The following is a 72,089-nucleotide window of genomic DNA, read 5'->3' as shown; positions in this document are numbered from 1 at the left end:
TTATTTGTGAAAATATGACTGCAGGTTTAACCTAGTGAGCTGCATGCTTCTAATAACATCCAACAGTCCATAGCTGATTTTGAATATACCCCAGGTTCCGAGTGGATCATGGAACTAAATCATCTCTTATTCCAGCTTGCTCATTTTGAACCAACTCATTTTACAGTGTGGTTAGCATAGCCTTTTCAGTTAAGGATGATTGCTCAAAGCACTTAGGGCAATGTTGTCTTAGCACAGCATCTAGAGTGAGGCATTTGACACAAATTGCATCTTATGCTTCTTGAGATTTAATGCTCTTACTGCCAGGAGAATATTTTTGCAATGGTTACTGATGTATAACAAAATAAAACATGCATCAAAATCAAACCCCCAATCAACATTCCTATCTAGTCCAAGATTCCAATTATATCACCTTTCCAATAACCAAGAAGACAATAAAAAGACTACATTTCCTAATATCAAAAGCCTTTGGTAAAAGAATATAGGAGAAAACATTCTTTCTATCATAAAAGTTCTTTGGTTCCCAAATAAATAAATTGACATTTTTAAAGATTTCATACCAAAAAATGCTGTTCATTCACTTTTTGCTTCTTAATCTATACTAAACCTAAATGTTTATTGTAGAGTTCAAAAAATTACAATAATGTATTTATTCTCTCTATTCTATATTGAAGGAAAAAAAGAAAACACAGGAAAGAAAGTCACTCTACATATGGAGGATACACCAGGTATCTTATAAAACAATCTTTGTGTAACATTACACACACTTTCATTTCCTGGAAGCATATTGTGCTGGCAGTCATAAATTTTAAACTGCCCAGTTAGATTTTATACCAAGCAATACAATTTAGCCTTCTGTGGATCCATGAACTCTTTGGTTCACCATGAATTAGATGGTCCCACAAATCATCACATACAAGATAACGTGCACAGTGTGCATATTTTCCTATTAATTACTTCTCCAATGCTAATAGAATTAAGTACTGGCCCTATTACGTTGGCTCCTTATTTTAATTACAGTTCTACGTCCTGTAATAATGTTAAAGAAAGTCTTTTTGAGCTCACCTGGCTTCATAATCAGAATTTTCTATTCCATTTCTATGATTTTCATTTTAGTTGGCCTGATCTTTAAGGTCTAATATTAGACTTAGCTATAATCTGGTATGGATCTGGTTAGAGGGTGTTTATTCTCCTCTCATCCCACTTATTCACTGTTTGTTCAAAAAGGTGCCTGGGAAGGACTCAAATAAAAGCAGATGCAAATAAGGATAAATAGACTGGATTTGTCTGCATGAAATTTTGGCTTCAGTGTGTTGGTCATTTGTTCTTTAGAGTCATTTAATTGCACTGTTGACTGTAACATATAGTCTTCAAAAATTTGATAAGTGGACCAGGAAGTGAGTACCTTCAAACAGCTTTGGTCTTTCTGTGAAGTCTGAAGTCTGTGGTTACAATTATCATGGCTTTTGTATACCAATGGTCATTGTATTAACCAGAAGTGAACATCAGAGAATGCACAGAAAGAAAAATATGACACTAGAAAAGGAAATTATTCTAATCTCCAAACTATAATTTTGGTATATCTCTTTTTATTTACTTCTTATGGGAAAATAAAAGCCTCCACAAACTTTTAGATGAGTAGGCTATAAATTGTTCAGGGAGTCTGTTCTGTTTGGATAATCTCTCCAAATTTGGGAAACTATTAAGTTTTCCCTAAACCAGTGAAGTTTTTGAAGTAACCAAAGCATGTAAACACTCTCCTGAGAAGTTAGATGTTTCTAATTTGAACTTCAGATTTAAATAGAATATACTAGCCAGAGTAATCAGACAAGAGAAAGAATTAAAGGGCATCCAGATTGGTAAAGAGAAAGTCAAACTGTTGCTGTTCACTAATGATATGATCATATACCTAGAAAGCTCTAAAGACTCATCCAAAAAACTCCTAGATCTGATAAATGAATTACATAAAGTTTGAGGATATAAAATCAATGTATGCAAATTAGTAGCACTGCTATACACCAACACTGACCAAGCTGGGAGTCAAATCAAGAATTCAATCCCTTTTACAACAACTGTTGTAATAGAGAACCCAGAAGTAAAGCCAAATACTTACAGCCAACTATCTTCAACAAAGCAAACAAAAGTATGAAGTGAGGAAAGGACACCCTATTCAACAATTAACCCTGGGATAATCAGCAAGCGACACGGAGAAGAATGAAACTGGATCCTCATCTCTCACCTTATATGAAAATCAACTCAAGATGGACCAAAGAATTAAATCTAAGACCTAAAACTATAAAAAGTCTAGAAGACAACATCAAAAAAACTCTTCTAGATGTTGGCTTAGGCAAAGAATTCATGTCCAAAAACCCAAAACCTAATGCGACAAAACAAAAAATAAATAGATGGGACCTAATTAATATAAAAAGTTTCTGCAGAGCAAAAGAAATAATCAGCAGAGTAAATAAGTGACCCACAGAGTGGGCAAAAAATACTCATAAACTATGCATCTGACAAAGGACTAATATCCAGAATCCATAAGGAACTCAAACAGATCGGCAAGCAAAAAACAATCCCATCAAAAAGTGTGCAAATGACATGAATAGGCAATTCTTAAAAGAAGATACACAAATGGCCAAGAATCATATGAAAAAAAATGCTCAACATCAGTAATTATCAGAAAAATGCAAATTAAAACCACAATGAGATATCACCTTACTCCTGCAAGAATGGCCATGATTTAAAAATGCAAAAATAATGGATGTTGGCAAAGATGTGGTGAAAAGGGAACACTATTCCACTGCTGGTGGGAATGTAAACTAGTACAACCACTATAGAAAACAGTATGGATATTTCTTAAAGAACTAAAAGTATAACTACAATTTGATCCAGCAATCCCACTACTGGGTATCTACCCAGAGGAAAAGAAGTCATTATATAAAGAAGTAATTATATAAAGATGACACTGCACATGCATGTTTATAGCAGCACAATTAGCAATATATATTTCGCAAATATATATATATATTTTTGTGGGTCAAAATATATATTGCAAATACACACACACACACACACACACACACACCATGGAAACTACTCAGCCATAAAAATGAATGAAATAATGGCATTTACAGCAACCTGGATGGAACTGGAGACCATCGTTCTAAGTGAAGTAATTCAGAAATGGAAAAACAAATATCATGTGTTCTAACTTATAAGTGGAAGTTAAAGTATGAGGATGCAAAGGCCTAAGAATGATATAATGGACTTCAGATTCATGGGAGAAAGTGTGGGAGAGGGGTGAGGAATAAAAGACTACACATTGAGTACAGGGTACACCACTTGGGTGATGGGTCCACCAAAATCTCAGAAATCACCACTAAGCAAACAAAGCAAAAAAAGTATGAACTGGGGAAAGGACGCCCTATTCAATAATTGACCCCAGAATAATTGGCAAGCCACATGGAGAAGAATGAAACTGGATCCTCATCTCTCACCTTATATAAAAATCAACTCAAGATGGACCAAAGAATTAAATCTAAGACCTGTAACTATACAAAGTCTAGAAGAAAACATCAAAAAAACTCTTCTAGATGTTGGCTTAGGCAAAGAATTCATGTCCAAAAACCCAAAAGCAAATGCAACAAAACCAAAAATACATAGACGGGACCTAGTTAAACTAATATGGTCTAAACTATATATGGTTATCCATATAACCAAAAACCACCTGTTCCCCAAAAACTACTGAAACAAAACAAAAAAAATTTTTTTAATTAAAATAAAATAAAAGGACTATATAGCAATGTTTTTTAAAAAGACAATGGGTGAATACATCTAAAAAATATTTAGAAATTACTATTTTTTGTATTAAGTAAATAAGGGTAATTCCAGTATAATTCTGATATTTTTAAAAATACTGTTTTTAATCTCTCAAAAGAAATAATGTTTTCGAAATTTAAAAAGTAAAAAAAAATCTTAGAGAAGAATAACACAGTCAGGATTATTTATGTGAAACTGTGTGTGTATTAGTCTGTGTTCATTCTGCTGATAAAGACATACCCAAGACTGGGAAGTAAAAGAGGTTTAATGGACTTACAGTTTCACATGGCTGGGGAGGCCTCACAACATGGCAGAAGGCAAGGAGGAGCAAGTCATGTCTTACATGGATGGTGGCAAGCAAAGAGAGAGCTTGGGCAGGGGAACTACCATTTTTAAAACCATCACATCTCATGAGCTTTATTCACTATCCCTAGAACAGCCCAGGAAACATTTGCCCCCATGGTTCAATTACCTCCCACTGGGTTCCTCCCACAACACATAGGAATTGTGGGAGTTACAATTCAAGATGAGATTTGGGTAGAGACACAGCCAAACCATATCAGTGTGAAACTAAAAACTTAATGTAAATAATCAAGATTATCTAGTGATGGCTAAATAAAGGGTATATATACATGCTAAACATAGGTGAACCTTGAAAACATTATGCTTTGTGAAAGAAATCAATAACAAAAGAGCACATACTATATGATTCCATTTACAGCTGACCCTTGAACAACACAGATTTGAACTCATAGACAGGTTATTTTCAATAAAAGTTACACCAAGTGTACCTGTCCCTCCTGCTTCCCCTTCCCCCTCCTCCACCTCTGCCACTGCCACCCTTGAGACAGCAAGACCAACCCCTCGTCTTCTCCTCCTCCTCAGCCTACTCATGGTGAAGACAATGTGGATGAAGACCTTTATGATGATTCACTTCCACCTGATGAACAGTAATGATATTTTCTCTTCTTTATCTCAATAATATTTTCTTTTTTCTAGCTTGCTTTATTGTAAGAATATATTATATAATAATATAACATACAACTATGTTGATGTTATCAGTAGAGTTTCTGGTCAACAGTAGGCTATTAGTACTTAAGTTTTTGATGAGTCAAAAGTTATATACAGATTTTCAACTGCATAGGAGATTGACACCCATAACCTCCACATTGCTCAAGAATCGACCACATATGAAATGTTCAGATTAGGCAAATCCACAGAGAGAGAAAGTAAACTAGTGTTGCCAGGGGCTCAGAGCCAGGAGCAGGGGCTTCAGGGGTAGAAGCAATGTGGGGAGAACAGGGAATAACTTGGGTAGGGGGTTTCTTTTTAGGATGTTGAAAATGCTCTACGATTGATTGCGATAATGATTGCCTAATTCAGCAAATTTACTAATAGTCGTTGAATTGTACATTTTAAATGTTGAATTGCAGAGTATGTGAATTACATAACAATAAAGCTATCATATTAAGAAAAACATGAGCTTTGAAATGCTAATTTCTGCTATAAATAAGGATAAAAAATGCCTTGTATCAGGACCCTTAATAGTAATGGTCAATGGATTTTCTTTTGAAATATTCCTAGACTAGTCACACAGATGAGAATTTCTAATACTTAGAATTTATGTTTTACAAAGGAGGTGAATATCTTATGTACTGTCCCAGGGAGGGTGGAACTGAACAGTAAATGCAATTATCTAAATCACCAGGGCAAATATCTCCCTATTCCATTGAGAAGGGCTATGGATCTGCTGTCACCAAGGGAAAAAAACAATTCAGCATCTGCATTAAGTAGATTATCTATTTGATCAGATTGTCCATTTCAGATTGATTAGAACCACCAAGCTACTGTTCACTTTTCTGGCAAGTTCTATTTGCTCCTAATTATCACTTTGTTTCTAGGCCCTCAGACACTTGTCAATATGCTAACAACACATCGAGGCATGTGTTGGACCCTCTACCTGCCCCCCTCATTGTCTTTACGAAAAGAGAGATTTACAATTTAATACACAACGGAAATAAACCTGAAGAAATTAACATGGCTGATATTTTATTTATGGTGGAGAAGTATGTCTCAAAAATACAAAATAAAATTATATTAAGTACTCATGAGCAAAGCCAGAAGTTGGTTTCACTCACCCAGGGACACCCTGTCTCCAATCCAACCTAGGCCACAGGTGACAGGGAGCAGCTCACCGAAGTCAGTTTCATTCCTCTTGACAACTTTTACAGGCATCATCTGTTTCGTTAAAGAGTTAGGGAAGCCAGGCCACAGAGGGCATGACCGATGAATTTACAGTTCTATGAAACAAGAAATGAAAGCTCCTGCCTGACTTCTTTTAACAAGAAGGCAATTTTACAAAGCACTCAGATCATGCCTACATTTTTGCCCTACTTTAATTCTTTGGGTGAATTTATATAAATCCAATGGTAGACGTTAAAATGGATGGATAGACAGACAAGAGACATCAATAAATTAATAAATAGAAGTTTGTAGAAAGCATCGTGAGAGTGAAATGCAAAATCCGTCAAGAATCGACCATCCAAAACTAGGGCTGCTCATGTCACTGGCTCTTGGGGAGAAGAGACATGTGTCAAAGCCCGTACATGTCAAATGTACTGGACCCATCACTCCTTTCTTAGCAAGAAGAGAATATTCAGCGTTGGCCTAGACTAAGTCACTTGTCTGGTGATCCTAGCAGCAAATGTCAGAAATTGTTGCCCTTCACTTTATCTGTCACTGACACTTGACCACAGTGTTTTTTCATTCTTCACCAGAGAAGAGAAAGTCAACTTAGAGGAGGAGGTGGGGCTGTCAGGGGAATGCTCGGAAATGATACACTTTTTGAAAATGACAGATTGTCCCAACTGAGTCCAAGTACTCCCTGTTAAGAACACTTGGGACAGGTTATTATTATCCCAGCATGATTCAGAGAGGGCTCACTCCTGCCACTAACATGGAAACAAGGTGAAAGCCTATGACATTCCATCCAAGGGAGACACATCTGGCTGTGGCCACTCAGGAGTCTGCGGATGTCTGAATGAGCATCCATTCATTTCTGTGGCCTGAAAGCTGATGCCAGCAAGCTATCTGCAGAAGGTGAATGGGAGTTTTGATTGTCACTGAGTTGGGTAAAATTTTGCAAACTTCCCTACAGTGTTGAGTGGAGAGAAAATAGAGATTCCTCTCCATTGCAATGCGCTCTTTGGAAATTTAAGAAAGTAGGGGAAATACATGGAGGATACATGATTTTCCATGGAGAACGGGCAGGTGTAGGGACAATGCCCACATGTCTTAAGCTTTATTTTTCCCCTCAGTAAAAGTCAGTGCCAAAGAGTAGAGAAAGCAATTGCCCCTGAGCTCTGAGAGAGCACCCCCTGTCATGAGCAGGAAATGAAGACTGTAACTGATTCCATTAGATAAACAAGTGTACCCCAGTTTGAGAGAATAAATTGTGCAGAAGGTACATTTCGAAAAGAGTGATCAGGCTGCCCCATTAGAGATGCTGTGTTCTCACACTGCACTTTGTCCCCTAGTTAGAAGGAAGAGATACAGGCAAAAAAAGAGGGAGCACTTAAGCCATTGGTGTTCCGAGATTAACAATAGAATGTGCTCAGAAATGGTGAGCGGTAATTGGCCTGGGTCCTTGGAGTGCACTCAAGCCATAAGCATCATTTCTATAAGGGAGCCCTCAGGTTATATGTCACCGAGTGTCCCACCTATGACCACAGACTCTGCTTGCCACATCTCTAGGCATTCTGAAAAGGACAAAAAGAGACCCAGCTGAAAGAAGCTACAATTATTCCTGACATTTCAGAATGCACCTTTGCCATGTTCAGAATATTCTGTCATGGGCTTTAAAATGAGAACTATTACAGGAGAAAGTCTGGGCAGAAGTCTCCTTTTGAAAGAGAGCTCACCTGTACCCAGCCTTGCCTCAAATTGAAACCGATTTTAACAACTGATTGAAAAGTCTTCATTTCACCTGAGTGAAAGACATTAGTAACTCCTTCTAGCTTTATGCTGGTTAACTTATGATGAAGTAGTGAAATGGGGGAAATACAAATTTTTTGTTAAGAGACTAGAAGGAAACAGGTCACTCAGGCTAGTGCTAGGTGCGAGCTTATTAATGATATATTTTCTTCTTTATACATCTCTGCCTTCTTCAATTTTTCTTCAATGGGCATATGTTACTTTTATATTCAAAAAAGTTGTCAACAAAAGAAAAAGAAAGAAAAACATTACTATTAGTCTTTAACTTGCAAAAGGAATTTTAAAAAGGCAAAATACAGTTAATGGTGTTTTTTGTTGTTTTTTTTTTTGTTTTTTTGTTTTGGCTTATGACTGTTCAATTGCTCCAGCACCACCTGCTTATCTCTTTTATTATTTTATTTTATTTTATTTTATTTTATTTTATTTTACTTTAGTTTAAACAGGGCCTCATTCTATCACCCAGGCTAGAGTGCAGTGGCACAATCATACCTCATGGAGGCCTCAAATTCCTGGGCTCAGCCTCCTGCTTCAGCCCCCCCACCTCAGCCCCCCAAGTAGCTGAGACTATAGGCACATGCTTCCACGCCTGACTAATTTTTAAATTTTTTGTAGAGATGGAGTCTCATTATGTTGCCCAGGCTGGTCTTGAACTCCTGGCCTCAAGCAATCCTTCTGCCTCTGCTTCTCAAATTGTTGGGATTACAGGCACGAGCCACCGTGCCTAGCCATGGTGATTTGCTTTGACAGGCATGTGGGTGATGTCTTTTTGTTTTTTCTTTCAACTCTTATGTAATTTTCAAATTTTATCCAAAGAACAAGTATTTTAGTTAACAAAACCTGGAGGAGCAATGGAAATTTAGAAAGAAAATATTGCCTTATTCAATTTTAATGGTCGGGAAAGTAAGGTAAGAGATTTTTGTTTCTAATCAGAAGAAGGATGAGCAAACTGGTCCCAAGATGCTTCTTGAGAACAAATGGCAAAGATGAGGAAGCTTCTACCTGCAGCCAGCGGTGGGTCAGGAAAATCTTACAGTCACCAAGCAGTATGGATTTGAAGGCCTCCAAAAGCCCTATACTGCAAAACCTCTTTTCTTTCCTAAAAGAACACCCATACCAGCTTCTTGATGTCTCCGATGTTATTGCCATTCCAGTCATTACTGCTTCATCGTCTATGAATGTGTTCTCTGGAATTGCCCTTCTTAAAATGTAAACATCCTTGAGGAGATTAGCAGCCACTGGCAATTCAGAAAGATTAAAGGTGTTGTGAGAACATAGGCTAGACCCAGGCTCCAGCTCCAAGGCTTTCTCTACATAGTAGTGAAGTCTTGCACACCTTAACTTCTATTGAAATCAATTTCTTGTCTATAAAATGATTACCTAAGAGATTATTTTGAACAGTATGGAAAAATTGAAGTGATTGAAATCATGACTGGCCGAAGCAGTGGCAAGAAAAGGGTCTTTGCCTTTGTAACCTTTGGGGACCATGACTCCATGGATAGGACTGTCATTCAGAAATACCATACTGTGAATGGCTGCAGCTGTGAAGTTAGGAAAGCTGTGTCAAAGCAAGAGATGGTTAGTGCTTCATCCAGCCAAAGAGGTCGAAGTGGTTCTGGAAACTTTGGTGGTGGTCTTAGAAGTAGTTTCAGTGGGAATGACAACTTTGGTCATGGAGGTAACATCTGTAGTCATGGGGCCTTTAGTGGCAGTCATGGTGGTGGTGGATATTATGGCAATGGGGATGGCTATAATGGATACGGTAATGATTGAAGCAATTTTGGAGGTGGTGAAAGCTACAATGATTTTGGCAATTACAACAATCAGTCTTTAAATTTTGGACCCATGAAGGGAAGAAACTTTGGAGGCAGAAGCTCTGGCCCCTATGGTGTTGGAGGCCAATACTTTGCGAAACCACGAAACCAAGGTGGCTATGGCAGTTCCAGTAGCAGCAGTAGCTATGGCAGTGGCTAAAGATTTTAATTAGGAAACAAAGGTCAGCAGCAGAGGAGAGCCAGAGAAGTGACAGGGAAGCTACAGGTAATAACAGATTTGTGAACTCAGCCAAGTACAGTGGTGGCAGGGCCTAGCTGCTACAAAGAAGACACGTTTTAGACAAATACTTATGGATACGGGTAAAAAACTTGAGGACTGTATTTGTGACTAATTGTATAACAGGTTATTTTAGTTTCTGTTCTATGAAAAGTGTAAAGCATTCCAACAAAGGGTTTTAATGCAGTTTTTTTTTTTTTTTGCACCCATGCTATTGCTTGCTAAATGTAATAGTCTGATCATGACGCTGAATAAATGTGTTTTTTTTTAATGTGCTGTGTAAAGTTAGTCTACTCTGAAGTCATGTTGGTAAATTTCCCCCAACAGTGTGAAATTAGAATTCCTTTAGGGTGATGCCAGGATCTATCCGGAATTTATATACAAGCTGCTTGGGTGGAGAAGCCATTGTCTTCAGAAACCTTGGTGTAGTTGAACTGACAGTTACTGTTGTGACCCGAAGTTCACGATTACGTCAGTGAACTTCAGGGATTATCCAAGCAAAATCACTGAATTAGTGGTTATAAAAATGATTGTTGGCACATCCTATGCAATATATCTAAATTGAATAAGGGTACCAGATAAAATTATAGATGAGAATGAAGCTTGTGTATCATCCATTATCATGTGTAATAAATAAATGATTTAATTCTCTTGAAAATAAATATAAATAAATAAATAAATAACATGAAGGAGTGGCTCCTTATGAGCCTCCTTGCATCTGAATTCCATCAGCATAAGTTCTCAGTTTAGACGGTTGCCTCCTTGAAACAGTGCCGAGGGAATGGACAACAAGATGGATAAGTATTCATGGGGGCAACAGGGGAAAGGAAAAATTCAGGAGCCTGAGATATTTCAGAGGAGCCAAATTAGCCCAAGTGAACTGGGCACTGTCATGTGCCCCAAGAACAGAGCATCTCCCCAAAGAAACATTATATATCCACTTCACAGCTTGTCCTAAATTGTCCTGAATCAAGAGCCTCAGTTCAATTTTTAATCTCAGGACACCATCATCTTATGTGTGGATTTTTTAAATGACATTTTCCAGAGGAATGACTGAGAGTGATAACACTGTTAATATTCTTGAAAATTGGGGGTCTTAAAAATCCATGATCATTCTCCCATGTTTACACAAACAGGGGCAATGGGAGCTTCTTTCTCATCACAAATTCATCACAAATGAGAGGGGAGACCATATACATAAATAGTATCCTTTTCTGTAATGATAACAGAAAGATTCATTTTTTCTCCTCCACCGGAAACAAGGAGACTTATTAATGAGGAAGGAGTAAGGCAGCACCAGTTTAAACAGGAATGAATCAGAAACAGAAGAAAGAAACCAGGTGTTTTCCTCCCAAATGATGTTATTTTCTTAGGAGAAAAGTATTTTCATATTTTGAGTGCATTTTCTGCTGCTATACAATTATCCTTCTATTTTTTATTTATATGAATGAAACAGCAGTCTATGCATCAATACGACATAAAATTAATCCTGCAGCTTTTCATTATGGATGCCCCTGTGTTGGTCCTAGATTCGACCTATTACTGTTTGAATGGCAACACGCTTAGCCCATCCACAAAGAGCATCTTGTTCTAAAATTAAAAGTTTGCTTTTACCATCTCTCTCTTCACATCATCAAGTTTCCTACCCTGATTTGTAACAGCCCCACCGGCTAGACTTCTCTCAAACTAGATGAACTGAATCGTAAGATTACTCCATGAAAACTGAAAGCCTAAAATAAATTGAGATGATTCATTCTGGAGCCCTTCACTATTTTAGGATATTCGGACAAGCTTCCTGGCATTCAGAAGTAAAAAACGAGCCTCACTTGGCACCTTGATTTGTTAACTCAGAGAGATCCAGTCAGTCCTGCACTGAATTCATGTGGAGCTCAATGATGCCAAGGTGATTACGAGGGAAAATGTTGCCACATCACTGCTAAAGTTGTGTATGTCAATTCATCTTTTTTTTTTTTTTTTTTTTTGAGATAGCTAGCATGGCAACACGATTAAAGGATACCCAAAATAGATTACATTAAGATTACCTTAACAGAATCAATTAAGAGTAATAGGATTATAACTCATGGAGCCAAAAGTAAAATTACTTTTACCATAAGTAAGCCAACCACTCCTCTGGACGTGAAGTCTAAATAATAGATCAATAAACACTATAAGGTCAAGTCATAGCCAATCTTTAAAAAGTAAACAAACTAACCAAGCACTTAAAGCATGTGCCTTCTGAGTAGTTTTTCCAGCAATGTTGATGAATTTAGACTGTTTTATCCACACTCTCATCAATGTCTTCTCCTGACCAATGCTACGTATTTGTAAGATGGTAAAACAAACCTAGTATAAGACATTAGCTGCTGAGAACTGACCAACGCAGGCACTGACCCAGAGACGTGGGCTGTGCCTCCATCTTGTGGGAAAACACACATTTGACAGACCACAGGCATGACAGTAAGCTACTAAACCTGGGAGCCCACACCTCAAAGTAAACAGCGTTATTTAAGTGGTATATTATGACAATGGAACAACCATCTGAACATAACCAGTACTAAAATTCTTTTTTAATCTTTGTCTTTTGCAAGCAATCTCTACATGTTGGTATGTTTTACATTGCTATAAAAAAATACCTGAAGCTGGGTCATTTATAAAGAAAAGATGTTTATTTGGCCTATTGTTCTGTAGGTGGTACAAGAAGCATGGTGTCAGTATGTGGGCTTCAGGGAGCTTTCATTCATGGCAGAAGGTGAAGGGGAGCAGGCGTCACATGACAAGAGAGTAGGAAGATTGAAGGGAAGAAGGTGCTAGGCTCTTTTTAACAATCAGATTTCACAGGAACGAATAGAGGGAGAACTCACTCATTATTGCAAGGATGGCACCAAGGTGGTCATGAGGTCCGCCCCCATAACCCAAACACCTCCCACTAGATCTCAGCTCCAACATGGGGATCAAATTTCAACATGAGATTTGGAGGGGGCAAATAGCCAAACCATCACATTCTGTTTTTGCAAAGTATATTCAAAATATCCCATAAGCCAAAACCTAGGTTGGTTTTCTCAACACTCATAACGGTATAGCTAACGCCTATACAGTACCTACACGTGCCAGATAACCTTCTTAGTGATTTATGTATATTAAGTCATTTAACTCAAACTAACTCCACCTGTATTATTTCAACCAAATTCTAGTGCTTGGTTGATTGTCAAGAATACTGCCTTTAAGCAAATGGTTCCTTATTCTAGGCCCTGCCCTTTAAAGGGCCTTAGTCTACCCCTTCTCCAGCCATGCCCTTCCCATATCCATAGTATCTAAAGAACCAGGAGAACATGCCCACCAGAGCCCATACTTCTAGATACAATCTTAGTACCTGAGATCTGAGACTCTCCACCTACACATCATAGAGCCTGCTTCCCAGACCTGAGCAGGTCTGTTCCCTTGGAGCTGATAGTTGTTGAATGGACATACTGAAATGGATGTGAATAAATTATTTAATTAATTAATTAGCACACAAACACTAGTGCATGACTTTTTGAGAATCTCTTGTGATTGCCAAGAGAATTTTTTTTATTTTGCCTCCTGATTTCTTATCTCTTTTCTGGAAAAGAGAGGTTGTCAGTTAAATTCCAATTAGGCAGTGTACTACAAATTACAATACAAAAAGTAGCACTCAATGGAAACAAATTTGTGACAGTGGTATTTTGTCTGAGGATTTAAAATTCTTTAAAAAATTGATTTTAAAAAAAAAGTTTAATTCTTAAATACTTGACTCTTTACAGATAAGGGATCCTCTTCCAATAACATTTCATTATGCTTTTCAAAAAATACTCCCAGTATTTTCAGTTAGCAGACAAAATAACCAAGTTTCTAAATACCTTTCTGTTCTTTGGCCTCCTGTGGTAGATGCAATATTTTGTCTCTTAGTCATTTCAGTCAGGGTCCTTCCTGATAGTTTCATGACTTAATTACAGTGATTATATCATGTTTATAGACTATGCCTACCCAGCACAGTGCAAGCTTTTATATCACACCCTTAATAGGGAAGAATCAATGGGTATGCTCGCTGGATACAAATCAACTAATGGGCTACAACTGTGAAGCAGGACGCTTTTCCAAGAAAACATATAACATCATTAGTTCAGGAGACTGTATCTCATACAGCAAGACTGGGTGTCTGCTTTTCAACCCAGAGACTTCAAACAGACCTAATAGATCTTTTAGTCTTCATTTAAGGAAAGTTCAGGGTACAGAAGCCAGCATCCCTTGTTTTTTCTCATCACTATGACAAGTAGTAGCAATCTAGTTGGGAAAAAAAAAAAAAATGCCAGGAGAGTATCATGAAACTAGCTGCACTCAAATATAAAAATGGGAATTTTTTTCTTTCTTGGATTTGCTTCATACCTTGGAGGCAACCAGCTAATTTATGTATGCCCAAACCTAGACCCAGATTCAAGACCTCCCTGTTCCAGGTTGCTGGGAAGACTAGCACAGCGTATATTAGAGCAGGACTTCTCAACCGGGAGGGATTCTGCACACCCAGAGATCACGTGGCCATGTCTGGAGACATTTTTGCTGGTCATAACTCCAAGTAGGAGGAGAGGGTCAAACTGATATCTAGTTAACAGCCCACAATGCACAAGACAGCCCCCTACAGCAAAGAATTGTCCATCTCAAAATGCCAACAGTGCCGAAGTTGAGAAATGCTGTTTTAGAAGGACAAAGTCATGGTGGAAACAACGCAGAATGCTGCTAATGTGGAGACGTGAATGCTTTCCCCTCTCAGGTGTTCCTACCCACATACCCCAAGACACACAGATTGTTTGTGGAGTCAGGCTGGGACCACACAAATTGAACTTGTGGGTGGTGCAGAATTAAATATGTGTTGCCATAGAATACCTTTCCCTATGGAGATCAAAATGCTTTTCAGAGAGAGTATTCCATGGGAAGAGGGAACTGAGAGTCGGGATCCATATTTCACAGATGAGAAAACAGGAGGCCAGGAGAGGTTATCATTTGCTCAAGGTTATTCCATGAATCACATTCAGAGCTCAGGAAGTGAAGAGAGGCCAGACACAGGAGAGAATTCTGAAAGAATGTAAAAGGACAGAAAATGATCTTGGCCATATGTCATTTTGGTGGCACAAATCTTTTCTATATCCTGAGCTCCCGGTGTCAAGAAAAGCAAGGTCTCCTGTACGGGACAGCTTGTGGGTTTCTCCCCAGAAGCAGCAGCCCCTGAGGGATCCCACATCTCCTCCCTGCTAGCCAGTGTCCTCACCTGACAAACCCAATTCCCAGGGCTATTCTGCAGATGTTTATACTGTCAGCTGATTTAATGGACTGCAGAAATGAGTGGGTCTGTTTGTTAAAATAGTCATCATAATGAAAAAGATGGGCGACATCTGCCCTTATTTTCTGTCAGTCTGTCACATCTATGTAGCTCCTTCTGATCAATCACTGTGGTATGCTTTATGTAAACACCAAAGATGAAATGTCAGCCTATGTATCTAATTGTTCTTGTGAGCCTTACGGAAAGATGACTGGTGGGCCCTGCTGTTTCCCTTTATAACCAGCATTAATTGGCACCTTTGTTATCTAGCCATGGAGAGCCTAATTGGAATGGTTTTAAGGCTCCAGTAATGCTTTTAATGGGAAACATGATTCAGGATGCTTTTTACTAAATCTAAAAGTGCAGGGAAATCTCACAAACTCTATGATCCCAGTAATATTTGATCAAGAATGTTCACGGACACCAGGTCTCGCATATTTGTTCAAAAGGTAAAGAGGAATCCAAAAAGCCTGGAAGTGAACATTTTCTATTTTCACCTAAGAAACAAAGGTACCCTGGCATGTTCCCAGATAACTGAGGCATACAAAGTGAAGGGGTCATTTGCTCCCACCAATTCCTGGGCTACTTTGGGTAACACGCATTTGTCCATCTTCAGGGGTGGGATCATGATACAAGAATGGACTTTGTCATCAAATACCCTACTGGGCCATGAATCTTCCTTAAGATATCTCCAATAACAAAATTTATGTTTCTTCTTTAATATTTTCAATGAGGAGGCATTCACTGCTTTCCAGGATTCCATTTAGATGGGAGTCATTTAAAAGGAAAAAAGATGCAAACCCTGAAATATCTCAGTGCATTCAGCATAACATAAACAGTATTACTAAGAATTTTCTATCTATAAATACAAACTCTCTTGTCCAACTTATTTAAAGTGAAAAAAATTTTGAAGCTGCCTTCAAGTCCCTATAATCAAATTTTTGTCATATTTGCAAATATACACAGTATATGAATTAACTTATTTTCATCCGGGAGGACAAGTAATTTTTAACCTACCTTGTGCTAAGAGAAAAGATTTCCCTACCCTCAAATTAGGTTCTGTCCCGTCCTACGCACAAGAAAGCTGTGAATGCGATGGCAGTGCAAAACCTACAACCAAGATAAAACTCAATACTGAAAATTCCAGACTTCCACTTGGTTCCATATTCAATATGATCCATGTATGATTATTGGAAATAAATGGCTACATAAAGTGGCTGCAACAAATAAAATGAGGTAAATGGCAAATGAGACCACCTATGATATATGAAATAAAAGTTTATTTTCTCATGCAAGATAAACTATAATGATTACATGAGACAGCTGGAGGTTCTCTTGTGTTCCACTTAAATGGAACTTCAGACATGAATAGAGCTGTGTCTCTTCGTTCTATATTTACTTAAAGACGGATAACAAGACACTACCATATTGCCCCTAGGTTTTCTCTCCTTGTTTATTTGAAAAAGTGCAAGCAATCCATTAAGGTTAAAGAGATAACATTAAGGAATGCAGCTGCGATGGTTGTACAGTAGATTACTCTGGCCTGAGCTTAATCTAGGGACTTGTTTAAAAGAGCTTTTCAATTTTAATTAAAATGAAATGGGCCCTGGAAGATAATGCATCTCCTCCAGCGAGGATTGTATTCAGCTTGTTCTCTGTAATTTTGCCCATCACACTGTTGGTTGTTGCTTTTTCCACCGCTCTTAAATGGTGTCTAAATTGACCGGCTCTGTTGCCAAGGAAACGGACAGGACAATGCTAATAGAAGCTACTTAGGACACACTGTGAAAAGCTTAGAAATAAAATTGTTTGACATGAAAGGCACCGTGTCAGCAGCCAGGCAACTCTGTTAAAGGCTGTACTAAGCAGAAGATAGGTATATGTCTCCCCTCCTCTTTTCCCTCAAAATCTCTTCTAGAAAATGGATTCTGTCCTAGGAGCTTGGACAGCTTTTCCTATCACAATCACTTTATCTTTCTAACTCAAAGTAGAGAAAAATCTTTCTGTTGTGGTGTTGAAGCAGCCAGAATAGACTTCAATTTATACCCATGGAAATGAGCTGCTTTTTTTTTTCTTTCTAGCAACAAAGTCCTTTCGTCTCGTGAATAAATTGCAAATATTCTTCTGAATTTTCTAAGATTGTTAATTAAAATCCACTTGATTTAAGCTGCTTCTCCCATTTTGCACTCACACACCATAAATTATGGAGGAGGTCAAAGAATGAATGGCAATTTGACATGAAGAGGTTGATTTATTGCCTCAGAAGGAGTTTTATACCAGATGTGGCAGGAGTCATAAATTAAATGCTAAATGTTATGTATTATTATGCTTTCAGGAATATAAATGTGTCTAAAATGCTATGCAGGTGGAATGATAAAAATATGAATCTACTCTCCTGGCAATTTTAAAAGGCCCTTTAAAGCTGTCAAAAAGAAAATAAGCTGAAAAACAATCTAGACAGACCCCTTAGATGCCTTTTACAGCCTGCCCCTGGTTTATAAAAGCAACCTCCTCCTGTAATATGCCGGACATTGGCTTGTGGTGGCTTGGGTGGAAAAGAGCTAAAGAATCCTTTCATCTGAAAAAAAAAAGAGAGAAAGTGAGATAGAAAAAAAAAAGGTCCAGAGGGATCTGTGTTTCTGTGACATTATGACATGCATCCAGATAATTATTACTCATCCATCCCTCTACAGATGACCATAATTTAATTTATCAACCGTCATTTGAAAGCCAATCTGGACACAATAAAGCTTGCCTAACTTCACCTAGCAGCTGCAGTGGCTATAATTATTGAGTTTTAAAATATAAAAACAGGAAAACTTCAGGTATATGAAAGCTTGGAGCTGGAAATAACAGCAGTAGAAAAATTCACTGCGGGGACACAAGTTGTGAACGGAAGGACTCAGTTTGAGGTGGAAACCCATTCTGATCTTGCAATTGAGTGGTAGAACTCAAAGCAAAGGCCAAAAGCTAAAGCCCAGGGTTACGGTCCTTCTGGGCACAACTGTGGAAGAGCTGGTTTTTCTGACTCCAGCATCCTTTTTCCCATGACTCTATCCCCATCTCCTAATTCCCCACCCCTCCAAGGCCCAGATAAACAGTCTCCATTTGTTCAGGACTTCAACGGAGATATTCCACTCAGGCCTGCTTCTGCCAGGTTTGAAAATCACCTCCCTGTCTAGCGTGCACCCCAGCCCCATGGGGAGCAGACAGGCAGCTTCATCCTTGACATCCATGTGGAACATTAGCCCCACTGGCAGGGGCTCCACCTGGTGCCTGTGCACCATGCCCATCTAATGTTCACCTGGTCCCTGGTGAGAAAACGCCCTGATACGGTTTGGCTCTGTGTTCCCACTCAAATCTCTGCCTGAATTGTAATAATCCCCACGTGTTAAGGGCAGGACCAGGTGGAGATAACTGAATCATGGTGATGGGTTCCCCATGCTGTTCTCGTGATAATGAGTGAGTTCTCATGAGATCTGATCATTTGATAAGGGGCTTTTCCCCATTTCACTCTGCACTACTCTCTCCTGCCACCATGTGAAGACGAACATGTTTGCTTTCCCTTCCACCATGATTGTAAGTTTCCTGAGGTCTCCCTAGCTAGGCAGAACTGTGAGTCAATTAAACTTCTTTCCTTTATAAATTACCCAGTCTCAGGTATGTCCTTATAGCAGCGTGAGAACAGACTAATACACTCCCTGAGCAAAACAGATAACAAAACATGGCCATTTTCCTGAGTCATCTCAGAGGTCTCTGCCATGACTCCTCAGTGGATGCACTTGCTGCCTCTACCCTGCTAGAGAATGACCTCATGAAAGACATGGGCCAGTTGCACCATGCACAAGGAACAAAGCCACAGAGATTGAGAGTGCATGTCTTAAAGAACACTCTGAAGGAAAGTAAGGGTCTCCCAGGCATTTGGTGCTTTCAGGATGGTTGCCAGATTTAACAAATTTAAATACAGGACACCCAGGTGAATTTGAATTTCAGAAAAATGAGGAATAATTTGTTAGTATCACTATGTCCTATGCAATACTATGGACATATGTATATTATTTTTGAAAAGTTTAAAAGACAGTGTCATTGTTTAAATACAGATTTAACTAGGTGTCCTGTATTTTATCTAGCAACTCTAGGTCTAAAGCAATGCCATTTAACTTAAGATGGTCACTACATCATATCAGAAACAGTTGGCAGCATCTTGATAAAGAACATCTCCATTTCACAGCCACCAGGCAGCCATCACTCTAGCATCAAGCTTCTGCTCCAAAGAAAATCATATTTCTAGTAATTCCCACCACCAAATCAACAGGCTCATGGCTCAGGTATAGTGTGGGAAAACTGAATCAGGAAACTAGGATAAAGCTCAAAAAGTCTAGGAAAAAAAGAAGAGCTACTTATACCACAAGCTTTTCAGAGAGCCATTAAACTTTCCTCTCTTTGAACAACGTGGTAATAAATGACCAGGCACAAAAGGTAAATGCTAGGTCGGGCCAGGAAACACAATAGTAGCCCCCTCAATCTGTGTCCCTGGCATCATTTCTCACCAGCTCCAATGAAGGTCATTATGACAGACCTTGTTCAGTGCTGACTTTCTTTGGGATCCCAAAAATAAAAGAAGGGGAGATATTCTATTCTACACACATATGCCATCTTGTCAACACCCAACAAGAACTACATGTTCAAAAAGAAATTCCCTAAAAGGACACCTGTCAAAACAACTTCAGAAAAATCTCTTTTTCGTGTCCCTATAAGAAAAAAGTAAGCTTCCCTTTTAAAGGCCCTTCTCCATTCCTCAAAATATTTAACATAGAATTTCCATATGATCCAACAAGTCCACTCTCAGTTACATATTCAAAAAAATTGAAAACAAGAACTCAAACAGATTTGTACACCAGTGTTCATTGAAGCATTATTACCAAATATCCCAATATGGGAAACAACCAGGATGTTCATCAATAGATAGATGGATAAACAAAATGTGATATATCCATAGACTGGAATATTATTTATCCCTAAAAAGGTATAAAAGTCTGATATGTGCTACAACATGAATAACCTGAAAAATATCACACTAAGTGAAAGAAACCAGACACAAAGGGATAAGTATCATATGACTCCATTTATACAAGGTATCTAGAATCAGCAAATTCATAGAGACAGAAAGTAGAATAGCAGTTACCAAAGAGTGGGAGAAGAAGGGTATGAGAGGGTTATTGCTTAATGGTACAGAGTATCTGGAATGATTTTTTTAAAGTTTTGGAAATTGATAATGGTGATGGTTGAAAAAAAGAAATTTAAATAAAGTAAACCATTCTCACTTTGGGAATAGAAAAATGCTTGTGGCCTCCTCAGCATCCTAAAACCCCTCGTCCTTCCTATAACAGATCTCATACTCAAGGACTCTGGCCACATCTGACCATTGTCATAGAAATGTAGCCTCTGTCTGTAAACACAGAACGAAACTATTTAATGCAGCTAGAAGAGATATACACAGACCTGCCTTTCCTACTGCCAGGACCAACTGAAGAAGCTGAAGGACAGGTCCCCAGGCCTGCATGGCTTTTGTTCTAGAACCTAAGAACAGAGTGGGGCAAGGTGTACATGATCTGTCCTGTCTGTGCCTACTTGCACCCTTGACTGTCACAGACTCTCCCTCTCTTAGCTGGCTGTGCTATGCTCCATGCTCCATGGTGGCATTACAGTGAGGCTTCCATAACTGTCTTTGCCACTCAGTTGTGAGCCTGCTTTCTCTTAAAATACTCACCAAAACAGTGATATTGCTGTCATTCTTTCTTTTAGAATCACCATTTCCACATTTCTCTTGGTGTCCAAATTAACTTTCCTAGGAGAATATACCTGAACCTTCTAATATCCAAGAAACTCCTGATGCTGCAAGATCCATCTTTAATATGAAAATGATTTTAATATAAAAATAGCCAGTGATAAATTCACTTATATGGCACCAGCGAGATACCAAAAGGAATTTTTATTGTTTCCCTTTCTAGAAGTGTGTTTTTCTCCATTGTTTTCAGCTGTTTGGAACAAAGGAATGTTTCTTATACCTTTTCTCAGCAGGTTTAATCATTTAACTATGGCTTCCTCCCAAATAAGAATTGATAGGTAATTGCATTGACCATTTACATATAAAACAGAGTTTGAAAGCAATATTAGTGCATATATTCATTGTATATGCACTGTAAATATTCACTCCCCTGTTGTTCTGCTCCTAACCAATGATTAAGATGAGTTGGATACATTTATTCACATTCAGGTACAAATGAGTGCAAAGTGTAACATGTGATCTCTCCCATGGGGTATTTGCAATTTAAATTCTCATGCCAAAGAATGAATCATGAGTAGGGACTTTTGCAAAGTAGGCATTCAATAAATGTATTTTATAACTGTTTATATATAAATTATTCCACCATAAAGGGACAAAACATACGGGAAAAAGTTATATTCAAGCAGTTTCACAAACAATCACAATGAGCTTCTGCTCAGTTCAGCTTTTGTACACACAAAACTTAGCCATAATGTAGTACGAAACCCTAAGATTAGCTTCCTCATTCATTCTTTGTTCTCGTCTCTTGCATGGATATGAGAATTTTCAGATGCAAACAGCCATCACCATCATTCCTCCTTCCAAGTTTAGTTCATAGTTTACTGAACTTTAATGTGTAACTCCTAAGAATTTCAGAATGAAAAACAAACAAATGCATCCATCCTCATTACTTCATAGTTAAATCGTATGTTATGCTTATTGCCACCATCACAACCTTTGCAAGTTCTGATGGTTTCTAGACTGCTTAGCATTTGAAAAAAGTGACTTCTTTGGATGCTAAATTATCCATAGCTTTAAATCTTAAGCATAGATACAACGGGCTGTGATTTTAAAAGATAGAAAACTTGTTAAGAGAATTCTGGTTAAAAATAGTGAACACACACATTTAACTCCTCTTTCTGCCAAATTATACTGAAACAACAGTGAAGATATTTAAGAATGAAAAGGAAGAGGAGGAGGGGAGAAGGAGAAGAGGAGAAGAAAGAGGAGGAAGAGGAGAAGTAGACAGAAGAAAAGATAAACAAAATTTTGAACAATGTAAAGTCTAGAGTTGTAGCTGATTTATTAGATCCAAGGAAATCTGAGTTGAGCCACTGTATGTGGTTGTGCCTGTTGCATGCTTCACAACATCAGGGCATCATTTACATATGTTGCTATTCACAAAGAGTTCACCCACAGTGGTGCAATACAAAGTATTTAGCACTTCATGTGGAGCCCTAAAGGCCAGTTTTAAGCTGTCAGTGAGAAAAGCTGAGAATTAACCTGATCTCAACACAGGAATAAAAGAATTCCTAAAAGTATAAGGAACTGGTACCATCAGGCAACTCTGTAAGTAGGGATAAAGATGAGCTCAAACTAGAAAGACAGTTAAAAGTCTATTTCACAGCTCAACTCCCTTTCTACTAGAAAGCTATAGGTTTATTCTATGGGAAAGGTAGAGCACAAGGTTTCTGGACTGGAGGACACCAAACACAGCTAAGATTAGGGATAAAAGACTTAAAGAGATTGAGTGAATGTGTATACACTAAATATTGAGACCCCCCTTTTTGTTCTCCACTTCATCTCCTAGAATTCTGGTAGTGAGGTCTATGCTTCTAAGCAAGATTTGAGGAGAACATTCTTTGGAACATCTAACTATTCCAAAAGGGAAATGTTTTTTTAAAAAATTAAATATAATAGCATAAAGTATTCAAAATATTGCCCAGGTAGGTAACTCCATTGTGAATACCACGGATCACAAGATCCACTATGTACACACAGCAACCATCAACTTTTTATAGCAGTATTGCCATTATCTGCAGGGCATACATTCCAAGCCCGTAGTGGATGCCTGAAACTATGGGTGGTACAAAACTCCATATATACTATGTTTTTTCCTATACATACATACTATAATAAAGTTTAATTTATGAATTAGGCACAGTAAGAGATTAACAACAACAATATACCATCATAAAAGTTATGTGAACGTGGTCTCTCTCTTTCAAAATATCTAATTTTACTGTATTCACCCTTCCTCTTGTGATCTGTGGATCTGATAGCTGAGACAACAAAGTGACTCATGGGGGGTAATGTATACGTGTGGATACTTTTGACAAATGAAGGATTAATGTCCTTTGCAAAACAAAGCAGAATAGTGCAAGATTTCTTCATGCCATTCAGAAAGTTGTGAGATTTAAAACTTCTGAATTGTTTATTTCCAAAATTTTCCAATTATTTTCAGACTGTAGTTGACATGGGTAACTAAAACTGCAGAAAATAAAACCATGGATAAGGACGGACTACTGTATTTCCTTATTCCTAAATATAAGCAAATAGTAATGATCCTCAGATATTTAAAGAAAGCATCTGAGAAAAAATACAAAGGCAAACATCAACAAATGAGAAAACAATGAAGAAAACAGAGATTTTGCCCTAGGAGGTAAGCCTTTGGAAGGTCCTGCCTGATAAAAGTGCCTTTGGTTATCCTGGGCACTTGGACTACACCAGAGAGTTGAATAATGCAGTTTATATTAGGAGCTTTGGATCATGTGCTCTGCCTCCAGAGAAGCTGGGGACTGTATGGGCAGCCAACTATGTTTACATGACTGAGCCCCAACAACAACTCTGGACATGAAAGCTTGGTTGCGCTTCCTTGGTTGTCAGTACCGTATGTGTATTGTTCCACACTGTTGCCAGGAAGAGTTGACACTGCCCATGACTCCAGTGGGCGAGGACAACTGGAAGTTCCATGTTTGGAACTTTCCTGGACTGTAGCCCATGTGTCTCTTCTTTTGGCTGACTTTGATCTGTATCATTTCACTGTAATAAACCATAACTGTGAGTATAACAGCATCTGTGAATTTTATTATTCCTCCTAGCAAATTGTTGACACTTAGGATGGTCGTGCGGAGCCCCAGATTTGATGTTAGTGCCAAAAATGAGGGCGATCTTGTGGACAGCTCCCTAACCTGTACACAGGAAGAATAAATTTTCATAAAAACTTGTTGGCCGGGCACAGTGGCTCACGCCTGTAATCCCAGCACTTTGGGAGGCCGAGGCGGGCAGATCACAAGGTCAGGAGTTTGAGACCAGCCTGGCCAACATGGTGAAACCGCGTCTCTACTAAAAATACAAAAATCAGCCAGATGTGATGGCGGGTTCCTGTAATCCCAGTTACTTGGGAGGCTGAGGCAGGAGAATTGCTTGAAACTGGGAGGCAGAGGTTGCAGTGAACCAAGATCACATCCCTGCACTCCAGCCTGCGTGAAACTCTGTCTCAAAAAAAAAAAAAAAACCTATTATTAATTCCTCCGAGAGATAAAAGAGATATTGTATCCAAGAAAGAGGAAAAGAATGTTATAGAAAGGAATATTCCGATAACATAAAATATACTCTTTGATATTAAAATAATAACATAAAATAGAAAATTTCCATTAAAATTAATAGATTAAGTTGTGGAATTATATTACTGTGAAATTTCAGAACCTTGGAGAAAAAGAAGAGATGCTACTAACTTTCAGAGAGAAAAAAATTAGATTGTATTTAAAGGACTTAATAATCACTTGTTTTAAAAAGTCAATGGATTAATGCCTTTAAATTTCTCAGAGAAAGGAGCTTCTGTTGGCCAATAATGCAATTTAAGCATCAAATACATAATGGCAGCAATTGATTAAAATACAATTCAATATTTTAAAAGTCATTAGTTCAACATGCTACTCAAATAAAAGAGAAAACATATTATTTGACAATATAAGAGGTTTCCAAGGCACCACTCATTACTCTGAAAACTCCTAATTAAATGGAAAACATTGTCTTGCTCTCCTAGTATGAACCGTATACCCCTCCTGAATGAGAAAGTCTTTCAGTCAGAAGATTTTGAACTAATATATAAATAGAAAGGATAAATTAGAAAATCACCACCTTGCCACTCCTGTAATGTGATTACTGATTTAGACAATTATAGTCAATTGATTTTAAAAACACTAGGTAAAAAATTGATGGAGATCTTTGAAAAGAAGAGAGCAAACTATCACTACTGGAATCACTGCTCAATTTTAGGATAACTAAAAGTGAGAGGCTCCTACCACCAACGAAACAGTCTAGGGAAACAATTGAACCAGAATCTGATTAAGGCTTTAAATGTAACCTCTGATCTATGGGAAATATAGAAACAAGTTAAACCATGAAGAGGCAATCAGCCACATCCAGATCATGACTTTACTCTGTACCAAACATTCTGTTACTTCAATAAGTCAATGGTATGGGGAGAAAGGATAGGAATATGCGGAAAGAGGAGATTTGGGGGATTAAAAGAGACTTCAGAAACATAACAAAGTAGAAATTGTTTGGATCTTGACTCAAATAAAGCAGTTGTAAAAGATATTTATAGACAATCAGAGAAAATTGAATTTGAACCTGTTTTGGGATGACAAAAAGGAACTATTATTTTGTTAGATGTGATAATGGCATTGTGCTTATGTAAGACAACGCCCTTTGTGTTCTTTTGAAGATTCTTTCAGAATCAGTTGGCAGTGAAATGAGATGATGGCTGGGTTTCATTTTCAAATATTTCAGCAAAACAAGCAAAAAGGTAGGTGGGTGGCAGAATAGATGAAACAAATTGTCAAAATGTTGATAGTTGTTGAAGCTGGTAGTTCAGGGTTGAGTGCATGAAATTTCCGTGAATTTTGCTTTTTTTATATGTTTATAAATTTTAAAAACAAAATGTTTTCTAAAATTCTGAAAGGAAATGATTTCCAATTAAGAATTGTAACTTGGTCAAATCTTTATTCAGTACAAAAATAAAATAAAGACATTTTCAGCATGTACGTTTTCAAACAATTCATCTTTTATGTAGTTTTCTATCTTCTTCAAGAAGCTGCTGGAGGATATACTCAATGAAAATGAAGGACTATATTAAAAAGAGGAAGACCTTGGATTTAGGAATACATGACAGAGGCAAAGGTAAAAATGGAGACGTGAAGTGAGATCCCAGAATGAGACTAAAAACAGGAATTAATCCAAATAAAAACATGCCAAGGGCTCTAGGAGATACCTTTCTTCAGAAGAGAAACTGAGCAAATACTAGATATGAAAGAATACATCTAGCAGAGATTTACACACTGGTGTGGGAGATTTGGGGATTGCTATATGCAAACAAAATGAAACAAGTGTATTTTTTAAAAAGATAAACAAAACCTATGGGAAAAAAACAAATGTTAAACAGGATAGGAAAATAATCAAGGTATATTACAAGGTTCATCCATGAACAGTTTTATATAGCCATATAATATGAATACAGAATACTGATTTCTTTAAAATTATTATTAAAACCATAAGAACAGAGATGGGGAAGGGGATGATGGAGTGGGACTCACTGACATGAGAATAAACGAAAACTAAATTCTCATTTGCCAGCGTGCTAAGTCAATAGATAATGTTTAGAGCTAAAAGTCAAGAAGTAATAATCATATCATGTTAAACAGAATCACAGAAATAAATAAAAAATGTGTTTTCTTCTAGGAAGGTAGGAAAGGGTTGGGGGAGAATGACATGGATATGATAGTTTTACTAGGAAGCATTGTAGAAATATTTGGCTCTTTTCACAATATGTGTGTGTGTGAAACAAACTTTAAGAAATTATTTAAAAAGAATGTAAATTTGTTTCTTAGTGATATGGAGTCAGTACCAAAAGAATCAACTGAAAGAGTTGAAGTAATTATCTCCAGGGAATAAGAAATATATGCAAGTTTAGCTTTGATAAAAATAAAAATTAAATCATAAATATACTAATGAGTCCTTCTGGGGATACCTTGGTCTGACCAAGTAAAAATGGATCCGATCAGCAGAGAAAGAGTTTTACCTTATTTCAATGTTACAGCACAGGCTAATTATTCCTACAACCAAAGTAATGTTTTCCCCTTCAAGGAGAGCCTTGCTATTTCATTTAGATGTATATTCACTAACAGTCCCATAAATATTTCTAATTAGCCTGGTTTGCTTCCATTTTATGAGACTGCTTTCAAATTAGCACCCACATTCTATAGAAATGGAAAGAGAATCTTAGAAGATTGTAATTTCCCTCTCAAGGAAGGAAGACGGACAACAGATCACATGTCCAAAAAGAGTACTTATTAGGTTCAAGCCATTTATAGTACATGCTATTTGGCACAACATACTTGTCAAACTTGGATAAAAGGCTAAAAGCGAGTAGCAGTTCCAACCAATTATTTTCAAGTCCTCAAGCAAACATGATAGAAGTGTGCAGGAAAAGCAGGAAGAGAGAAATAGCATGGTGCCCACCACCATGATTTTCAGGCCATGACCTTGGCTGGCCTTCCCTATTGAAGAAAAAAACAAACAAGCTCTACCAGGACCAGAGAATGCTTCCAGAAAATCAAGGATTCAAAGGTACATTATAGCCTCTAAAGTTAGGCAAAGTTAACATTAGCTATGTTAGACTACAGAGAAAATATCCCTCATCCAGAGATGTCTACAACAAAAAAATTGCTCAGTAAGGAACTACTATCACCATCACAGTTTCAGAACCCTGCTGAGTAGATGTGGCTTAAAGAATAGCGGGGGGGAAAAAAAGAAACAAAAAGAATTACGACACTGCAGGAGGTGAGTGGAGGTAAACAATGTGAGGCACGTGTCAAAGCAAAGATAAATAATAGTTTCAATATGACATGTTGATACGGTTTGGCTCTGAGTCCCCACCCAGATCTCATCTTGTAGCTCCCATGATTCCCACATGTTGTGGAAGGGACCCGGTAGGAGACGACTGAATCATGGGGGTGGGTCTTTCCTGCGCTGTTCTCGTGATGGTGAATGGGTCTCGTGAGATCTGATGGTTTTTAAAACAGGAGTTTCTCTGCACAAGCTCTCTTGCCTGCTGCCATCCACGTAAGATGTGACTTGCTCCTCCTTGCCTTCTGCCATGATTGTGAGGCCTACCCAGCCATGTGGAACTGTAAGTCTAATAAAACTCTTTGTTTTGTAAATTGCCCAGTGTCAGGTATGTCTTTATCAGCAGTGTGAAAACGGACTAATACACATGTTATGTTTGAAAAATAACAACTATATTTTGCTTTACCAAGTGCTATCGACATGCCAGGCACTGTGCTCAAAAGTTTATATGTGTTATCTTTAACAATTACAGCATTTCTAAAAGGATGGTATGATTAACCCCAGTGAGGTTCTTGAGGCGTAGGGTGAGGCAATAATTTCTGCAAGACCTCAGGATGATAAGTGGTGAAGACTAGGTTACACCTTCTGTCTGGGTCCAAAGCCTTTCCTACCTTGCCATTCTGCCACTCTTCCACTTGGATATGTATTACAAATAGTCTCTCCTGTGAACTTTTACAAATATCACTGTATTTATCCACAAAGCCCTAAATACTGGAAAAATGTAGTACTCTCAATTTTCAGTGAAGCAAATCTTTACTTGGAGGGACTGAGCAATTAGCACAAGGCCACCTGGCTAATAAGGAGCAGAACGGGGACCTCACTCCAGATGGTGGGGTTCTCATTCCATCACTCTTCTCAGGCCATAACACAACCTTGGAAAGATGAGGCCCAAAGCCTGCCCATTGGGCAGAAGTTCTAAAATGCATCCCCTTTTAGGTGTAAAATAGGGTGACCATTTATAATTTATCATCCAAACACAGAAAGCAAGACAGGGGGTGCTATTAGTTATAATGCTGAGCAAGGAGTGTAAAGTGGCCTTTCTGGGCAAGCTGACGACTCCTCATCCATCCATTTACAGGAAATGGCCCTGGTCATTGCTCTCATGAAATTATTCTTCCTGACACAGGCATAAAAATAATTTACATTGTTTCCTGACTTTTTAATGATTGTCATTCTAACTGGAGTGTGATGGTATCTCATTGTGGTTTTGATTCATTTCTCTAATGACCAATGATGATGAGCTTTTTTTCATATGTTTGTTGGTCACATAAATGTCTTCTTTTAAGAAGTGTCTGTTCATATCCTTTGCCCACTTTTTGATGGAAGACAGTGTGGCAATTCCTCAAGGATCTAGAACCAGAAATACCATTTGACCCAGTAATCCCATTACTAGGTATATACCCAAAGGATTATAAATCTACTATAAAGACACATGCACATGTATGTTTATTGTAGCACTATTTACAATAGCAAAGACTTGGAACCAACCCAAATGCCCATCATAGACTGGATAAAGAAAGACTGGATAGACTGGATAAAGAAAATGTGGTACATATACATCATGGAATACTATGCAGCCATAAAAAAGGATGAGTTCATGTCCTTTGCAGGGACATGGATGAAGCTGGAAACCATCATCCTCTGCAAACAAACACAGGAACAGAAAACCAAACACTGCATGTTCTCACTCATAAGTGGAGGTTGAACAACGAGAACACATGGACACAGGGAGGGGAACATCACACACCAGGGCCTATTTCAGGGCGGGAGGTAAGGGAAGGGATAGCATTAGGAGAAATACCTAATGTGGACGACGGGTTGATGGGTGCAGCAAACCACCATGGCACATGTATACCTATGTAACAAACCTGCATGTTCTGCACATGTATCCCAGAACTTAAAGTATAATAAAAAGTAATAACAATAATTTATATTAGACTCAATTTAACTCTTTTGACATCAGGTGGAGAAAATCTTTTCGAAGTGGCCATGTATGCTGCATGCACCATTTGCCCTTAAATGTGAGAAGTTCACTCCTTCCTAGAATAGTGGTCAGCAAACAACAGCCTATAGTCTAAATTCTGCTCACTTGCTGACTGGTTTTTTATTTGCTTTTTGTTTTGTTTTGTTTTGTTTTTAAAACAGAGTCTCACTCTGTTGCCCAGGCTGGGGTGCAGTTGTGCAGTCTTCGCTCACTGTAGTGTCAACTTCCCAGGTTCAACCAATCCTCTCACCTCAGTTTCCCAAGTAGCTTGGACAACAGGCGTGCACTACCACACCTGGCTAATTTTATTTGTATTTTTATAGAGACGGGGTTTTGCCCTGTCACCCAGGCTGGTCTCGAACACCTGGGCTCAAGCAATCCTTCCGCCTCAGCCTCCCAAAGTGCTGGAATTCCAGGCATGAGCCATCAAACCTTGCCTGCTGTTTTTGTAAATAAAGTTTTATTGGAACCGGTTGTGCCCATCTGCTTACACATTGTCTGTGGCTGCTTCTGTGCTACAACAACATTGCTGAGTAGTTCTGACAGAAGCCATGTGGCCCACAAAGCCTAAATGATTTACTATCTCTCTTTTTACAGAGTGTGCCTACCTTTGTTTGTGAAATTGAAATCCAAACCCCTCAGCAAAGTATCTGAGGCCCTCCATGATCTTGCCATGCCTCTGATTCAGGCTTTCAGCTTCATCTGTCCACAAACACCCACTTGGAACACTTTTCTCATTCCAAGCACCTGCCAACATTTTAAACAGTTCTTTGGATCCCCTTCTACCTTATACTTAGAGTGCTCAGATTCCCACCTATTCCTTCTGAGGATTTCTCTTCAAGGCTGTGATGAGATAAATGTTGTGAAGACTGAGTACTTAGAAAGATGTCTGACACACTGGAAGCACTCAGTTAGAGTTAAATACTATCATTATTACTGTCGTTACTGTTATGTTACATGCAATATAAACAAGCTAGTCACCCACTTTTCCCATTTTTCATGTTGTCACCCATGAAATAACCAAGAAAAATCTAATGTTGCATCATAAGGAAAGACTGTGTTAGTAAACATGAACATTAACACGACACAAAGTGCTGAACACGTGAAGTTTTAATATTAAAAGATTTAGCGGTGCAAGATCTTCCCTCATTGTTCGTTCACCCAACCCAATCCCTAACTACCCATATAAAAGAAGATAAATCAGCTGAAACCAGTCTGAAGACCAATTTGGGATCATTTCTGATGCTGGTATTGACAGTCTGAAGTAGAGTACAGCTGAGTGCAATAGTAGCATAAAAGACGGTACCTTGAAACACCAGAGAAAGCTTTATAAACTGTTGCAGGATCTTCATTGTTTATTGAATCTCTAGCTTTATGAATGATTTTTTTTACCATCCTGTTTCACACCAATTCCAACTTTTCCTTCTATATTTGTGCCATTGAACAGAATATTAGTCATGGAGTTTACCGATAGCAGGGGAAGGAAACACATGTTAAAAATACACACATCAGGCACACCAAACGGATCTTTAATTTTAGGCTGTCGTTCCTTTCACTGAGTTCATCTCAGGGTTTCCTGCAGTGTGAATAATAACAGAGTGCCTGGCCTGCTTTTTTCTTATAGATGCATGAATTGGCACTGGAAGCATTCATCAGAAGGGAAAGGTTCTCCCAAAGGGCTCACTGAGTAAAGAGCTATGAAAATCTGCATAGGAAGTCATCTCGCACAAATGTTTATGCCAAACTTGTCGTAGGCACCAAACACCTAATGTTTAATTTTGTAATTGATGACACTAAGACCTAATTATAAATAGATATTTGTTCAAAACCAGAGTCAAAATTTGATGCTGAGATTAGTTGTTCAATTGCAAATCCTATCCTACTGATCAGTATGTGTTTTGGAGTTGATAGGGAAGGAAACACCTTCTCACTCTCAAAACTCCAGAATGCTGGAAAAAGTGTTTTAAAAGAAAATAAATTTTATGAGATATTGTTGAACTGAAAATGAGGAAAATGAAATCCCCTAGTGCCAGAAGGAAGGAATAGTAAGACAAATTGAAAACCAATGCACAGATGCTTCTCTGGGGCATCAAATGAGGTATAGTGCCTAACAGCCTGAGTTGGGGCTCTAATATCTCTACCAAGAGGAACTGGCTGCCAAGATCACAAATTCTACTAGAGTGAAAGTACCAGTAGTAATAATATCTCTGAAACAAGATCCAGAAAAACAGTCCCTAACAGCCCACATCAGGCAGGGAAGCTTGCTACATATATACTTATTATAGTTATTCCTATTTCGCAAATGAAGGAAGTAAATTTTTCCCTAAATGATAAACTGAGCAACATAGCTCAGGAACTGAGAAAGCACTGGGTCTTCATCAAAGAAGCAAATAAAGAATACATCTCAAGAAATAAGAGAAGCCTCTGCAATGGACAGAGATAGAACTGCTAATGCAAAACGGAGCAAATAGCCTAAGGAGGAAAGGTAAAAATAATAGAAGTGGTAATAATAGCTAGTACCTGTGCTTACCAAGAACCAATTTCTACATTAGATGTTTAGATACATTATCAGATCATCCTTTTAAAAGCTCTGTGAAGTTATGTTCCTATTTAGAGGTTTGACAAATCAGAATATAGAGGCTTAGAGACGTTACCTGGTTACAAATTTCTATGGTTAGGAAGTGGTAGAGTCAAGATTAGAATCCATATGAGTCTGGTTCCAGAGCTTGAGCATGTAACTATCATATAACACTGCCACAAACAGTAACAAACTCTCATGTCACCAGAGAATCATCAAGGGACATTCCTATGTTCCAGGGTTAAGCAGAAAGAGAGATGTATCAGAATATATAATATGCCTGTCTTTACTAGTTTTGAAGTCAGGCCGATTAACCATTCCTGCTTGTTAAATGCATTGATTGGAGTACTCACAGTCAAGCCTTACTTAGGCTGATCCAAAGCAACTCTGCTATTTAAAAGGGTCAAAATTCCAGAGATTGCTTTTGCTTATGACAGTTTCACTCTCATGGTCACTGGATGGGGTATTATTGTCTTTTTATAGCTAACAATACAGAGATTCAGAGAAATTGGGTAATTCATTCAAAATTCCAAAATTTACCAGTATTTAAACTCAGGTCTTCTGTAAGACATATGCATTCTGGATTAGCAAGCACCCACCCAGAGATACATGAACACCATGAGAGGTCAATACAAGCAACTCTTACCTTGCTTAACTTCAAAAACACAACATAAACTTGTCACTTATCTGTTTAAAAACTGAATTTTTTTTTGTTATCCTGACATGATGAACTGGTTGTTGACCAAATTAACATAAAGCCAAATTAAAACCAAAAGCAGTTAAATTAAATGTCTGGAGATCATAACAGCAAACCAGGCTTTCTAACTCAAGCCCAGTATTCTCCCACCCAGATCACACACCCTCGTGTTGTAGCATCTATTCTTCTTGGCATTCAGAGACAGAGATAAGTAGATGGTCTCATTTGTTTAATTGTACTGGTTTCATCTTGTATTTTCCAGCTAAGTATATTTCAAGAATTAGAGCCCCTAGGATTACATAAATCTCAGCAGGGAGAGGAAGGTCATCTTGCTGATGAGTAGTTATGATTTCTCCCCTTTTTTTAATATATAACGTGGCTCATGATCTTTTGCAAAAGCCACAGCTTGAATCACATTTATAAAAATACCACTGAATTACACCCTCTAGGCAGGAAAATTGGTTTAGTGATTCATGATCTCAGTCTCTCTTTTCAGTATCCCGTTAATTCTATAATTTCATCAATTTTGCTTTTCCTTGCATTAGGAGGAGATAAGGAAAGAAGCTAGCAGAGAAAGAAAACACAAACCATATCATGATTTCCTGAGTGAATCAAACAAAAGTGATGTCACAAAACTGGGTTATATCCTTTTAAAGAGACTATCCAGAACAATAGCATAACCCATGAAGAAGGTTAAAAGCTACTCCATCGTGGGCAAAGGAAAGAAACTGGTGTTGAGCCTAATGGGATTTTATCTCTGTAGTGGATGCACAGCTACAAGCAGCCAAAGAGTGGCAGAACAATGTAAACGCTGACTCTTGAGATGCAGAAAACATAAGACCATCCTTCCACTTCTGAGTGGCAAGCTTTATATCTATAGTACAGACCTCTGTCACACACACATGTGCACACACACATGCCCCCATACACAAGCAAACACAAATGGAAATGTTGCATCATCAACTTCTGGAGTCATCTGATTACTATTTTGTTGATTGCTTTACAATATTTAAAAGCATGTAGAAATCCATTTGGAATATCATATTTACCATTCATGAATGACTGGAAAAGGAACCTGGAAGGTAACAACACAAGCCCTATCATTCTTTTTGTACTCTGGGTTTACTCCATCCCCCAAATCAATTTGCTTTAGTCAAAAACTGAAGTGATGATTTGTGCTCACCCTTATTATAAATAGCAAACAATATAATGAATTTTGCTGAACATTACTGGGCTATATCACATTTCTCTAGCTTAGGAAAGGGAATCGTGAGTGGAAAGTGAGACAGAGAGGTATTGTGAGCCTCTTTTAATCAACAACTAAAAGTGGGTACATGGGGGAAAGCCTCCACCACAGAAATACTAGGGTTTTTTCTCAAATTGTGTTTGCCAATAGGGTTTTTATAGTTCTAAGCTAATGGACTACCACCACAACTGACACCCTCTACAATTTATTCACATTTATTCTGAATCCTGTGTCTATTAGCCATACATAAAATCTCTTCACAGCTGGACTATTCTGGAAGGTCTCAGGCGATTATCATTCTGTTGTAATCCACTCATTAATTTACTCAACAAGTATTTCTTGACCATGTGCTTTATTCCAGGAACTCTAAAATGCACTGGAAATACAAAAACCCATAAATATTCTATTTCAGGGACACATGCAGTTAACTAGACAAAATTCCATATGGTTCAATATTTTAAAATTAGACATTATCCTACTGTGGAGAGACTGAAATTTGCATTTTCAGGAATATTCTTAACATCTAATAAAATTGAAGCAAGTGATATTTATATAGACTAAATTAGAAAAACAATCTCAAACACAATGTAACTGTTTCCTCCTCATTGGTAGGGTCTGGTCTGTTCTGTTTAAAATATAAATCTCGAGTTTTATGTTTTGGGGTATATAGCAAGCATCAAAAATTATTATCCTCTTTGAATAAGATCATCATTTAAAAATTAACAAACCTCTCTTTATTCCTCTCTTCCCAAAATGTTTCCTAAAATGAAAGGAACACACATTTTATATATTTTTTCTGTTGTTTTTCAGATTATTTCACAGCTTGAACAGTGGGCCATTATTTTAATTATGCCTAGTGTAGAAAAATGCTAAGAAAAACAGAGAAGAGATGTCTGTTCTCTACTCCTTCTGGCCTCCCTTCCCCTTTCTTATAAAATCAAGTGTCCCATCTTAATGTAGGGAATGGGATTAGAAGGTGGTCCTTGACACCTATCTGTGCCCATTTTATTATCTATTCATTAGCCCTAAATCACAATGGTTGATAAAGTTTGACAACTCTTAGGAGTGTAAACATTTTAGCTGAAGGTGAAGAAATATTGCCCCACCCAAATAAACCACCAAACATTCTAATGTATGAGCACTGAAAAACTAAGTGAGAATCTCCAATGGGTTGAGTTCTTTCTCTTTTCCTTTCCTTCTTTCCTTCTTTTTTCTCTCTCTCTTTTGCTTATCTTTCTTTTTATCTTTCTCACTTTCTTTCGGCATGTATTTATTCATCTTTTAGTGCCTACACACCACGGGGCCTTGAGTAGATAAAGTTGAAGAAATCAACATTGAAGGACTTCTGGAAGCCGTCAATGGAGGATTTTTGTTTAAGTGAGATAGCTCCCCTACTCAAATGGCTAGTCATTCTGACACCCTCAAACTGATATTAAAAATAAACTATTACATTTTATCAACCAACTCTTGAACACAACAGACTAATTTCCACTGGCTAGAAAAATTGGCTGCTTGGTTTTGAAAATAAATTTATTTGAAACACTTCTGTTTTTCCCTGAAAAAGTTTGTGTTATAGGTTACAGATTTATCATCCTAACAATACACCATTTTTATCAGCAGGTATCTAATTTTCTTCCTTTTGGTTGGCAAAAAAGGAAATTTGTGCTTGTATTATTCTTTTTGAATGATGTGGCAAGCAAAGCCCTTCAAATTTGACTCCAACCTCCATTCCAGCCTCATCTCTCATCACCTCCTGTTTCCCCCAGGCCTCCCCACTTTGCCACCCCACTCTCAATTATGTGTGTTAAAGTCATCTAAGATTATCTGTGCAAACAGCTGAAGCATTTTAATCCCTTCATAATTTTGATCCAGGAAACTTTTGTTTTAAAGGAGTTTCCCTGCCTCCACTTTCTTTACTTTGAAAACACCCAGCTTACCCTAATTTAAATATGAAGTCAAATGTTACCTTCTGTGTGAGACCCAAGGTTCTCTGATAACCCCACCATGCACACTCATGCCCACTAGCAGAGTTTATCACACAGTCAGGGTGGGTACAGGGTTCCATACAGCATCAGCCTAAACTAGCATACATAGGTTTCTGGTTATTTCTAATGAACTGGTAGGCAAGATCTAGCGAATCAGATTTGCCCATGGGTTTTGAACTAGAGAAATGTCTTTAATTATTGTTGTTATCTGCTTTGTTATACTTTGATTGTAAATTTTGGTGTGATTTCTTTGTCTGAAGATTATAAAGGAAGTGAGTTTGCATATATTCCTGAAAGGAGATGATGGAGAAAGCAAATACAACATTTAGAATTTCAGTCATTTCTCTAGTTTTATAAAAAGAGTTCAAGAAAATTATATCAGAGGCTACAGTAAGAGGAACTACAGGTAAAATCCAAAGGATCAACATTAATGAGGGACATAGTTAAGATTGCTGACTCTGAAAATCCAAGGTAATCACAAAATCCAAGAAAATCCAAGGTAATGCCTAAATAGAAATCTCACCACGTTCTCCAAAACACTATACAGATCAACAAGTACAAATAAATTGACACAAATAGCATACTTTCAGCCTAAAGTACAATTTTAATTACTTGTATCTGAAAAAGTAAATATTGATTTCCAGCAAAGCTTTCTCTAAAACTCCCATCACAATCCTATTCAGAAAGCTGGGGTTGGAGAAGTAGGAGAAGGACAGAAAGGGCAGGGGGTAGGGGATCCAGAAAAATTGTGCAGAAGACAGAAGGGAGGTTAATGAAGGTGAAATCATCCTAAGTGATGAAATGCATACAGAGTCCTGGAAGATCAGAGCACTGACTCCAAGGAAAAGACTTTTTATTGGGTACAATACTTAAGGAGATGGTCTTGAAAATAAGTATCTTGGAGGAAAAGAGAATAAAAGAGAAGGAAAGAGATGCCCATTGGAGACTGGTCAAAGAAAAAAGTGAAAATGTTACTACAGAATCCTTCCATACAGTATTTTTAAAATATGAAAAATGAAAGACACACAACCCTATGACTGATCGCCCCTCCCTGCCCCCACTCCCATATCATCTATTAAAGAAATTGCAATCTTCTACTCTGACAGAAGATGGCAACCTTGGAGAACAAATCTGGAAAACCACCAGTGATGGCTTGGCTGTGTCCCCACCCAAATCTTATCTTGAATTGTAGCGCCCATAATTCCCACGTGTTGTGGGAGGGGCCACTTGAGAGATTATTGAATCATGGGGGCGGTTTCCCCCAGACTGTTCTCGTGGTAGTGAATAAGTCTCATCAGATCTGATGGTTTTATCAGGGGTTTCTGCTTTTGCATCTTCTCATTCTCTTTGCTTGCTGCCATCCATGTAAGACAGGACTAGATCCTCCTTGCCTTCCGCCATGATTGTGAGACTTCCCAAGCCCGTGGAACTATAAGTCCAATTAAACCTCTTTCTTTTGTAAATTGTGCAGTCTTGGGTATGTCTTTATCAGCAGTGTGAAAACAGACTAATACACCACCCCAATCTGCCAAGCCAGTCAATCAAATATATAGGTATGAGCAACTTTCTTCCATACAAAGCTACTATAAAAAAAAAAATGAAAAATTCTCCCAAATACTTAATGAAACAAATAATTATGAAGTCAATAAAAATTGTAACACAAGTGAAACCACTATTTATTGTCAATGTATTGGAGACATAAAAAGACACATAAAATTAAAACTTCAAAGTTTAAGAACCCAAATGAGGGCTTAAAAAAGAATTAATTTTAAAAAAAAAAAGAGTTAGTTGATCTCAGGGAAGAAATAAAGGTGATAGCATATCCTAAAATCCAATTATATGGTGCCTATGTCATATTCAAAATAGATATGAATGTTTAATAAGGAGCATTGAAGAAGAGTAGAAAAACAATAAATAGACCTAGTGAGGTGGCTCACGCCTATAATCCCAGCACTTTAGCAGGCCGAGGCGGGTGGATCACCTGAGGTCAGGAGTTCCTGACCAGCCTGGCCAACATGATGAAACCCCGTCTCTACTAAAAATACAAAAAATAACCAGGTGTGGTGGTGGATGCCTGTAATTCAGCTACTCAGGAGGCTGATGCAGGAGAATCGCTTGAATCCTGGAGGCAGAGGTTCAGTGAGCCAAAATCATGTCACTGCACTCCAGCCTGGGTAACAAGAATGAAACTCCATCTCTAAATAAATAAATAAATAAATAAAACTTAAACAAAGAAGTAAAAAGGAACAGAGAGAAATTGGTTGAAAGGAGAAATAGGCAAAGAACAGTCAACACAGGAATAAGTAGAGTCCTTGAAGAATAAATCAATGCAATAAAATAAAACTAATACTTTAAACTGCAATTCAAGAAAGCTTTCCAGAAATGCCAGATAATCTGAATCTACATATTAATATAGCCAACCAAGTACTAGGGAAAATTGATCTGGAAAATAGAACTTAACTAATATAGTATTTCTCAAAAGCAATATGCAAAGTAAGGCAAGAATGGAATAGCATTTATACAAAAATCAGGAAAAGGTGTAAATCAATTTTTTATTCAACCATGCCTTCTTTAAGTATCATGACTACAGAATTAGAGTTTTAAAAATACAAGAATAGGCTAGGCATGGTGGCTCATGCCTGTAATCCCAACACTTTGGGAGGCTGAGGAGGGCAGATCACTTGAGATCAGGAGTTCGAGACTGCCTGGCCAACATGGTGAAACCCCATCTCTACTGAAAATACAAAATCTAGCCAGGCATGGTGGTGCTTGTAATCCCAGCTACGTGGGAAGCTGAGGTGGGAAGATCGCTTGAACCCAGGAGGCAGAGGTTGCTGAGAGCCGAGATCATGCCACTGCAGTCCAGTCTGGACAGAGCAAGACTCTGTCTCAAAAAAAATAAACAAAAATACAAGAAATCAGGGGATGCCATATCCATGAGCTCTGCTTACAGATGAGTTTCATTTAACCAATAAATGACTGATGAGACCTGGCCTGATATTTCTAAATTTCTAAAAATAATAATAATAAATAGACTACATATCAGGATCTGATTACATTTCAAGCAGTGATCAAAGGAAAATTAATAGCCTAAAATACTCTCAGTAAAAGTGAAAGAATGAATATAAGTTAATGATGTTGGTTAATTATGTGGATTTAATAGAAGATCTAATAATAAAGTTAGAAACAAGGATGGAAGAGTCATATATATATATTTATATATAACACATGTTCTGATAACATAGAAGTAATGCAATTTTTATAAAGTAAAAGTAGAGGGACATGGAAAAGTAAAATAAACTCATTGATCTCATCAATAAGTGGGAGTCAAAGGATACCACTAAAAGCTGACATACTGTAGAGTAAAAGAGTAAATTAAAAAGTGGACTGGGGCACAGGGACTTTTATTTTAAAGTATGACTACAAAGATAACCACTAGAGATAGGTACAAAGTTTACAAAAAAAAAGTTTCAATGAGCACAGAAGTAGGCCTAAAAACATTAGGAAATTCAGCATATGATATAGATACCATCGCAAATGGACTTTTTAAAATGATGCTAGCATGACTGAATACCATTTAGAAAAAGAATAGCAAATTCTTGGCCCCCATCATACAAAAGAATAAACTCCAGATGGATCTGAGATATTATTATGAAGATATAAAAAGTAAGCCTAAACTACTAGAAGTCACAGGTGAATTTTTACAGCAGGAGTGCAAGGAAAGACTTTGTGATTTAAAACATCACATAACAAAATGGGAAGAATCCAGCCTAGAGCTCCCTACCTTGATGGAGAGTTGAGAATGTTCTTCTGTCGTGTCGATGTGAGCTATTTGCTACACAAACATACTAGCACGTTCATCTATTTCAAGAGAAACTTCAATGTTATAAATTTTCTTACATGTAAAGTAACTCTTGATCTTATTGAACTTATACAACTACCAATTAGAGACTAATTCATACTCATATAAAACCAATAATAAGTACCCCTGTGAATATGTAATAAGGGGTTCCCAGAATCCCCAGAATTAAAAGTTATTTTAATTTATAAGGCTTTTAAGAGCACTGGCCCTTTAAGAAAGGGCCTGGTTGGGGAGGAACAGGTGGGACGCTTAATTATGAACCAAATTAATAGCATAGTTTGATAACCTACAAGATCAAATAGCCAAGAAATGGAAGCCAATCTCACACTAGCAAAAAGGAATGAGTAAATGCCAAGGGAACATATGTACTTTTTAAATATGAAAAATTTTAAAGATTTGCTATATAGACATAATTATAAAATAAAACATCTGATCATATTCTAAATCAAGGTAAATTAATATTCCTAATCAATGTGGATCTTGAATAAATTAGACTGGTATAATAATTTTGTTTAAAAACAGCCACATATTTTCTCCCTGATTTTATCCCAATGTGGATAAAACAAATTGTTCAGGCAGTTGTCTCCCCTCTCCCTATTTCCTGCTCCTTCCTTTTCCCTCAGGCTGCTTTTGCCCAGTGCTAGCCTGCCTCTCACTCACTCTTTCCTCCTCCCTCTCTCTGGGTTCTTCACTCTCCTGATGAGTCTCTTTTTCCACTCACCTTCAGACACCTTACACGAACCTCTCCCAGGATAGCCAGGACTCAGGGAGCATGCAGGCTGCTAGGGACCCTTCTCTCCCTCCCTGCCTGCTACCTGCTCTTCCTCTGTCCTCCACCTCCTCTGGCCTCCTATTCTTTCTCAGACCCTCCTGCTCATCTTCCTGCTGCCACTCAAACAGCTTGGCCCCAGCATGATGCCAAAGAAGAGATCCATATTCTACTAAAAATAGTGGTAGCAAAATTTTGTCAAAGAGGATCAATCGGTGACCGAATCTCACTCACTTCATCTATTAGTACTACAACCCAAGAAAAACTATAAAGTTATGACAAGGATCAAAACCTCTGACTCTAGGACTATTTGAATATTTACAAATGGATTTCATTCATTTGCTCAAATCACAAAGTTTCAAATATGTTTTAGTAGTAGCTTAAAATAATCTGGTGAGATTAGCTAACATTCTACTACCAAATGATTATAAATTGTGTTTTTATCAACTGGGAAAACCTCCAATATTAACTAGTGATAGAGAAAGTCAACCTATCAGTAAAATACTTAAGAAGTTAAGAAAAGAATATAAAATAAATATCAACCCCATATAACTGGAAGGAAAGAATATATAATGGTGTTTTAAATCAAAACAATCTAAATCACCAGATGTTTAATCTACTGAGCCCAAATTCTACCCATAGCCCTAAAGATATACAATCTATATTTCAAAAATTCTCATAAATTCTCATATGAGTTCTCATAAAATTGTTGCAAGAAGACATATGGGCTTGAATTGACTCCTCCATTGATGGACTGGAGCTTGTGGTTTTAGCAGGCATTGCCAAAATTAATGTCATATACACAGATACCTAATCAGCAGGTACAAATTACATTTCCAAAAAATGATAAATCTAAATGAACATCTACATGATGTATACCTGTTTTGGAAAAGACATCTATAAAGAGAAGTCTTAGCATCATTTAAGAAAAGACCATCAAGTACTTCTAAACACAAATGCTGCTCTTGAATTCCAGGGCATACACCCACAGAATCATGTTTTCCTGTGTAAATGTGCTCAGAATACCCCAACCTGGAAATACAAGTATACTTATGTTCTAACCTTGTAATTCAATGGGAGGCCAACAGAAACAAATGACTTCTGGAGGTAGACATCTGACCAAAGAACAGAGAGACCTTGAAGATGCTATCAAGTGAAAATTGCTTCCTTCTAACACTTTTGGACCAACAGCCATGATAGGACAATGAACATACTTTCTAACATTTGTTTCCTCTTTCTTTCACTGATTGCCATGATTTTTTCACTGGGTTTCTTCAAAGTACCAAACTATTAAAATGGTTAAAACTTTTGCCCTTCCTTAGACAGAATTTTTTTTCTGTAAGCTTTTCAAACTCCTTAATTTGCCATTACCAAACAATTGCAATGGCTGACATTTTTTCCAAGTGTTGAGTTTGTCATTTAGTTATAGATCCCACTGTTGGAATGAACTTCAATACATCAACATGTCTTCATTGGACCTAGGCTTCAACAATTATCTGCTTCTGTTTGTTTGTCAGGGCTTCCAAGAAACACAAAGGATGTCATGAACAGAAAGGGACATGATACAGGACTAATAACACAAACTATAGTCCAATTATTTCATCTTAAAGCTGCATGTACAAAAACCATTGCATTATGTGTTTAATTACACGAACGTGAAAACAATTAAATTTTATAGCAATTCCTAACAACATTTGTGTCTGCTCAAGGTACACCCTTATTGACTATTCTTCCTGTATAATCAGAAGACCTTTCCACACTTACCTATATCAAAATGGGGCCAAGTTTTGATATATTTACCCAGCCCTTCCAAGCATTCAAAGTGAATTATTAGAAGTCTGATGAACTCAACTCAGGATCCAAGACACTAAATATTGTCAGTTCATATAAGGATTCCTACCCTACACTAAAATATATACTCTGCAATTAATCCCTGACTATGCCCAAATAACAGTTCAAATTTTAGAGTCAAAAATATCCAGTATAAACTCATGAGCTAGAATATTTTTAGATAATAAAATTGCCTTCAACTATGTAGTCATCAACCAAAATAGAGTTTGGAAGATAAATGATACCTGGAAAAGCACTTCAGGGAAAGTGGAATCATCAAATAATCAGGTCACTTGTTTGCCCAAATTGAACCATGAGGCTTATTCTTTTAAATAGATGTACCCCATCCTTGGCCTCCAGAGCTCAAAGGATCCTCCTGCCTCAGCCTCGTAAGTAGCTAAGATTACAGGCATGCACCACCATGCCTGGCTGTTTTGTTTGTTTGGTTTTTTTTTTCTGAGAGAGAGAGAGAGAGATGGAATCTCAGTATGTTGCCCAGGGTGGTCTCAAACTCCTGGCCTCAAGAAATCCTCCCACCTCGGCCTCCCAAAATGCTGGGATTACAGGCTCAGCCACCACAGTAGCCTTTCTTTCCTATCTTACATCTTGGTGTTTATATATCACTACACTGCCATTATCCTAAACCACCCCGGGAGCAAAACTGTGGGGTCGAAATACCATAAACTCATCCAAAGTGACTTTCCCAGTTTGTTCTCCCACCTGCATTGATGAGCCTGACACTTGTTCCACATTTATTTCCCCATTTGGAAGTGGCAGTATTAAATTTTAGCCATTCTGGTGGCCACTACATACCACATAGTGGTATTGCACTGTGGCTTGAATTCACATTCCCTTGATGAAAAACATAGTTCAACACAAATGATTGCTGCCCTTCAGATAGCCTATTTTGTAAAGTTCCTGTTCAAGTCCCTAAACATATTTTTCCTTATCTTTTCTTATGGATTTGTAGGAATTCTTTATGTATTCTGATATAAGCCCACTGCAGTTGTTTGTATCATAAATATCTTCTCCCAGTCTGTAACTTGCCTTTTCTCTCCCTTCGTGATGTCTTTTGGTGAATCGAAGCTCTTAATTTTAATGGATCTTTCTCTTGGCAATTTTGTTTTCCACTTAAGAAATCTTCATCTATCCCAAAGTAATCAAGATGATTTCCTATGTTTTCTTCTAAGTGTTTTATCATTTCATATTTTGCATTAAGATATACCTTCTGTGTGGTATTAAATTTTTATAGGATATAAGTGAAAGTTAAGTTTCATTTCTTTTCCTTGTGAATTTTCAAATGGACCCAGCACCATTCATCGAAGAGCTCATCTTCTAGCCACTTCTCTGAAGGGCTGCTTTTAGAATAAATCAAGTGTTCACTATGTATGAGTCTCTCTATGTAAAAATACCATACAATAATAAATATTGTAATCTTGTCATACGTTTTGCTGTCTGGTAAACATGTCCTTCAAAATTGTCTTGGCTACTCATGGCCTTTTCCATTTCCATAAACATTTTACAACTAGCTTGTTAATTTCCACAAAGAACACCTCCTAAGGTTTAGATTGAATATGTTCTACATTTCACTAATCTTGTCTTCTGCGGTTGCCAGCCTGTTGTTATACCCACCAGATGAATTCTTAATTACAAATATTGTATTTTTCAGTTCCAGGATATTCATTGGAATCTTTTAAATCATTCCCCATTCTCATTTAAATTCTCCATACTTTTATCTATTTCTTCTATCTTTTTCTCTATTTGTTAAACATGTAACTCAGTTGTTTTTAGCTGTGATACCTCCAATAACAAAATCATGCATGTGTCTTTTCTGCTAGCTGAGTTTTCACTTTTTGCTTTTTTTCCCTGTTACTTTAGCATGCCTCATAAATTTGCATTGGCTGCCTGGCACTTTGAATAAAATATTATGCAGGCTGTGTAAGATGTTATAGATTCCTCCCAAAAGGTTTAAGATTTCGTTTTTGTTTGTTGGGGTTTTGTTCATTCATTTTTTGGTGGTTGTTTTGCTTTGGTTGTTTGTTTCATTTTGTTTTACAGGCAGGCAGAGGACCAGCAGATCACTTGATCCTGCCAAGCCTTTGTTTTAGGTTTTATTAGAGCTGGGTCTCTTTAGTTTCCCTTTACAATTGGAGTGTATCACTCACTCCTAAAACATACTCTTCATTTTTGGAGTGTGGCCATTATTCCTAGAGCCTCTGGGGTCCCAACATAAAGCCCAGAGTATTTACAAAGGTTTTGATCTTGGGAGACATAAACTTGAATTTATTTCTTCCCAGAATCTCATTATTGCTGAAATCTCTACTCAGCTCTTTTGCTTCCCAACTGCTGTTTTCTGCTGGGTTTCTAAAGACCTAACTTGCGCATGAGCAGCCAAGGAATTGGTCAACAACTTGAGGGGAAGCTGTATGTGAATTTTGGGGCTCTGAATTAGTCCGTTTTCATACTGCTATAAAGAACTGCCCAAGACTGGGTAATTCATAAGGTAAAGAGGTTTAATTGACTCACAGTTCAGTATGGCTGGGGAGGCCTCAGGAAACTTACAATCATGGTGGAAGACAAAGGGGAAGCAAGACAACTTCTTCCTAAGACGGCAGGAAGAAGTGCTGAGCAAAGGGGGAAGAGCACCTTATAAAACCATCAGCTCTCATGAGAACTCACTCACTATCACGAGAGCAGCACGGGGGAAACCACCTCCAAGATTGAATTTTCTCCATCAAGTCACTCTCTTGACACGTGGGATTATGGGGATTACAATTCAAAATGAAACTTGGATGGCGACACAAAGCCTAACCACATCAAGCTCCTTTTCTGTAATTCCCTAGTCACGGAGATTTTTCCTCCCTCTAGGATACTGTCCAGTTGCTTTGTGGCTGACCTGAACTCTGACCTCTGTGCCAACATAGTAAACCACATTCTGATTCATTTCCAAAGAGAGGTTTGCAGGTGTTTCTAGTTATCATCCTCAATCATAAAGCCTTAATAAAGAAACACTGACACCCCATGTCATTTTGTGCTTCCAGTCACTTTATTAACTAGAAAATTGGCCTGTGCTAAAATAAAATAACACCTAGAATCACTCAGTGATAAAACTAAAAAGAATCACATATATTTTCCATTTCAACACCTTAATTTCAAATATAAGAAAAATAAACCACATCCAAAGGTTAAATGATGGGTCCAAAATTCCAAGTACATTATTAAACAAACAGCTCCCTACTTCCAACCAAAGCTTTAGATGAATCCTCTTTCATCGTGCTACATCTTACCATTTTGTTCTTTCTTCCCAATCCTATTTAAATCCTATTTAAATTGCTCATGAATTGTTTTAGTTACTACCACAAAGTGGCAATTCTACACTCTTATTGTTCAATGTGGTTATTTTTGAAAAACTTATCTCCATAACTACGATGGTTGCTTCAGCAAATTTTGATAATGTTATCCTCACTGCTCTCCCTACCCTTGAAGTGACAGTAATAAGGATTTCTCCTCCAGCTGAATCCAAGAGAATGTTTGCCTCATTAGCTCAGGAAACACTATCACAAGCTAATTAATTCAGTAGTAAAGGCAAGAATAGATAGCATATGGCTTCACTCTGCAAATGTGGTCTCAATCCATTAAAACAACAAAAGAAACACAGCAACACATTTATCTGTGTGTTTGCCACTGTGGAATTAATGTCCAACAAACAAAATCTATACACGATAAATGCCACACAGGAGTAGCTTTCGCCTCTTTCTGAAGTAGACAGCTTAGCCCACATATTCATTCTCCTCCTCATGAAAACGTAGCTATTGTTAGAATGGGAACCATAATTCTTCTTATAAAGCTAAAGGAAAGTTTCTATTTCTTCTAATCTTAAAGAAATAATCATTTTCCCCCTGATATCCACAGAGAATTCATCTCATGATGAAATGTTAAACAGAAGTTATAGTAAAAACTGCTATGTGTAGATAAAACCCAATTGCATTTTCTCCTGGCCAAACAACGAAGCAAAATTCACCAGGCTGTCTTACAATGTCTTACAATGAGAGGAGCCACAGAGCGGGAGCAAACAGCCAAGATAAAGGCGGACAGTGATGCCTGTAATCCCAGCTACTTAGGAAGGCTGAGGCAGGAGAATCGCTTGAACCCGGGAGGCGGAGGTTGCCCTAGTCGGTGGAATGTAACCAATCCAGGCCTGGTCCACAAAGACCTCCCTCCCACTCATGACCCTGCACTCTTTCTTACCCAGCTGTCAGTTGCACGCTGAGAGAGAAAAGGCCCTGCAAAGTAATGGATCCCTGTGCTGGAAGATGCCGGCAACTCAAGGTAATTTGTGGAGAAGAGTTCCCCAGCCTCTGCCACTGCCAACCCCCAATGGACTATGCTATTTTGAATGTTTTATGTAATATTTGATTTATTTGTTATATAGAAATGGAATTGAATTTTATTGTTCTTGAATCTTAACGACTTGCTAAATTATTAAAATTCTACTGATTTATCTGTAGAGTTTTCTGTTCACAATTATATTCACAAATAATGACAGTTGTATTTCTTTCTAATTCTTGTAACTTTTTTTCTTGATTCATTACACTGGTAATGTTCTCCAGTAAAATGTTCAATAGACGTGGTGATTGCTGACATCTTTTTTTTTTTTTTTTTTTTTTTTTAAATGGAGTCTCTGTTGCCAGGCTGGAGTGCAGTGGCGCCATCTCAGCTCACTGCAACCTCTGCCTCACGGGGTTCAGGCGATTCTCCTGCCTCAGCCTCCCGAGTAGCTGGGACTACAGGCATGTTCCACTACGCCCGGATAATTTTTTGTATTTTTAATGAAGACGGGGTTTCACCATGTTAGCCAGGATGGTCTCCTCCTGACCTCGTGATCCGCCCGCCTCAGCCTCCCAAAGTGCAGGGAGTACAGGCCTTAGCCACGGTGCCCGACTGATAGCTGGCATTTTTCTTATGCTCAATATCCACGGGAAAGTTTTCAACAGCTTGCCACTAAGTATGATGTTTGCTGTAGGCCTTTAAAGGAGTGCTTCATTAGATTAATAAAGTTTCTCTTTATTCATACCTTGATATGAGTTTTTAAAATCATGAACAGATGCTGGATTTAGTCGTACATTCATCTGTATCTACTTAGTTGACTATTATTTTCTTCATTTTACTAATGTGGTGAATTACATTGACTGAGCTTATAATATTAAATGAGCCTTATATTCCTGAAATAAACAAGCTTAGTCTAATGTATTTTCATTTCTGTTTTATGTTATAGTATATTTCTTATTTATATTTTATTTTAATTGATAAATTAATAAGTGTATATATTTATGGGTGCAATATGTTTTGATTAATGTTTACATTGTAGAATGAATAAATCAAGCTAATTAACAAATCAATCACATCACACATACTTTTTTATGGTGAAAACATTAAAATCTACTCTTTCAGCAATTTTTACGTTAAGTTCACGACTATGCCAATGGTCTGCTTGGAGTCAGGTTCCAGCCCCAGCCAAGGTCCGAGGGGAGTGGGTGGATGGGCGGATAGCTGAAAGAACACTCAGGGCGCCGTAGGCAAGTGAAATGTAGTTTTATTCAGCAGCTTTCTCATACTAGCTCTCTCACACCGTCCGCTATTTTTTTTTAATTTATTTATTTATTTATTTATTTATTTTCGAGACGGAGTTTCGCTCTTGTTGCCCAGGCTGGAGTGCAATAGCGCAATCTTGGTTCACCGCAACCTCTGCCTCCCGGGTTCAAGCGATTCTCCTGCGTCAGACTTCCTAAGTAGCTGGGATGACAGGCATCACCGTCCGCCTTTATCTTGGCTGTTTGCTCCGGCTCTGTGGCTCCCCTCAGCAGCCAGCTCCCACGCACAGCTGCATGGCCAGCCTGCAAGGCCAGCTCTCCCTTACAGTGTTAGCAGCTTAACTCTTTCCCCCTGGGCACAAGCCAGTTCCTGACTTCCCCCTGCCCGCCTTCAAGGAGACCAGATCTTCCTTACAGGGGTCAGTGCCATTACTCTCTCTGGGCACCAGCACGCATACCATGTCGAGCCATGCTGAAGAACGCCTGTACAGCATCAACAGGGCCGTTGTACCTTCTGCAGACGACAGTGGCGAAGAGCCAAGTATGAGCTTACACAAACAGGTTATATAACAAGTGGAGGTGTGCACACCAATCCCACTGAGTCATGCAGGCCTGGATGTCTGCCTCAGCCTATTCTTGACCAAAGCCCATCCATGTACTTTATATTTTAAATATGCAATACATTATTATTTATTATAGTCAACATTCCGTATAATATACCACTAAATCTTATTCTAACTGAAATTTTGTACATTTTGATCAACATCTCCTCTTTTCCTCATCCATTCCCCTCTCCTAGCCTCTGGTTACCACCATTCCACTCTTTACTTCTACAAGTTTGACTTTGATTCCACATATAAGTGAGATCCCACAGTGACTGTCTTTCTGTGCCTGCCATATTTCTCTTAGCACAATGTCCTCCAAGTTTATCCATATTGTTGCAAATAACAGAATTTCCTTCTTTTTAAAGGCTAAATAGTATTCCATTGTGTATGTATACCACATATTCTTTATCCATTCATCCAGTGAGGAACACCTATGTTGCTTCCATATCTTAGCTATTGTGAATAATGCTGCAACGAACATGAGAGTGCAGATACCTCTTTGGCATACCACATGATCCATCAATCCTACTTCTGATTATATATCCAAAGGAATCAATTTCAATTGATTTCAATTCCTTTGTATATATACCTAGAAGCAGGATTGCTGGATCATATGGTAATTCTATTTTTACTTTTCTGAGGACCCACCATGCTGTTTTCCATAACAGCTGTATTAATTGACATTTCTTTCAACAGTGCACGAAGGTTCCCCTTCATCCACACCCTCACCAAGACTTAATTATGTTTCATCTTTTTTATAGTAGTCATCGTAAAAGGTGTGAGGTAATTTATCTTTGTGATTTTAATTTGCATGTCCCTGATGATTAGTAGTGATGAATGTTTTTCATAATCTATTGGCCATTTGTATGTCTTCCTTTGAAAAGTATCTATTTAGGTTATTTGCCCATTTTTTAATTGAGTCCTATGTTTTCTTGAAATATTTGAGTTCCTTATATATTTTGGATATTAATCCTTTATTAGGATTTGGATGTATGATTGTAAATATTTTCTTCCTTTCCATGCGTTGTCTCTTCACTCTATTGATTTTCCTTTGCTGTGCGGAAGCTTTTTAGTTCAATCCAATCCCATTTGCTAATTTTTGCTTTTGTTGCCTGTTCTTTTGAAGTCATATCCAACAAATCTTTGCCCATATCACTATTGTGGATAATTTTTTAGTAGTTTTATCATTTCAGTTCTTACATGTAGGTCTTTACTCCATTTCAAGTTGATTTTTGTATATGGCTGAGATAAAGGTCCAATTTCATTCTTCCGCATGTGGATAACCAGTTTTCCCAGCTGTATTTATTAAAAAGATTGTCTTTCTCTCATTCTATGTTCTTGGCACCTTCATTGAAAGTCAGTTGACCATAAATGCATGAGTTTATTTCTGGATTCTCTGTCCTATTCCATTGGTCAATTTGTCTGTTTTGATTACTATAACTTTATATTACATTTTAAAGTCAAGTAATGTGATGGCTCAGCTTTGTTCTTTTTGTTCAGCATTGCTTTGGCTATTCAGTGTCTTTTGTGGCTCCATACAAATTTTAGAATTGTTTTTTCTATTTCTGTGCAAAATAACATTGCATTTTGATAGCATGTATCCATGCTGTTTTGATTATCATAGCTTTCTATTAGATTTTGAAGTCAGGTAGTGTGAAGCCTCCAGCTTTGTTGTTTTTGCTCAACATTGCTTTGGCTATTCAGTGTCTTTTATGGTTCCATACAAATTTTAGGATTACATTTTCTTTATTCACTCATTGCTCATTGGTTGGTGGGCATTTAGGCTGGTTCCATATTTTTGCAATTGCAAATTGTGTTGCTATAAACATGTGTGTGCAAGTGTCTTTTTCATATAATGGCTTTTTTTCCTTGAGTAGATACCCAGTAGTGGGATTGCTAGATCAAATAATAGTTCTACTTTTTTTTTAAGAAATCTCCATACTGTTGTCCATAGCGGTTGTACTAGTTTACATTCCCACCAGCAGTGTAAAAGTGTTACCTTTTCACCACATCCATGCCAACATCCATTTTTTTTTATTTTTATATAATGGCCATTCTTGCAAGAGTAAGGTGATATCTCATTGTGGTTTTAATTTGCATTTTCCTGATAATTAGCGATGTTGAGCATTTTTTTATATGTTTGTTGGCCATATGTGTATCTTCTTTTGAGAGTTGTCTATTCATGTCCTTTGCCCACCTTTTGAAGGGATTATTTGTTTTTCTCTTGCTAATTTGTTTGAGTTCCTTGTGGATGCTGGCTATCAATCCTTTGTCAGATACATAGTTTAAGAGTATTTTCTCCCACTCTGGGGGTTGTCTGTTTACTCTGTTGATTATTTGTTTTGCTGAGCAGAGGGTTTTTGTTTGTTTGTTTGATTAGGTCCCATTTATTTATTTTGGATTTTGTGGCATTTGCTTTTAGGTTCTTGGACATCAACTCTTTGTCAAAGCCAATGTATAGAAGAGTTCTTTTGATGTTATCTCCTGGAAATTGTATGGGTTCAGGTCTTAGATTTGGCAATTATCCAGCACCATTTATTGGATAGGGTGTCCTTTCCCTTACTTTATGTTTTGGTTTGCTTTGCTGAAGGTCAGTTGGCTGTAAGTATTTGGGTTTATTTCTGTGTTCTCTATTCTATTCCATTGGTCTACATGTCTATTTTTATACCAATACCTTGCTGTTTTGATTACTATAGCCTGTGGTATAGATTGAAGTCAGGTTATGCAATGCCTTCAGATTTGCTCTTTTTGCTTAGTCTTGCTTTGGCTATGTGGGTTCTTTTTTGGTTTCATAAAAATTTTAGGATCGTTTTTTCTAGTTCTGTGAAGAATGATGATGGTACTTTGATGGAACTTGCATTGAATGGCAGATTCCCTCTTTCTCTATCTTTTGGAATAGTAGTAAGATTGGTACCAATACTTACTTGAATGTCCAATGTATCTGTAAATTGCTTTTGGCAGTATGGTCATTTCCACAATATTGATTCTACCCATCCATGAGAATGGGATATGTTTTCATTTGTTTGTGTTACTGATTATTTCTTTCAGCAGTGATTTGTAGTTTTCCTTGTAGAGATTTTTCACCTCCTTGATTAGGTATATTCCTAAGTATGTTATTTTTTTGCAGCTGTTTTAAAAGGAATTGAGTTATTGATTTGATTCTCAGCTTGGTTGTTGTTGGTGTATAGCGGTGCACCCTGAAACTTTACTGAAAACTAGATCAATCAGATCTAGGAGACCTGTTGGACAAGTATTTAGGATTTTCTGGTATACAATCATATTATCGGTGAACAGCAACAGTTGGACATCCTTATTACCAATCTGGATGGATTTTATTTCTAACTCCTGTCTGATTGCTCTGGCTAGTATTTCCAGTACTATGTCAAATAGAAGTGGTGAAAGTTGGCATCCTTTTCTTGTTCCAGTTATTAGGGGTAATGCTTTCAACTTTTCTCAGTTCAGTATAATGTTGGCTATGGGTTTGTCATAGATGGCTTTTATGACTTTGACGTATGTTTCTTCTATGCCAATTTTGCTGAGGATTTTAATCATACAGAGATGCTGGAATTGGTCAAATGCTTTTCTGCATCTATTGAGATGATCATATGATTTTTGTCTCTAGTTATGTTTATGTGGCATATCATATTTATTGATTAGCATATGTTAAACCATCCCTGCATCCCTGGTGTGAAACCCACTTGATTATGGTGAATTATATTCTTGATATGTTGTTAGCTAGCATCTTGATGAAGATTTTTGCATCTATATTCATCAGGGATATTGATCTGTAGTTTTCTTTTTTTGTTACGTCATTTCTTGGTTTGGGAATTAGGGTAATACTGGTTTCGCAGAAAGATTTAGGGCAGATTCCCTCTTTCTCTATCTTTTGGAATAGTAGTAAGATTGGTACCAATACTTATTTGAATGTCCAATAGATGTGAATCCTGGACATTTTTTGTTGGCAGTTTTATTTTTATTATAATTACTGTTTCAAACTCACTACTTTTTGTTGATCTGTTCAGTTTCTATTTCTTCCTAATTTAATCTAGGAGAGTTGTATATTTCCAGGAATTTATCCATCTCCTCTAGATTTTCTACTTTATGCACATAAAGATGTTCATAGTAGCCTTGAATGATCTTTTGTATTTCTCTAGTATCGGTTGTAATATCTTTCATTTCATTTCTAATTAGGAGTATTTGGATCTTCTCTCATTTTTTCTTGGTTAATCTTGCTAATGGTCTATCATTTTTGCTTATTTTTTCAAATAAACAGCTTTTTGTTTCATTTATCTTTTGTATTTTTTGTTTGTTTCAATTCCATTTAGTTATACTCTGATATTTGTTATTTCTTTACTTCTGCTGGGTTTGGGTTTGGTTTGCTCTTAGTTCTCTAATTCCTTGAGGTGTGAGCTTAGATTGTCTATTTGTGCTCTTTCAGACTTTTTGATGTCGGCATTTCATGCTATGGATTTTCCTCTTAGCATCACTTTTTCAGTATCCCAAAGGTTTTGATAGGTTATGTCATTACCATTGCTCAGTTCAAATTATATTTTAATTTCCTCGTTGACTTCATTGTTGACCCAAAGATCATTCAAGGGCAAATTTTTTAATTTCCATGTATTTGTATAGTTTTGAGGGTTCCTTTTGGAGTTATTTTCAGTTTTTTTTCACTGTAGTCTGAAATGATACTTGATATAATTTTTATTTTCTTAAATTTATTGGAACTTGTTTTGTGACCTATTATATGGTCTATCTTGGAGAATGTTCCCTGTGCTGCTGAAAAGAATGTATATTCTGCAGTTTTTGGGTAGAATATTCTGTAAATATCTGTTAAGTCCATTTGTTCTAGGGTATAGTTTAAGTCCATTGTTTCTTTGTTGACTTTCTGTCTTAATGACCTGTCTAGTGCTGTCAATAAAGTATTGGAGTCCCCCACTATTACTGTGTTGCTGTCTATCTCATTTCTTAGGTCTAATAGTAATTGTTTTATAAATTTGGGAGCTACAGTGTTAAATGCATATGTATTTAGGATTGTGATATTTTCCTATTGGACTAATCCTTTTATCATTATGTAATGTCTCTCTCTCTCTTTTTTTTTTAATGTTGTTGCTTTAAAGTCTGATTTGTCTGCTATAAGAATGGTTACTCCTGCTCGCTTTTGGTGTCTATTTGCATGGAATATCTTTTTCCACTCTTTTACCTTAAGTTTATATGAGTCCTTAGGTGAGTCTCTTGAAAACAGTAGATACTTGGTTGGTGGATTTTTATCCATTTTGACATTCTGTATCTTTTAAGTGGAGCATTTAGGCCATGTTCTGTTCACCATGCTAGTTGTTGCCCTATTATCCTGTTTTTTTTTTTTTCATTGTGTTATTTTTTTTTAGGCCCTGTGAAATTTATGCTTTAAGGAGGTTCTATTTTCATGTATTTCAAGTTCTTGTTTCAAGATTTAGAACTCCTTTTAGCATTTCTTGTAGTGCTGGCTTGGTAGTGGCAAATTCTCTTAGCATTTGTTTGTCTGAAAAAGACTTTCTCTCTCCTTGATTGATGAAGCTCAGTTTTGCTGGATACAAAATTTGTGGCTGATAATTACCTTGTTTCAGGAAGCTAAAAATAGGACCTCAATCCCTTCTAGCTTGTAGGGTTTCTGCTGAGAAATCTGCTATTAATCTGATAGGTTTTCCTTTATAGGTTACCCAATGCTTTTGCCTTATAGCTCTTAAGAATCTTTCCTTTCTCTTGACTTTAGATAACCTGGTGAGTGTGCCTAGGTGATGATCTTTTTGCAATGAATTTTCCAGGGGCTCTTTGAGCTTCTTGTATTTGGATGTCTAGCTCCCTACCAGAGTTGGGGAAGTTTTCCTCAATATTCCCTCAAATATGTTTTCCAAACTTTTAGCCTCCTCTTTTTCCTTGGGAACACAAATTATTCTTAGGTTTGGACATTTAACATAGTCCCAAACTTCTTGGAGGCTTTGTTCATTTTTTTTTAATTCTTTTGTCTTTGTCTTTGTCAGACTGGGTTATTTTCAAAGCCTTGTCTTCATTCTCTGAAGTTATTTTTTCTACTTGTTCTATTGTTGAAACTTTCCAGTGCATTTTGTGCTTCTCTAAGAGTGTCTTTCATTTCCAGAAGTTGTAATTGTTTTTCATTTATGAGATCTATTTCTCTGGAGAATTATTCACCCATATCCTGTATTTTTTTAATTTATTTAAGTTGGTTTTCACTTTTCTCTGATACCTCCTTGAGTAGTTTAATAATCAACATTCTAGACTCTTTATCTGGCAATTCAGAGATTTATTCTTGGATTGTATTCATTGCTGGGAAGCTATTATGATCTTCTGGGAGTGTTACAGAACCATGTTTTGTCATATTACCAAAATTACTTTTCTGGTTCCTTCTCATTTGGGTAGACTATTTCAGTGGAAAGGTCTGGAACTTGAGGCCTGCTATTCAGATTCTTTTGTCCCACAGGGTGATCCCTTGATGTGGTGCTCTCCCACTTCCCCTAAAGATGGGGCTTCCTGAGAGCTGGACGGCAGTGATTGTTATGAATAATTGTGAAGCTACCAGGCCTCAGCTTGATACTGAGGAATGTCTGCAGAGTCCTGTGATGTGATTTGTCTTCAGGTTTCCCAGCTGTGGATACCAGCACTTGCTCTGGTGGTGGTGGCAGGGGAGTGAAGTAGACCCTGTGAGAGTCCTTGGTTGTAGATAGGTTTAGCTTGCTGACTTTCTCAAATGCTGGTTATGCTAGCAGTAAAGTTATCACATGGACAGACTCAGGACCTCTGGTTAGCTAGGATGTTGCAGGTAGTGGAATTAGCTTATTCCTGGAAGCAGGGTTATCCTGGAAGCAGGGTTATTCTGTCATGAGTTGCTGTAATAGCCTGAGTTGGTCAGCCTCCAGCCAGGAGGTGGCGCTTTCAAGAGAGTACCAGCTGCAGTAGCAGTAGTGGGATTTGAGTTTGCCCTAAGTTGGCCAGGCGAAGTATTCTGATTTCTCAGGTGGTAGGCAGAGTCATAAAGCTCCAAAGAGTTTATGTCTTTTGCAGAAAGAGAAATGCTATCAGGTTGGGGCAGGGTTAGGTGGTCCTGGGCTCAGACTCTCCTTGGGCAGGGCTTGCTATAGCCACTGTGGGGGCTGGGAGGTTGGTTCTCAGGCCAATGGTTTATATTTCCGAGGGGATTATGGCTGCCTCTGCTGTGTCATATAGTTCACCAGGGAAGTGGGGGGATAGTTGGTAGTGAAAGGCTTCATCTAACTCCCACATACTTGGTGAGGCCATTCTTGCTCCCACAGTGCCCTGCTCAGACCTTGCCCCAGGCTGTAAGCTTCCCTGCTGAGAAAGCAAGCATGGCTTTCAGGCCTCACCCCTCCCTGTCTGCCCACACTGTTGCAGTGGCTACTGTGCTTATATCTACAGCAGTTCCCATTCACCCCCCAGATTCTGCTCAAGAAAATTTGTACCCAGTTGAAATTATTACAAATTTCAGGTGGGAGCTTCTTTCACCCTGTGACCCCTCTCTAATTCCACTGGCTGCCTTCCCCGAGGGTGAGATATTGTCAGGGATGGCTCCCCTGGGCTTGAGCTGGAGAGTGGGAGTGCCTACAAGGCTCTACCCACTGCTGCTTCTACTTTTATATTTTGCACAGCTCCCTAATCCATTTCGGCCCCAGGTGAAGTTAAATCCTTCTGTGTGATCTGGATTTTCATACTCCTCAGTGGGGATGTGTGTTGGAGGTAACTTCTTCCCCCTCACACTTTGGGAACTCACAATTTTTTCCTGTCTCACAGAGTTTGCAATGAGTTCTTGGATGAAGTTTTGCAAACACTGTGTGTGTGTGTTTAATCCTAGGAACAGGCTTCCAGTCTGTGGGAACTTTATTAAGGTGACATTTGTGAGCCCTAATCTACAACTCAGGTTGTAGTAGCACCATGAAACTGTGAAAGCATCTCTCAGACTTTCAGCTGAGTCTTCTAATTTAATAAATTATCCCCAAAGTAAAAATAAGGAAAAAAAAAAGCCTCAAATGTTAGGATCACTTCTCTAAATTTCTATCTTCTCCAAGACATTGCTTTGATATCTCTCTACCTCTGTTCGTCCTTTTCAGCAGATATTGTTTTACATCTTACCCCAACTTTACTAATTGTTGCCAATAAAAGCATTATTCTTATTTACCTGGCCTACTCCAGCTAACATTATTTACCTTCACTGATCAAAAAAAAAGAGTACATTTAAAATTAAGGAATTACCCACATGTACACAAATTTAAGACTTCTCAAATAAGTTCTATTTTTTCCGCAACTAAATATACTAAGTTGAAGAATACAGTCATTTGAAGAGATCTTCAAAATCAATGTACAGAAATCAAATAGCAAATGGCACTAGATTAGGTTTTCGGGTTATCTCTTGTTTCTCAGGCTAGATGATAAAAATAGTCTAAGTAAGAAAATAAAGCCTGGTGGTTCTGCATCCCAATGTTCCATTTATCCTTTTGGTAAGAACATTTTATATGCTTGTTGCTTTTAGCATTTAGCTGTATTATGGATAACTTAGCATCTTGAATGTCTTATTCTCTTTGTATAGTTAAAATATATGTTCTTGTATGGGCAGCCAGTAAGTTCATCTGACCCTTTTCAGTAGAGACAAATGGCTACTTAGCTGGTGGCTGTAGTCTACCTTATAATATCTATCAGCTCTCCACCTGTCACCATCAGTCATCCTAAAGATGACTGTAAAAGATCTCAGTGCAAAAATATTGTACTTTCTATGTAAGTGTAACTTTAAAACAAGTCCCCTAGCCCTCAATTTTACCACATTATTATTCCAAACTCTCTTAATGATAAAATTCCAGAGCCATAGCTATATCAATTCTATGTGGGAACATTTCTGTTGTCCATTTATACTAAATGCATTCAGAACAGATATATCCTGTCATTAAGTTTATGTCTGGCTGAAGTGGAGCTTTTCATGAGAAAAACAAAATTTCTGCAAATCTTGTGAAACACCTAAACCTGGTTTGGATATAGTAAAGGGAATAGCGTAAGCATAAGAAATGTGTTGACTACAGTACTCCAAGATCCTATCATCAACTTCTGGCCCCAATGTCAAGGGATATTTTCACGTAACTTTCTTTTCTAAATTGCATCATAAAAATAAACATATAAGTCATCTACAACCCTGGAGATAAAAATTTACAGACAAGGTCATCTTTGTCCAACTAGTTTGTGTCCGAGGAGAAATAAAGAAAAAAGAGTTAGTAGCAATAGCTGATATTAGCACTGAGCTAAACATCTCATATATGCTATCTCTACCCTGGAAACAACCTCTCAAAGTAACCATCATCATCCTCAGATGTGGAAGCTGGGGTTTAAAAGTTCAAGCAATGTCAAGGTAAAATCTGTACCAGGTCTGTGATGGAACTACCTTCTCTTAAGTCTATGAGGTCAGAAAAGTGCTCCTTTCAGAACAAAGCTCTTATTCTTTCTAAGCTCATGATTTCATTCATTTAAAAAAAATAGTTTTTGGTCCTCTACTATATATCTGGCATATTTTATTTTATTTTTGGGTAGAAGTTTTCTGTTTTATTATATTTTATTATAAAACATTTCAAATATACAAACAAACAGCATACTATGACAAATACCCATATATTCCTTATCTAGGCTGACCAATTATCATATTTACCTTATTTTCTTCTTAAAGCATTTGAAAGTGAATTCCATGTTTATTCACCCTTACATTCTTTAGTATACATCTAGAATATAAGGATATTTTTCTTAACTAAGTACAATACTTTTATCATTAACACAGCTGAAAATTAATAATTATCTGACACTTTCTAATATCCAGTATACATTTAGGTGTCCTCAGTTGCCCCTTAAGAGTGTCTTCCAGCTAAGTTGCTCAAACCAGGATCTAAGCAATGACCTGCATGACAGTCCAACATATTTTAAGCACTGGAAAAAACTTCAGTAAATGAGACAGACAAGGTTCCTGTATTCATAAAACTTACATAATAGCATAGAAGGAAGACAGTCATCAAGTAAACGAATAAGATTATTTTAGAGGTAAATGTCATGAAGAAGATAAAATGGGAAGTGAGAGCTAATTGAGATAAAACCTTTCTAAAGAGGTAATTTTTAAGCTAGGTCTAAAATGATGAACTACAACACAAGCAAGCAAAGATTTCAGGGAAATATTTTCCCAGCAGAGGGAACAACTGCCAAAGCCCTGAGGCAATAGGTCTTCTGCCTCCAATGTCCAGCTCCTTCACAATTTCTCTCCTTTTAAAAAACTTCAGATAAAAATAACTAAAACAACCGGGAAATATCACCCTTTAGAGAGATCCTTATTGTTTACCAGGATAAAATAACTTAATACAAAGGGGAAAACACCAAAAGTCAAATTCCTCCAGGGGATGCATCCAAGAAGCAGTGGGCATCTCTCTGTGTCCAAGAACATTCTCCCGTAGGCGGTGGCTACCCAGTTCCACCCAGTCCTCCTCAAGATTCTCAGTGAAAGACATATTTTGGTGCCAGTTTTTCACATTGAAGTAAGAACTGAAGAACAAAGACATCGTATCTTTTTCCATCACAGAAATTTCCCATTGCACCAATTTGCCATGCCCCAATGTTTTGAGAGTTGGATTTTTGGAACTGAGACTACATTTCCCTGTGGTAACAATAATATGATTGTAAATTAGAGCCCTAAGCAAGTCTATAAAAGCCTACCGACTTAAAATGCTGCCCATCTTCTGTAAATTAGCAATGGAAAATAGAATTTTGTCACACTACTGGGAAATCAATAAAAAAATATTGAGTGAAGAAGAATTTATCTTGAATGGCACTGCATGAAGAAAGTCAGATTTAAGAAGAATTCTTAAGAAGGAAGACTTTGAAGAGAGTTTTTTCACAACTTTTTAAAATTCTGATGTATGACAGGATTTGTTGCTGGGTTATGTATAATTTTACTTCATAAACTTTGGCTTGCTTTATTCTTGGTATAGTTGCAATACTGGTTTTTTTTCTGATGCATAATCATCTATGACTAGAGACAAATGACTTAAGGCTCTTCTTAAGATTGTGATCATGTTAAGAACTCATACAAGGTGGAGAGAGAGTGGGGATGAGAGAAATGAGGAAGCTCTAAGTCAGTAGTCTTCAAAGTGTTGCATGCATCAGAATCACCTGGACAACTTGTTGAAACAGATTGCTGAGTTTCATGCCAGACCACCTCATCAATGAGTCTGGGGTGAGGCAGATAATTTGCATTTCTAACAAAGTCCCAGGTAAGGTCAATGCTGTCAATCCAGGGATGACACTGTGAAAACCACTTTTTTAAACACAAACAAAGTCAGAAACAAAATGGAAATCTTGCAGCAGGCACTGCTGTTGTCCCTGCAAGGCTGCACATTGCCCTGATGTTTAGGGATGCTGACTGATTACTGATTGATTACTGACTGACTGATTACTAGAAATAGTTGTGGTTGGGTTGGGAAGGACCAATTTGTCAGAAGGCAGACTTTTCCAATGTTTTGAGGTGTCTGAAAGCAGGTGCAAGGATTAACAGTTCTTCCTGGTTTTGTAAGGTTCTTCTTCTTCTAGTATAAAAAATAATTTCTGGGACCATCTGAAGAAATGTTATAAGCTAATTTAACCCTCTTACACCACAAACACACTGGCTGAATGGTGTTGTCTTGTAGCTTACTTAGCAAATAATATTCAGTGCCTACTAATTGCAAAACACTGAGATAAATAGGACATACGGGAGGAAAGAAAATGATTTAATCTAAAGGGACACACAGTCATGCACCTGAATAGCAAAAAGTATCCTAAACATATCCAAAGAGTATTACAAATCAAATGCAGTGAGAGTTTGAAGGTGGGAAGGATATTACTACCTGGAGAAACAGGTCAAGATAAAAAGCGGTATTTGGGCATGACCTTGAGCAATGATAAGATTAAGGGTTTGGGATATTATGAGTAATAACCTAAGGAAGGAATAACAGGAAGAAAACAAATGTCCAGGAAGAGAGAACTATGTGAATAAAAAGTTATACAGATGAAGGCAGGACTTAGATCTGGGGGCAATGAGAAATTCAGTAGGTTGGAGCACAGAGCACAAGAAGATGGGCAAGGAAGACAGGAGAGATAGGCCAGCACTAGATCACAGTGGTCCTCAAATCGCAGGCAAAAACAATTTGAAATTGACCAGGTACTGGGGAATTTCGAATGCTTTTGACTACAAGACCGATCATTTGGAGCTATAAATTAGGATATTTGATTGGACAGCAGAAAATTGGGATGCTACTCTTGTAGCCCTGGTCTAAGGAAAGATGCCAGGGTGGGGTAGCAATGGGAAAAAGGAGGAGAGAGTTGATGGATAAAGTAAGGACAAATCATCATTACTCCATAACACGGGTGTCCCCAACCCCCGGGTCATGGACTGGTGCTGGTCTGTCGCTGTGAAGAACCCAGCCACACAGCAGGAGGTGAGCAGCAGGCGAGTGAGCAAAGCTTCATCTATATTTACAGCCACTTCCCATCACGCGTTTGCTCCAGCTCTGCCTCCTGTCAGATCAGCTGCAGCATTAGATTCTCATAGGAGCATGAACCCTATTGTGAGCTGCACATTAGAGGGATCTAGGTTGCCTGCTCCTTATGAGAATCTAATGCCTGATGACCTGTCACTGTCTCCCATCACCCCTATATGGGACTGTCTAGTTGCAGGAAAATGAGCTCAGGGCTCCACTGATTCTACATTATGGTAGGTTATGTAATTATTTCATTATATATTATGTTGTAATAATAATAGAAAGAAAGTGCACAGTAAATGTAATGTGCTTGAATTGTCCTGAAACCATCCCCACCTACCTCCACCCCTTCCATGGAAAAAATGTCTTCCACGAAAAAAAACTGTCTTCCACGAAACTAGTCCCTGGTGCCAAAGATGTTGGGGACCACTACTGTAACATATGTGAGGTCAAGAATAAAAATGAAAGAGAAAGAAGATAAAGATAACTCTGAATCTTAGTGACTGGACAAACAGTAGCATTTCTAAGGGATATGGAAAGTTCTAAGGAATAATCTAATACTAAGAGAATTGCTGTCCTTTAGAGGTATCACAGATTCTTACACCATGAATAAGGTGAAAACTTTGTTATAAAATCCCAACTTTGCCTAGCTCCATTAATAAGCACCCTTTACCTTTGGCCAACAACCCCTGGCATCAATGGTCACCACTTTTTAAGCGCAATTCTTAAATACACATGTGAAAGTATAAATATAAAACTGAAGGAAAGTGTCAAGAAGCAGTACTTAACCTTACTATGTATAACACAATCTGATATTTTGTATTCTATTCTGTTTCACTTTTTAAAAATACTCATTGCAACCACCAAATTGACTTCATGGCCCACAGATGGGTTGCATCCCAAAGTCCAAAAAACACTCTTCTAACCTAAACTATAAGACTCAGCAATTATGTCAGCAATATAGAAAAGGGAAGATCTACTTTTAACAGATTTAAGGGGCAAAAATGTGGAACCAATACATTCTTCTTATTCTCAAGGATATTTTAGACTACTTTTTCAAAAATGTAAGATATCTATAAACATAAAGCTTTAAAATAATGGCTAACTACTCCATTGAAGAGAAAGAGAGTGCCTTCTGTATCTATTTTAACAAGGTGCTTAAAGTATTGGACACAGCCCATTTGTGGACATTATGAAAATTTAGTACTATATATGAAAACCCATATTTATAAACTAATAAATTAAGGTGGAAGAGGCTAAGCATTCACATTTCAAAGGCAATCTTAATTCTATGAAAGGATCTTTTCAATAGGTTTAAATATAAATAATTCTTTTAATGCACTTAAGTCACTAATCAAATTAACTAGCCACGAGACAGAAACAGCTAAAGAAAAACTAGGTTAAATACCACTGGCATTTCTTTTCATCAGAAATAGAGAGCATTGAAATAGGAAAGATGTTCAAAGGAAAGATGTCTCAATTTGTAAAACTGTTATTTATATCCAACTTTTGAAAGTATATCTTGTCTATCAGAGTAAGGGAAGCAGATGGCAGCCAGCAATGATAGGATGTGCCTTGTCCTTCGATTAAGCCTGACTTGAGGGGCAAGTGCTGCCACGGATGAGCTGGAGGTATTGTTTTTTCACTCACCAGCTTTTGTTAGCCATAATTCATCACTTTAATGAAACAGACTCTACACGTGCATTTCCCTGGAGGAGGACAGAAAAACAGTGGATTGGCTTGTCACAACCAACTCATATACTATTTATAAGAAAGAGAATAAAAACTGACCTAAAGTGGGCATTACTATGCATCCTACTGTGCTAAGTACTTTCACAAATGTGATCCTCTAACAACCCAAACAGGCGAGCATATTATCCCCAGGTGGATAAATTGGAACTCCAAGAAGTTAAATAACTTCCCCAAAGCCAAACAGCTGGGAAGGGCAGAGCTGAGATTTGAAGGTAAGATTCCTGTCGAGCAAGTGACACCTGTTGTCTACTATGGGAAGCAGCAATCCTAGGATGTCAATCTACTGCATGGTTTCCAGGTGTCAGGTGTTTTCCAAAAACAAAAACAAAAAACAAACAAAAAAAAAACACATGACTTACACAGGCACTGGATAGAACAACGCTTTATCCACAGAGAAAAGAGATATAGAGCTAGATCGGCTTCAATAATGAACCTGTCTTTCCTACGGCCAGCGGGTCTTGCCCTGCAGCCAACACAGGGAGGTGGTCTATATGCATCCCTCCTGTGCTGCAGCAAAAGACCCCCTTCCTTCCCCACCAGAACAGATCTGGCCATGGGGTTGGCCAGATGCCATATGACACGCATGCTTAAGCAGAACAAAGAAGTATTCATTGAGCATGAACAGGGAAAAGTATTTCCAAGCAAAAAGATACGGATAGCACAGGCTGTGAGGCCTCTTTATCTCTGCAGGGAAATGCTGTAGGCCCACAGCTACTGTCATGCAGCCATGCTAGGGGCCACAAGCTGTGCATGACTGCTTTTCCTAATAGCAACAAACTTTCTTAACTTGGCCCAATAAGAAATAAGAGGAAACTCGCACAAGAGCAGGACAATCGGTCTCCAGTGTAGTTCTTCTATGGAGCTTTATTCAGAAAGGTAATTGGCTTCAGAGCGTATGTTTGAATATACAATATATGCAGCAGGAAAGGCAATCAAGACTTTCAACAATAAATCTTCCCAGATGCTGGGTTATTGAGATTGTTTTCCCCATTTCTTCCACCCCTGAATCTGTCTACCTCCCTCCACCTTTTGGTTTCCATTTCTTTCCATCAGTCGCCATGGTAACACCCAAAGATAAAACACAAGCAGGAGATTCTTGCAAGTATCTTGAAACGTGGAATCTTGCCAGCTTTTTTCATCAGGATAATATTGTGTACCACACAAACAAAGCAGCACCCTTCTCATCCTTTCTCATTCATTTCCCACCCACTCAGTGGCAGCCAAGACCATTCATGAAGCTTATGAGATGACTGTCTGGTACGTTTGCATTCATAAACTTGCAGATCAGTCTTTCAGTGTTCAAAAAACGCTTGGGCAGGAAACTGTTGCTTTTGTCTCACCACTCCCTATTAACCTTTACCTAAGAACTAGGTATTAGCCAGAAATGAACTTTTCTGTGAAACACTCCATTGTTCATCTTAATCAGAGGTGACTTTTTAAATCGTGACACTCCCTCTGGCTTCCCATAGACATTGAATATTCAGTGAAATTTCACCACAATGGGGCTTTTCTGAATTTCTCTGCTAAATTGTGAGTACTGAGGGATATGAGAGTGGAATCTAAAAACGGTCTTGGTTTTTTACCTAAAATCAGTCTTGATTAGATTCACAAATATCTGGGTTCACCCAGAGTACCTACTTATTGATTGCACAGTTATAAATCAGAGGCGATTACAAAACAATGATCATCTGTCTACAGCGCATTAAAACATGAAAGGTTTGCAGAGATGAATACAGTGTGGATGGGTATATATACATACATATATATGTGTATATATATGGGAATGTGCATAAAAATGGCATAGTCTTTTAAAACTTTTATTATATTTCAAATTGCCTGATTGGGTGCTGATGGTAATTATTTAAAATTATTGATTTCTTTTATTGCTTTTTCTTTAAAAATACTACTGACTTTCTAGTGGACTGTTAAACCCTAAGCAGAATTTACATCATCAAGACATGAAAACACACTGACCTTATAGCTTCTTGACCTCCTCAATTTTAACAATAGATATTTCGTGAGTGTCTATTATGTTACAGCCCATAGATTTACATGCACTATCTCCTTCATTCTTCCCACAATCTTCTGTGTTGTGGATTTTTAGTCCCATTTTATGATAGCAGAAATTGAGGGCCAGAGAAATTAAATTACTTATCTGAAGTCACACTTATAGGTAGCAAAGCCTGAGGTTACCCAGGCTTGTGACTGCCCCACATCGCCTCCTTGTGACTTAGAGTCAATTACTCAGAGCTTCAATCAGCGGTCAACCCATAAGCATTGGAAGACATTCTACTATGAACCTGCCTTCTGACCACCACTCTCACTTTTGCATTTCTTCTGTTGAGTCTTCTGGCTCCTTATCTCCTCTTTTTTATAATCCATCATCTTTATCAAAAATTCCTTCCTAGCTCAGCCATTTCAGTCTTTCGCTCAGGTCACACTTTGATTCCTGCAAATTTGCTTTCATCTCTACCCATGTTGTGACTCAACTAAACCCTATACGTAAAGTCCTTAACTAGCCATGAAGAAAGCCAAGAATACAAGTGGATTATTTGTCCACAAGGCAATGCTAATCAACCTCAGTTTAGTTTTCATTATCTCTTGGTGAGCCTTTAATACATTTCAATTTGATTCTCTATCACATTCCTGAAGCTCTATTCCAAACCTTTGACCCTCAAACTCCTAGCCACAGTCTCTCAAATCTTTATCTCAAAATTATCTCACATTCCTTTGTTCTAAAGAGACTGATGCCCTTGAGCATCAAACCCACAGCTCTCTTCTCTTCCATCCCAGTCATTTATTTTCCTCTTGCTTTCATCTTAGGGGGAGAGAATCCCTTCATCTCAGAATCTGCACCATCATGCATCAGTTTTGGCCAAAAGGAAATAATTAGATACTGATTCAAACAAACTATATGTGAAAAGACATCTGGAGATAACTGAGGAAAATTAAATGAGGTCTGGGTACTGTATTACAGTGAGAAATTGATGTTAACTTGTTAGGTCTGATAATAGCATTGTGGTTATGAAAACCAAGGATCTTATTAGTTAAGAGGTGCATACCAAATTATTATGAGTGAAATGACACACAGCATCTGGAATTTGTTCCAAATGCTTTGGCAAATTTTTGTTCCAATGTGGGGAAGAGACGAAACAAGCTTTAGGAAATGTTGGTAGTTGTCAAAACTGTGTGATGGGTAGCTGGGACATCATAGATTCTCTCTAATCTTGTGTATATTTGAAAGTATCATTCTAAAAATTTGAAAAGCCAAAGCAATTGAAAGTCTTTTTAAAATCATTATTGAAAAGTTATTCTCTTTCTCTAACATCTTAAATCACCTTCTATTGGATTATTACCCTTCCTGCTGCTTTGAAACAAGCTCCAGCCTCTTCTGTCCTAATCTTCCCTGAATAGCACTGTTTCTGGAAACTATAACTATCTTTTAATCTTTTCCAATCCTGAAATGTCAAGACAGTAGTTCAGATTATTCTGCCTTTCCAGAATTACATCCAATCCTTATCTCCTCCTGCTCTCGCCCCCAGCAGTCTGGCTTCAACTGTTGTCACCACCTAGCCAGTTTCAAAATTCTCAGGTGCCATACCACTCAAGTCTACATGAGCAAGGCTGTTTCTCTGATCTCTCTTTTTTGCAGTCAACCATCTCTCCTCTTCTAGATAATCCAAAATTATTTACATGTATTAACTCACATAATCATCCCAACAGTGCTATGAGGTAGGTACTACTATTGTCCCCATTTTAGGTAAGGGGAATATTGATGCAGAGAAAGGTCAGATAACTTGTTCATGGTCACACGGCTAATGACTGGCAGGGCTGGGAACCTAGGCAGCCCACCTCCTTTGTCCATGCTCTTAACTATTGTGATGATTAATTTTAGGTGTTAGCTTAACTGGATTAAGGAATACCTAGAGAACTGGTTAAGCCTGGGCGTGTCTGTGAGAGTGCTGTGCTTCCAGAGGACACTGGTGTGTGCATTGGTTGGCTGAGTGGGGGAGATCCAACCTTAGTGGACATCATCCAATCAGTTTGAGGTTCAGAAAGAACAAAAACACTTAACAGAGAAAATACAATTTTTTTTTTCTCTCTCTCACTCGCCTGGAGACGAGATACTCTTCTCTTGGATATCAGAACTCCAGGCTCTTTGGCCTTTGATCTCCAGGACTTACATCACCAGCCCCTGGGTTCTCAGGCCTTCAGCATTTGACTGAGTTATACCATCGGCTTCCTGGTTCTGAGGTTTCTGAACTTGAACTGAGCCATCGTACCAACATGCCAGGGTCTCCAGCTTATAGACAGTCTGTTGTGGGACTACTCAGCCTCTATAATTGCATGAGCAAATTCCCCTAACAAATGCCCTCATATACCAATCTATCCATCTATTTCCTATTCACTCTGTCTCTCTGGAAAACTCTAATGCAACAGCCATACCAAACTGCCTTATTGGCATCTAGTGTAGGACTGCTCCTTCTGTTCCATGAGTACAGCCATTGTACAGCCCCTGGGAGTGGTGTACGATGCCACAAGGAGGTGAGCACATTTGGGGCTTTAAAGTTCTGTCATAATGTTCTGCTTGACCAGAAGAATAACCTCTTTACCACATTAATGAGACCATCTAATATTCAGCATTGTCAGTGAAATCATTACAATGTGAATTTTATTTTTAATCAATTAGTCAGCAAAATAATCCAAACATGACTAGCTAAGAAACTAAGTAGACAAAACAGCTAGTGAATGAACAGGGACTTTATTCCCTGGTGTTTCCTAAAGTCTGGATAAATAGTATCTCTTAGAAATCCTTTGGGAGGCCAAGGCGGGCAGATGGCCTTAGGTCAGAAGTCCAGACCAGCCTGGCTAACATGGTGAAACCCCATCTCCACTAAAAATACAAAAATTAGCCAGGCATGGTGGCGGGCACCTGCAATCCCAGCTATTCTGGAGGCTGAGGCAGGAGAATAGCTTGAACTCTGCAGGAGGAGGTTGCAGTGAGCTGAGATCACACCATTGCACTCCAGCCTGGGTGACAAGAGCAAGACTTTGTCTCAAAAAAAAGAAAAGAAAAGAAAAGAAAAGAAAAAAGAAAAGAAAGGAAAAGAAAAGAAAAGAAAAAGAAATACAGGACAAGTGAAGTATTTTAGGTAATGATAATGTAGACTGTATAAATAATATGCTTGTAAATCTTGTCAGTGAAAATAAAAATAGATCAATCATCGCTTTCATCTAACAATCAGTTTTTCTTTTATTTTCAGTAGCTACTCATGAGCATAAAGTCCAAATTCCTTCAGGTGGTATAAAAAGCCTTTCATCCTCCAGCCCCGCCTACCTGTCCCCACTCAGCCTCTGTCACCACCAATTCCCGATCTATTCTACACTCTATTTGCGATTTCCTAATGAGCTTTGTAGTTTAAGTTCTTAGGTTTTTGCATAGGCTGTTTCTGTGGCCTGGGGCAGCATCATTTCTAGTGTACATCTTGGAGATCATGCTGAATTATAATTTTTTTTTTAAGGATTAATACATTACCTCCTCCCTGTAGACATCTAGAATGCCCCACTGGCCCCAAGTCAAACCAACCCCTTACCCTGGCTCCAGTAGCTCAATCTGCTCTACAAGGATGATTTTACCAAAGCCAGGTGAAACGTATTGCCCATCCTTGTGAATATTTGCAGCCCAGCCTTGGAAAGGTTGTGTATGTGTATGTATATGGTGTATAATCTTCTAGAACTCTCTGTTGTCTCCATCCTCTGAACTCCTAAAGCTCCTCAATATACCCTCATTGGTCCCTATCTCACTTTTCTTGCAATTATTTATGTACACATGCATCTGTCTGTCCTACTGTATTTTAAGCTTTATGAAGGCATCTGTTATGACTTATTTTTGTTTCTTCATACAAAGTAGATGCTCAATTACTGACAAGATCTTGTTGATTGAATAAATAAATCTGTTTCACCTGAGCATTTTCACTCAGCTTCAGTGGGAAAACCATAGGAATAGGATATTATTTGCCTGTGGTTGTCTTATCTATCAAATCATTAAGAGACCAAATTTAATAAACTGTAACAATGTCATACCAAGATCCACTTGATACATTTTATAAACTTTAACAATGTCATACCAAGAGTCACTTGATTCAAATCTGTCTAAAATGTCAGTTATAACATACCTTTTGCCAATTCAAAAAAACATTGTCGGGTTTAGTAGATCCAAAAATTAACACAAAAATTTGCTACTTACATTATCAAGTTTATATGGTGTTGATTAATTCAGGTGCTTCTGAAACAGGTTTCAAAAGTAGATTAATAAATCTGATTCAGACTCAGAATGATAAAGGTTATGATGAGCATTGTTCTTTAACTTCCCTTCATTCATTTTTAATGTCAGCTCATCTCAGGAATATCTGATTTTGTTTATTCTTGCTGATTGATAATTCTTAAAATGCTTATAACTTCAGTACCATGCCCTCAAGATATTTTTCCCGGCAATCTAAAGGAAAGCCATTCGTCTCAACATACCTAAAGGGAGATCTGCATCTTATGCCTCTTTTTACACCCAGTATATACCATAGATCCTGGCATCTACTAAGGCCTCAATATACATTTGTCGAATTGAATTGACCTAGACTTCATCTTGAAAGTCTGATGTTTAAATAATTGTCAATGTTGCTTGGTTTTATTTGGAAGGAGATGGGCTTGTTTTAGGGAGCATAATCTCTAGGTTATAACTTTTTAATTTCTTTATTATATTTATTCACATATATTATAATATTAATAGGGTTTTAGCAAACCACAAGAACTTTTCAGATTTTATCATCTAGTGCCATCAATCTTTCTTTTGACAAAGTTAGACATTCACTTCTAATCACACATATTTACAGAATATTAAATTTCAATAAAGTTGGAGATAAATATTATTAGGTTTTATTAATCATTTCCAAGCTGATACCCCAGGTACTCTGAAAAGACTGTTATTTCTTCCTCCTTTGCTTATTAATTTTAAATCATAGTTTCTTCACTTACATCTGTCTCTTTTTCATTTGTACATTCTGCCAAGTATTAATTATCATTTGTAAAGATTGGAAAGAGAGGGAGTTTTCTTGCACAGAATGATGGCCCATGCTTGAAAAGTGATATAGATACAAACACATGGCACAAGAAATAAAAAAAACTATACCTTATGTAAGTCCTCAGCCAAACCATAAGGATAGAAAGAAAACATTTAATACCAAGTGTACTATGAGAAAGAGCCAATGCACAGCTTTCAGAACTTTAATTATTGCCTGTGTCAGGAAAAAATAACTGTTTCCAGCACATTGTGTACCTACTAAAGATTCTAAATGAAATCAGATATATAGGCATTTCTCTGGTAGTTAAGAGAGGTTAGTAACCAAGGACTATGTAATGACATTAATTAAATCCCAGTTTCAATCAGTACTAAGACACTATTCTCCTGAAGCTGTAAATAATGAGAATTGTTCTAAATAGATTAAGTGCACTACACTCCAAGGAAAAACAGAAGTTTGGGCATGCAGTTAGATGCATTGTAAATGAGCTCTTTCAGGAAAAAGAAAAGAGAGAAAAACAAAACAAAGTATTATTAACATCACTGAAATTCACAGATGACAGTACTAATTGCAGTGGATCTCTCATTCATAAATATATATTAAGACCTTACTATTTGTATGATATAGAAACATACAATTCCCAAAGGCCTCAAAGACCTTAGAATCCAATTAAAGAAAAAACACATATATTTTAAAAAACCATTGTCATGATTGTCTACATAGAAAACTAAAAGAAATTTACAAAATAAAAAGCTCCAGAACTAATAAGTGAATTTAGCAAGGTCGCAAGATACAAGATTCATGCACAAAGCAATTGCATTTCTATACTTATTACAGCCATGGAGAAAGCAAAATTTAAAAACACAATGCCATTTAAAATCTCTTCAAAGAAGATGAAATGCTCAGGTATAAACCTAACAAGACAAACACAGGATATGTTTGAAGAAAATTACAAAATGCTGATAAAAGAAGTCAAAGAACGCCTACATAAATGGAACACATACTGTTCGTGGATTGGAAGATTCAATACAGTAACGATGTCAATTTTTCCTAAATTGATCTGTAATTAATGCTGTTTCTATCTAAATTCTAGTGAGATCTTTTGTAGAAATAGACAAACTTATTCTGAAACTTACATGGGAAGACATAGGCCCTAGAATAGCTAAAGAATCTTGAGAAAGAATAAAGTGGGAGGCATCACTTCACCTGATGTTAACACTTAATATATAGCTACAGTAATCAAGAGAGTTGATATTGGCAAAAGGATACACACATAAATCAATGGTATAGAGAACCCAGAATTAGACCCACACATATATGAATTATTCTTCTAGGAATCAGTCTCGTCTTGTATTTTGGAATCTTCACTTTTTAGAAGTCTTTCCTTATTGTTCATTTTAAATTCCTGATTTTATAAGGTAATGCTTTTTACTTCATATTCCAACCTCAATAGAAATCTTAAAAGCTGATTCTTCCACTGTGATATCCCCACTCTGCTTTGAATGTTTTCAGTACAATGGGACCTTACCTAGTTCAACCTCCTCTTCTGAAAGAAAAGAAATTGGAACGTTGACAGGCAATGGGACTTTCCTGAGGCCACACAGCTGGACAGAGAAACTGGCAGCAGGTCAGAAACGACTGACTGA

The sequence above is a fragment of the Macaca nemestrina genome, chromosome 5, assembly GCF_043159975.1.
Source record: "Macaca nemestrina isolate mMacNem1 chromosome 5, mMacNem.hap1, whole genome shotgun sequence".
Taxonomy (NCBI): Eukaryota; Metazoa; Chordata; class Mammalia; order Primates; family Cercopithecidae; genus Macaca; species Macaca nemestrina.
The sequence above is the reverse complement of the archived record's forward strand: the minus strand, read 5'-3'. Positions refer to the sequence as shown.